This window comes from Dipodomys merriami, unplaced genomic scaffold (assembly GCF_024711535.1).
Source record: "Dipodomys merriami isolate MVZ:Mamm:240054 unplaced genomic scaffold, mDipMer1.0.p SCAF_105, whole genome shotgun sequence".
NCBI lineage: Eukaryota > Metazoa > Chordata > Mammalia > Rodentia > Heteromyidae > Dipodomys > Dipodomys merriami.
The window spans coordinates 2,005,962-2,072,206 of NW_027202327.1; positions in this window are offsets into that span (position 1 = coordinate 2,005,962).

Here is a 66,245-nt window from a genome sequence, read left to right on the forward strand (position 1 = left end):
TAGGGTTAGGGTGAGGCTTAGGGTTAGTGTGATGGTTAGGGTTAGGGTTAGGGTGAGGATTAGGTTGAGGTTAAGTGTTAAGTTGAGGGTTAGGTTTAGGGTTAGGGTGATTGTTAGGGTGAGGGTTAGGGTGAGGGTAAATGTTAGGGTTTGGTTTAGGGTGAGGGTTAGGGTGAGCGTTAGGCTTAGGCTGAGGGTGAATTTTAGGGTTATTGTTAGGGTGAGGGTGAGGTTTAAGGTGAGGGTGAGGGGTATACTTAGCGTGAGGGTTAGGGTTTATTTAGGGTTAGAGTTAGGGTCAGGTTGAGGGTGAGGGTGAGGTTTAGGTTTCCAGTTAGCGTTAGGGTTAGGGTTAGGATTAGGGTTAGGGTTACCGTTAGACTGAGGTTGAGGATGAGGTTGAACATGAGGGTTTGGGTTAGGGTTAGGGTTAGAATTATTGGTAGGGTTAGCGTGAGGATAAGGTTTATTGTTACTTTTAGGATGAGTCTCATGGTGAGGGGTTGGGATACACTTAGGTTGAGGGTTAGAGTGAGGGTAAGGGTTACGGTTAGGGTTAGGTTTAGGGTGAGGTTAAGGGATAGTGTGAGGGTTAGTGTGAGGGTGAGGGTTATGTTGAAGTTTAGGGTGAGGGTTAGGGTGAGGGATATGGTTAGGGTTAGGGTTAGGCTGAGGGTTAGGGTGAAGGTAAGGGTGAGGGTGAGGGTTAGGGTTAGTAGTAGGGTTATAGTGAGGGTTAGGTTTAGGGTGTGGGTTACGGTGAGGGTGAGGTTAAGGGTTAGGTTGAGGACTTGAGGGTTAGGTTTAGGGTTAGGGTTAGGGTTAGGATGAGGGTTAGGGTTATGTTTAGGGTGAGGGTGAGGGTTAGGGTGAGCGTTAGTGTTAGGGTTAGGGTTAGGGTGAGGTTTAGAATGAGGTTAAGTGTTAGGGTGAGTGTTAGGATGAGGGTGAGTATTAGGGTTAGTGTGAGGGTAAGGGTTAGGGCGAGGGTTAGGGTGAGGGTGACTATTAGGATTAGGTTGTGGGTGAGGTTTAGGGTTAGGGTTAGGGTAAGCATTAGGATTAGGGTGAGGGTGAGGGTCAAGTTTAGGGTTAAGGAGATGGTTAGGGTGAGGGTTAGGTTTAGGGTTAGGGTTAGGTTGTGGGTTAAGGTAAGTTTGAGGGTTATTGTGAGGGTGAGGGTAAGGGTTAGAGAGAGAGTTAGGGTTAGGGTTAGGGTGAGGGTTAGGGTGAGGGTGAGGGTGAGTGTGAGATTGAGGGTTAGGGTTAGGGTGAGGTTTAGGGTAAGTGTGAGTGTTAGGGTGAGGGTGAGGGTAAGATTTAGGTTGAGAGTTAGGGTTAAGTTTAGGATGAGGGTTACTGTGAGGGTTAGTGTTAGGGTTAGGGTAAGGGTGAGGCTTAGGGTGAGGGTTTAGGTTATGGTGAGGGTTAGGTTTATGTGAGGGAAAGGGTTAGGGTGAGAGTTAGGGTTAGGTTGAGGGTGACGTTGAGTGTGAGATTGAGGGTTAGGGTTAGGGTTAGGGTCAGGGTTAGGGTTAGGGTGAGGGTGAGGGTGAGGTTTAGGTTTAGGATTAGGGTTTTGTTAAGGTTAGGCTGAGGGTGAGGGTGATGGTGAGGGTTAGGGTTAGGGTTTGGATGAAGGTTAGGTTTAGTGTAAGGGTTAGGTTGAAAGTGAGGGATAGTGTTAGGTTTATTGTAAGGGTTAGGGTGAAGGTGAGGGTTAGTGTGAGGGTGAGGGTTAGGGTTAGGGTGAGGATTAGGGTTAGTATTAGTGTTAGGGTGAGTGCTAAGTTGAGGGTGAGTTTTAGGGTAAGGGTTAGGGTGAGGGTTAGGGTTAGGGTGAGGGTGAGTTTTAGGGTGAGGGGTACGCTTAGGGTGAGTGTGAGGGTAAGGTTTAGTGAGAGGTTTAGGGTTAGGGTTAGGGTTATTTTTAAGGTTAGGGTTAGGTTTAGGGTGAGGGTGAGTGTGAGGGTGAGAGTTATATTTAGTTTTAGGTTTAGGGTGAGGGTGAGGGTGAGGGTTAGTTTTAGGTTTAGGGTTAGGGTTAAGATTAGGCTGAGCATGAGGGTGAGCGTGAGGGTTAGTGTTAGTGTTAGGGTGAGGGTTAGGGTTAGGGTGAGATTTAGGTTTAGGATGAGGGTTAGTTTGAGGTGTAGGGTGAGGGTTAGTGTGAGCATTAGGGTTAGTTTGTGGGTTAGGGTAAGGTTTAGGTTTATGGTTAGGGTGAGGTTGAGGTTTAGGGTTAGGATTAGGGTGAGGGTAAAGTTTAGCGTTAGGGTTAGTGTTAGGGTGAGTGTAAGGGTTAGGGAGAGGGTAAGGACGAGGGTTAGGGTTAGTGTTAGCATTAGGGTTAGGTTGAGGGTAGGGTTAGGGTTAGGGTGAGGCTGAGTATTAGGTTTAGTGTGAGGGTTAGGTTTAGGTGAGGTTATGGGTTAGGGTGAGGATGTGGGTGAGAGTGAGTGTTAGGGTTAGGGTTAAAGTGAGGGTTAGGGTTAGGCTGAGGGTGAGGGTGAGGTTCAGGGTTAGGATTAGGGTTTTGTTATGGTTAGGCTGAGGGTGAGGGTGATGGTGAGGGTTAGGTTTAGGCTTAGGATGAAGTTTAGGTTTAGTGTGAGGGTTAGGGGGAAAGTGAGGATTAGGGTTAGTGTTAGGGTGAGGGTTTGGGTAAGGGTGAGGGTGAGGGTTAGGGTTAGGGTTAGGGTGTAGGTTAGGGTTAGGGTGAGTGTGAGTGTAAGTGTTAGGGTGAGAGTCTGAGCCTGAATTTTAGGGTTAGGGTTAGGGTGAGGGTTAGGTTGAGGGTGAGGTTTAGGGTGAGGGTGAGTGTTATGGTTAGGGTGAGGATTAGGGTTAGGAGTAGGGTTAGGGTGAGGGTGAGGGTTAGGGTCAGTATTAGGGTTAATGTGAGGGTTAGGGTTAGGTTGAGGGTTAGTGTTAGGGTGTGGGTTAGGGTTAGGTTTAGGGTGAAGGTTAACTTTAGGTTGACTGTTAGGTTTAGGTTTAAGGTGAGAGTGAGGGTTAGGGTGAAGGTGAGGGTGAGTGTGAGGATGAGGGTTAGGGTTAGGGTTATGGTGAGGGTGAGAGTGAAGTTTAGGGTGAGGATTGGGGTTAGGGTTAGGGTTAGGCTGAGAGTGAGGATTAGGGTGAGGGTTAGGCTTAATGTTAGGGTGAAGTTTAGGTTTAGTGTGAGGGTTGGGTGAAAGTGAGGGTTATGGTTAGGGTTAGGTTTAGGGTGAGGTTTTGGGTGAGGATGAGGGTTAGTGTGAGGGTGAGGGTTAGGGTTACATTGAGGATTAGGTTTAGGATTAGGGTTAGCTTGTGGGCTAAGGTGAGGGTGAGTGTTAGGGTTGGGTTTAGGGTTAGGGTGAGGGTTAAGATTAGGGTGAAGATGAGGGTTAGCGTGAGCAGTACGGTTAGGGTTAGTGTGAGAGGGTTAGGGTTAGATTTACGGTTAGGATTAGGTTTAAAGTGACAGTGAGTGTGAGGGTGAATGTTATGTTTAGTGTTAGGGTTAGGGTGAGCGTGAGTGTGAGGGTGAGGGTTAGGGTTAGGTTTAGGGTTAGGGTTATGATTAGGCTCAGTGTGAGGGTGAGGGTGAGGGTTAGGGTTAGTGTAAGGTTGAGGGATAGGGTTAGGGTGAGGTTAGGTTTAGGTTTAGGACGAGGCTTAGGTTGAGGTGTTGGGTGAGGGTTAAGGTGAGCATTAGGGTTAGTTTGTGGGTTAGGGTGAGGTTTAGGGTTAGGTTGAGGGTGAGGGTTAGGGTTAGGATTAGGGTGAGGGTAAGGTTTATGGTGAGGTTTCGGGTTAGGGTGAGAGTAAGTGTTAGGGAGATGGTTAGGGTGAGGGTGAGGGTTAGTGTTAGCATTAGGGTTAGGTTGAGGGTAGGGTTACGATTAGGGTGTGGGTGAGGGTTAGGGTGAGTGTGAGTTTTAGGTTTAGGTGAGGGCAAGGGTTAAGCTGAGGGTGAGCGTGAGGGTGAGTGTTTTAGTTAGGAAAGTGTTAGGGTAAGGGTGAGGGTGAGGGTAAGGGTTAGAGTTAGGATTAGGGTTAGTGTTAGTGTTGGGCTGTGGGTGAGGGTGAGAGCGAGGGTGAGGGTTAAGTTTAGTGTTAGGTTATAGGTTAGGTTTGGTGTGATGGTTAGGTTGAGGGTGAATGTAAGGTTTCGGGTGAGAGAGTGTGAGCGTGAGGTTTATGGTTAGAGTAAGGCTGAGGGTTAGGTTGAGGGTGAGGGTTAGGGTGCGGGCGAGTGTTAGGGTTAGGTTGAGGATTAGGGTTAGGTTTAGGGTTAGGGTGAGGGCTAGGGTGAGGGTGAAGGTTAGGGTAAGGTTTAGGGTTAGGGTTAGATTGAGGGTTAAGGTTAGTGTGAGGGTGTGTGTTAGGGTGAGTTTTAGGGTGAGGTTTAGGGTGAGGGTTAGGATTAGTGTGAGTGTAAGGGTTAGGGTTATTTTTGGGTTTAGGGTTACGTTGAGGGTGAGTGTGAGGGTTAGTGTTAGGGTTAGGTTAAAGTGAGGTTGAGGGCGATGGTTAGGGTGAGGGTGAGTTTTTTAGTTAGGAAACTGTTGGGGTTAGGGTTAGGGTGAGGATTATGGTGACGTTGAGGGTAAGGGTGGAGGTTTGGGTTTGGGTGAGGGTTAGGGTGAGAGTTCGGGATAGGATTAAGGTTAGGGTTAGGGTGAGGGTGAGTGTTAGGGTGTGGGTTGGGGTTAGGGTTAGGGTGAGGTTGAGGATAAGGTTTAGGTTTAGGGTTACAGTTAGGGTTATGGTTAGCATGAGGGTAAGAGTTAGGGTGAGGGTGAGGGTGAGTGTGAGGTTTAGGGTTAGGGGTATTGTTAGGGTGAGAGTTAAGGTTAGGGTGAGGGTTAGGGTGAGGGTTAATCTTAGGGTTAGGGTTAGGGATAGGATTAGGGTTAGGGTGAGTGTTAGGGTGAGGGTGACGATTAGGGTTAGGGTTAGATTTAGGGTGAGGGTTAGGGTGAGGTTAAGGGTTAGATGAGTGTTAGGGTAAGGGTGAGCATTAGGGTTATTGTGAGGGTAAGGATTAGGGTGAGGGTTAGGGTGTGGGTGAGCATTAGGGTTAGGTTGAGGTGGAAGTGTAGGGTTAGGGTTAGGGTGAGGGCTAGGGTGAGGTTGAGGATTAGGGAGACGGTTAGGGTGAGGGTGAGTGTTATGGTTAGGATGAGGGGTAGGGTTAGTGTGATGGTTAGGGTGAGGTTGAAGGTAAGGTTTAGGGTGAGAGTTAAGTTGAGGGTGAGGGTTAGGGTTAGGGTAACCGTGAGGGTGAAGGTTAGGGTCAGGATTAGGGTTAGGGTTGGGTTGACAGCTAGCTTGAGTTTGAGGTTTAGTGTGAGGGTCAGGTTGAGGGTGAGGGTTAGGTTTAGGTAAGGGTTGGGTTAGGATTAGGGTTACAGTTACCGTTATGGTGAGGGTTATGGTGAGGGGTAGGCTTAGGTTTAGAGTGAGGGTTAGGTTTAGTGTGAGGGTTAGGGTGAAGTTTAAGGTTAGGGTGAGGGTGAGGTTCTGGGTAAGGGTGAAGTTTAGGGTGAGGGTGAGGGTTAGGTTGAGGCGTAGGTTTAGGTTTAGGGTGAGCATTATGGTTAGGGTGAGGGTTACGGTGAGTGTTAGGGTTAGGGTTAGATTATTGTGAGGGTGAGGGTTAGGGTTAGGATTACCGTTAGGCTTAGCATGACAGCTTGGTTGAGGGTGAGGTTGAGGGTGAGGGTGAGGTAGAGGGTGAGGTTTTTGGTTAGGTAAGGTTTGGGTTAGGATTAGGGTTAGGGTTTGGGTGAGGTTTAGGGTAAGGGTTAGTTTTGGGGTCAGGAAAAGTTTAGGGTGAGGGTGAGCGTGAGGGTTAGGGTTAGGGTGAGTGTTAGGTTTAGGGTTAGGGTTAGGGTAATGGTTAAGGTGAGGGTTAGCGTCAGGGTTACGGTTCGGTTTAGGGTTAGTGTGAGGGTGAGGGTTAGGGTTAGGGTCAGCGTTAGGGTTAGGGTGAGGGTTAGGTTGAGGGTTAGGGTTAGGATTAGGTTTTGGGTTAAGGTGACAGCTAGGTTGAGGGTGAGGTTTAGGGTGAGGGTGAGGTTGAGGGTGAGGGTTTTGGTTAGGTAAGGGTTGGGTTAGGATTAGGGTTAGGGTTAGAGTTAGGGTGAGGTTTAGGGTCTGGGGTAGGGTTAGGGTTAGGGTGAGGGTGAGGTTTAGTGTGAGGTTTAAGGTTAGGGTGAGGGTGAGGTTAAGGTTTAGGGTGAGGTTTAGGGTGAGGGTTAGGTTTAGGCCAGGGGTAGTTTTTGGGTTATGTTGAGCGTTGGGGTTAGGTTGAGGGTTCGGGTGAGGGTTAGGGTTAGGGTTCGGTTTAGTGTGAGGGTGAGGGTTAGGGTTAGGATTAGGGTGAGGGTAAGTGTTAGGGTGAGGGTTAGGGTGAGGGTTAGTGTTAGGGTTAGGAATGGTTTAGGTTGAGGGTGAGGGTGAGGGCTAGGGTTAGGGTGAGGTTTAGGGTGAGGGTGAGGGTGAGGGTGAGGGTTAGGTTAGGGTTAGGGTTAGGGTGATGTTAGGGTGAGGGTTAGGTTTAGGGTTAAGGTGAGGGTGTAGGTTAGGGTTAGGATTAGGGTTAGGGTTTGTGTTAGGCTGAGGGTAAGGCTGAGGGTGAGGGTGAAGGTTAGGGTTAGGGTTAGGGTGTAGGTTAGGATTAGTGTGAGGGTTAGGTTGAGTTTGAGTGTAAGGGTTATTGTGAGAGTTATTGTGAGCGTGAGGTTTAGGCTTAGGGTTAGGGTGAGTGTGAGGGTGATGGTGAGTGTTTTAGTTGGGAATGTTTTCGGGCTAGGGTTAGGGTGAGGATTAGGGTGAGGGTGAGGGTTAGGGTGAGGGTTAGGGTTAGGCTGAGGGTTTGGGTTAGGGGTAGGGTGTGGGTAAAGGTTAGGTTGATGTTTAGGATCAGGGTGAGGGTTATGGTGAGGGTTCGGTTTCGGGTTAGGGTTAGGTTTAGGATGTGTGTAAGGGTAAGGGGGAACGGTTAGGGTTTTGTTAAGATAAGGTTTTGTGTTACGATTAATATTAGTGTTAGCGTTAGGGTTATGTTGAGGAGGAGGGTTAGGGTTAGTGTGAGGGTTAGGTTTCGTGTGAGGGTTAGGGTAAGGGTTAAGGTTAGGATGAGTGTGAGGGTAAGGCTTAGGGTGAGGGTTAGGGTGAGGGTGAGGGTTAGAGTGAGGGTTAGGTTTAGGGTTAGGGTGAGTGTTAGGGTTAGGGTGAGTGTTAGGGTGAGGGTTAGGGTTAGGGTTAGTGTGAGGATGAGGTTTAAAGATAGGATTAGGGTGATCTTATGGTTAGGGTGAGGGTTAGGATGAGGGTTAAGGTTAGGTTTAGGATGGGGTTTAGGGTCAGGGTGAGGGATAGGGTTAGGGTTAGTGTGAGGGTTAGGGTTAGTGTGAGGGTTAGGATTAGGGTTAAGTTTAGGTTTAGAGTGATTTTAAGGGTTAGGGTGAGCTTTAGGGTGAGGGATAGGGTTAGCGTTAGGGTTAGGGAAAGGTTTAGGTTGAGTTTAAGGGTAATGGTGAGTGTTAGGGTTAGGAGTAGGGTTAGGATGTGGGTTAGGATTAGGGTTAGGGTGAGGGTGAGTGTTAGGGTGAGGGTTAGGGTTAGGTTAGTGTTAGGATGAGGGTTAGGTTTAGGGTTAGGGTGAGGGTGAGGTTTAGGCTAAGCGTTAAGGTTAGGGTTAGGTTTAGAGTGAGGGTTAGGGTGAGGTTAAAGGTTATGGTGAGTGTAAGTGTGAGGGTGAATTTTACGATTAGTGTGAGGGTAAGGGTTAGGCTGAGGGTTAGTGTGAGGGTTAGCATTACGGTTAGGGTGAGGGTGAGGTTTAGTGTTAGGGTTAGGGTGAGGGCTAGGGTGAGGTTGAGGGTGAGGGTTAGGGTTAGGGAGAACATTAGGTTGACGGTGAGTGTTAGGTTAAGGGATAGGTTGAGGTTTATGATGACGGAGAGGGTTAGGGTGACGATGAGGGTGAGGGTGAGGGTGAGAATTAGGAGGACGGTTAGGGTGAGTGTGAGGCTTAGGTTTAGGTGAGGGTAAGGGTTAGGGTGAGAATGTGGGTGAGGGTGAGGGTTAGGGATAGCATTAGGGTTACCGTTAGGGTGAGGGTAGGATTAAGTTTAGGGCTAGGGGAGGGCTAGGTTGAGGGTGAGGGTTATAGTAAGGGTTAGGAACAGGGTGAGGATTAGGCTCAGGGTTAGAGTGAGGGTTAGGCTGAAGTTTAGGGTTCGGGTTAAGATGAGGGTTAGGTTTAGTGTGAGGGTTAGGGTTAGGGTTAGGTTTAGGGTTTGGGTGAGGGTAAGGGTTAGGGTGAGTTTTAGGGAGAGGGTGAGGGTTAAGGTTAGCATTAGTGTTAGGGTGAGTGTTAGGTTTAGGGTTTGGGTTAGGATGAGGGTGAGGGTTAGGGTAAGGTTGAGGGTTAGGTTTAGTGTGAGGGTTAGTGTTAGGTCTATAGTTAGGGTGAGGGTAAGGCTTATGGTTTGGGTTATGGTGAGTGTGAGGTTTAGGGATAGCGTGAGTTTTAAGATGAGTATCAGGGTGAGGGTTAGGGTTAGGGTTAGGTTAGGGTTAGGGTTAGGGTGAAGGCTGGTGTGAGGGTGAGGATTACGGTTAGGGTTAGGGATGGGTTGAGGATTAGGATGAGGGATAGGTTTAGAGTGAGGGTTAGGGTTTGGGTTAGGTTTAGGGTGAGGGTAAGGGTTAGGATGAAGATTAGGGTGAGGGAGAGGTTTAGGGTGAGGGTGAGTGTGAAGGTTAGGGTTGGGGTGAGGGTGAGGGTGAGGGTTAGGATTAGGGTTAGTGTGAGGGGTAGGGTTTTGGTGAGTGTTCTGGTTATGGTTAGGGTTAGGGTGAGGGTGAGGGTGAGGGTTAGGGTGAGGCTGAGTTTGAGGGTTAGTATGAGGCTGAGGGTTAGGGTTAGTTTTAGGGTTAGTGTGAATGTGTGGTTTAGGGTTAGGATTATGGTTAGGGTTAGTGTGAGGGTTAGGATTAGGGTTAAAGTTAGGGTTAGGGTGAGGATAAGGGTTAGGGTGAGGGTTAGGCTTAGGGTAAGGGTTAGGTTTAATGTGAGGATTAGGGTTAGGGTTAGGGTGAAGGTTAGGGTAAGGGTGAGAGTTAGGGTTGGGGTTAGGGTGAGGTTGAGGGTGAGGGTTAGGGTAAGGGTTAGGTTTAGGGTGATGTTGATGGTGAGGGTTAGTGTTAGGGTTAGGCTGAGGCTGAGGCTGGGGGTGAGGGTTAGGTTAATGGTGAGAGTTAGGGTGAGGGTTAGGGTGAGCCTGAGGGTGAGGATTTTGGTTAGGTAAGGGTTAGGATGAGGGTTAGGGTTAGTATTACGGTGAGGGTGAGTGTGAGGCTTAGTGTTAGGATTAGGGATAGGGTTAGGGTTAGGCTGAAGTTGAGGGTTAGGGCTAGCTGATTTTGAGGGTTAGCTTAGGATTACGGTTAGGGTTAGGGTTAGCCTGAGGGTGATGGTGAGGTCTAGGGTGAGGGTGAGAGTGAGGGCTAGGGTTAGGATTAGGTTTAGGGTTAGGGAGAGGGTGAGAGTGCGGGTGAGGGTGAGGATTAGTGTTAGGGTGAGGATTAGGGTTAGGTTTAGGGTTAAGGTTAGGTTGAGGTTTAGGGTTAGGGTTAGTTTTAGGATGAGGTTTAAGGTTAAGAATAGGATTAGGGTGAGGGTGAGGGTGAGGTTTAAGGTTAGGGTTAGAGTTAGGGTGAGGGTGAGGGCTAGGTTTAGAATTAGGGTTAGGGTTAGTGTGAGGCTGAAAAGGAAGGTGAGGGTGAGGGTGAGGTTTAGAATTTGGATTAGGTTTAGGGTTAGTATTAGGGTGAGGTGTAGGGTTAGGTTTAGCGTGAGGGGTAGGGTTAGTTTGAGGGTTAGAATTAGGGTCAGGCTTAGGGTTAGGTTGAGGGTAAGGGATAGGTTGAGAGTTAAGGGGAGGGTGAGGGTTAGGCTTAGGGTTAGGGTGAGGATTAGATTGAGATGTAGATTTAGGGTTACTGTGAGAGTTAGGGTGAGGGGTAGGGTTAGGGTTAGGGTTAGGGTTATGCTTCTGGTTAGTGTGAGGGTTATGGTTAGGGTTAGGCTGAGTGTAGGGGTTAGGTTGAGGTTTAGCGTGAGGGTTCGGGTTCGCGTTATGGTTAGTGTTAGGGTGAGGGTTAGGGTGACGTTTAGGCTTAGGGTTAGGGTTAGGGTGAGCGTTAGGTTGAGGGTTAGTGTTAGTGTTAGTGTTAGGGTGAGCATTGGTGTGAAGGTAAGGTTTAGGGTGAGAGTTAGGTTTAGGGTTAATGTGAGGGGTAGGGTTAGAGTTAGGGTTAGTATTAGGTTTAGGATTAGGGTTAGGGTGAGGTTTAGGGTGAGGATTAGGGTTAGAGTTTGCATTAAGGATAGGGTGAGGGTTAGGGTGATGGTGAGGGTTAAGTTTAGGGTTAGATGGAGGGTTAGGGTTAGGGTTAGTGTTAGGGTTAGGCTGAGGGTTAGTGTGAGGGTGAGGTTTAGAGTTAGGGTTACGGTTATCGTTAGGGTGAGGGTGAGGGAGAGCGTTAGGTTTACGATTAGGTATAGGGTTAGTGTTAGGCTTAGAGTGAGGGTGAGGGTGATTTTTAGGTTTAGGTGAGGGTTAGGGTTATGGTTAGTGTTAGGCTGAGGGTGATGGTCAGAGCTAGGGTGAGGGTGAGGGTTAGGGTTTGGATTAGATTTAGGGTTAGGGTTAGCCTAAGGGTGAGGTGTGGGCTAGGGTGAGGGTGAGGGTGAGGGCTAGAATTAGGATTAGGGTTATGGTTAGGGAGAGGCTGAGAGTGAGGATTAGGGTGAGCGTTAGGGTTAGGGTGAGGTTTAGGGTTAGGTTTAGGGTTAGGGTTAGGTTGAGGGTTAGGGTTAGGGTTACTGTTAGGATGAGGTTTAGGGTTAGGATGAAGGTTAGGGTGAGGGTGAGGGTTAGGGTTAGGTTTAGGTTGAGTGTTCGGTTTAGTGTGAGTGTTTGGTTTAGGTTTAGGGTTAGGTTCAAAATGTGGGTCAGGGTTAGGTTTAGGTTTAGGATAAGGTTTAGGGTTAGGGTGAGGATGAGGTTAGTTTTAGGATTAGGTTTAGGGTTAGGCTTAGGCTTAGGGTGAGGTTTAGGTTTAGGGTGAGGGTTAGTCTTAGGGTTAGGGTGAGGGTGATGTTTAGGGTGAAGGTGAGATTTCAGGAGAGGATTAGGTTAGGGTGTGTGTGAGGCTTAGGTTACGGTGAGGGTTAGAGTTATGGTGAGGGTTAAGGTGAAGGTGATGGTTAGGTTGATGGTTAAGGTAAGGGTTAGGGTTAGGGTTAGGGTTAGCGTTAGCTTGAGGGTTAGGTTTAGTGTGAAGGTTAGCATTATGGTTATGGTTAGGGTTAGGGTTAGTTTGAGGGTTAGGTTTAGGGTTAGTGTTAGGATGAGGTTTAGGATTAGGATGAGGGTTAGGGTGAGGGTGAGGGTTAGGGTTAGTGTTAGGGTTAAATTTAGGGTGAGGGTGAGGGCTAGGTTTAGGATTAGGGTTAGGGTTAGTGTTAGGCTAGGTTTAGGATTAGTGTTAGGGTTAGGGTGAGGCTGAGAAGGAAGGTGAGGTTGAGTGTGAATGTTAGGTTTAGGATGAGTTTTAGAGTTAGGGTTAGGGTTAGGGAGAGGATTAGGGTGAGGTGTAGGGTTAGGGTTAGGGTTAGTGTGAGGGTTAGAGTTAGCATTAGGCTTATTTTTAGGTTGAGAGTTAGGTTTAGGTTGAGTGTTAGGGGGAGGTTTAGGGTTAGGGTTAGGGTGAGGATTAGGTGAGGTGTAGGTTTAGGTTTAGGGTGAGAGTTAGGGTGAGGGGTAGAGGTAGGGTTAGGGTGAGGGTTAGGGTTAGGGTTAGTGTGAGGGTTAGGGTTAGCGTTAAGGTTAGGCTGAGAGTAAGGGTTAGGTTGTGGTTTGGGGTGGGGGTGAGGTTTAGGGTTAGGGTTAGGGTTACGGTGAGGATTAGGGTGAGGGTTAGGGTTATTGTTAGGGTGAGGGTTAGGGTTAGGGTGATGTTTAGTGTGAGGGTTCGGGTGAGGTTGAGGGTTCTGGTGAGGGTGAGGATTAGAGTGTGGGTGAGGGGTAGGTTTAGGGTGAGGGTTTTTGTGACGGTGATGATTAGGGTGAGGGTGAGGGTTAGGGTTAGAGTTAGCGTTAGGGTGAAAGTTAGGGTTAGGGTTAGCGTTAGTGTGAGGGTTAGGTTAAGGGTTACAGTAAGGGTGAGTGCTAGTGTGAAGTTTAGGGTTAGGGTTAGGTTTAGGGTTTGGATGAGGGTAAAGGTTAGGGTGAGGTTTAGGGTGAGGGTGAAGGTTAGGGTTAGCGTTACCGTTAGGGTTAGGGTTAGGGTGAGGTTTAGGGTTAGAGTTAGGTTTAAAGTAAGGGTTAGTGTTAGGGTTGTTAGAGTTAGGGTGGGGGTGAGGGAGAGGTTTAACGTGATTGTGAGCGTTAGGTTTCAGGTTCAAGTGATGGTTAGAGTGAGATTGATGTTTAGGGTGAGGGTGAGGGTGAGGGTTACGGTTAGGGTGTGAGTGAGGCTTAAGCTTAGGGTGAGTGTTAGGGTGACAGTGAGATTTACGGTGAGGGTGAGGGTTAGGGTGAGGGTTAAGTTGCGGGTTAGGGTTAGGGTAAGGGTTAGGGTTAATGTGAGGTTTAGGGTTAGGGTTAGGGTAAGGGTGAGAGTTAGGGTTAGGGTTAGGGCGAGATTGAGGGTGAGTGTTATGATAAGCGTTAGGTTTAGGATTACGGTGATGGTGAGGGTTAGGGTTAGGATTAGGGTTAGGTTTAGGGTTAGGCTGAGTGTGAGGGTGAGGGTTAGGTTGAGGGTGAGAGTTAGGGTGAGGGTGAGGGTGAGCCTGAGGGTGAGGATTTCATTTAGGTAAGGGTTAGGATGAGGGTTAGGGTGAGGATTAGGGTGAGGGTGAGGGTGAAGTTTAGGGTTAGGATTAGGGTTAGGCTGAAGTTTAGGGTCAGGGCTAGTGTGAGGGTAAGGGTTAGGGTTAGGATTATGGTTAGGTTTAGGGTTAGCCTGAGGGTGAGGGTTAGGGCTAGGGTGAGGGTGAGGATGAGGACTAGGTTTAGGGTAAGGGTTAGGGTTAGGGAGAGGCTGAGAATGAGTCTGAGTGTGAGGGTTAGGGTTAGGGTGAGGTTTAGGGTTAGGTTTAGGGTTAGGGTTAAGTTGAGGGTTAGGGTTAGGGTTAGGTTTAGGATGAGGTTTAGGGTGAGGATGAGGGTTAGGGTGAAGGTGAGGTTTAGGATTAGGGTTAGGGTTAGAGTTAGGTTGAGGGTGAGTGCTAGGTTTAGGATTAGGGTTGGATAAGGATGAGGGTAAGAAGGAAGGTTACGGTGAGGGTGGAAGTTAAGGTGAGTGTGAGTGTTCGGGTGAGGGTGAGCGTTAGGGTGTGGGTGAGGGTTAGTGTGAGGGTTAGTTTGGAGTAGGGGTTAGTGTGAGGATTAGAGTGAGGGTGAGCATTAGGGTCAGTGTTAGTGTGAGTGATAGTTTTAGGGTGAGGGTTAGGTTTAGGGTTAGGGTGAGGGTTAGGGTGGGGGGTAGGGTTAGGCTTAGGGTGAGGGTAAGGTAATGTGAGGTTTAGGTATAGCGGTAGGGTTACAGTTAGGTTGAAGTTGAATGTGAGAGCGTGGGTGAGGATTAGGGTTAGGGGTAGGCTGAAGATGAAGGTAGGTTTGAGGGTGAGTGTTAGGTTAAGGATTAGGGTTAGGGTTAGGGTTAGGCTTAGGGAGAGGGTGAGGGTGAGGGTTAGGGTGATTGTTAGGGTTAGGGTTAGGGTTAGGGTTACTGTGATGTTTATGGTGAGGGTGAGGGTTAGGGTGACGGCGATGGTTAGGGTGAGAGTGAGGGTTCGTTTAAGGGTGAGGGTTAGGGTGTGTGTGAGTGTTAGGGTTAGGGTGATGGTTAGGGTGAAGGTGAGGGTTAAGATTAGGATTATTGTTAGCATTAGGGTGATGATTAGGGTTAGGGTAAGGGAGATGGTTAGGGTTTGGGTTCGGGTTAGGATTAGGATTAGGGTTAGTGTGAGTATTAGGATTACGGTTAGGGTTAGGATTAGGGTTCGGATTAGAGTGAGGGTGAGGGTTAGGGTTAGGGTTAGCGTGAGGGTTAGGGTGAGGGTGAGGGTTAGGGTCAGTGTTAGGGTTAGGGTGAGGGTGAGGGTGAGGGTTAGGTTTAGGATTAGGGTTAGGATGAGGGTTAGCGTGAGGGGTAGGGTTAGGGTTAGGGTGAGGTTCAGGGTTAGTGTGAGGGTTCAGGTTAGGGTTAGGGTTAGGGATGGGTTGAGGGTAACGTTTAGGTTGGGGGTTAGGCTAGGGTTAGGTTTAGGGTGAGGGTTATGGTGAGGGTTCCGGTTCGGATTAGGGTTAGAATTAGAGGTAGGGTGAGGGTAAGTATTAGGGTCGGGTTAGGGTGAGGGTGAGGGTTAGAGTTAGGGTGAGGTTTAGGGTAAGGTTTAGGGTATGTTGTAGGTTTAGGGTTAGGGTGAGGGTTAGGGTGAGGATTACGGTTAGGGTTAGCTTTAGAGTTAGGTTGAGGTTTAGGGGAAGCCTGAGGGTTTGGGTTTGGGTTAGGGTGAGGGTTAGGGTTAGTGTGAGAGTTAGGGTTAGGGTTAGGGTTAGCTTGAGGGTGAGGGTGATTGTGAGGGTTAGATTTAGGATTCGTTTTGGGTTAGGACTAGGCTAAGGCTTAGGGTTAGTGTTAGAGTGAGGGCTAGGGTGAGGGTGATAGGTTTAGGGTTAGTAATAGGGTGAGGATTAGGGTTAGAGTTAGTGATATGGGGAGATTTAGGCTGATGTGTAGTGTTAGTGTTAGGGTGAGGGTAAAGTTAGTTTGAGGGTTAGTGTTAGGGTTAGATTGAGGGTGAGGGTTAGGGTGAGGGTGAGGGTTAGGGTTAGCGTTAGGGTTAAGGTGAGAGTTAAGGTGAGTTTTAGGTTTAGGATTAGGGTTAGGGTTAGTGTTAGGCTTAGGGTGAGGGTGAGAGTGAGGGTTAGTGTGAGGGTTAGTGTTAGGGTCAGGTTGAAGTTTAGGGCTACTGTGATGTTTAGGGTGAGGGTGAGGGTTAGGATGAGGGTCAGGGTGAGGGTTAGCGTGAGAGTGAGGTTTCGGGTGAGGGTGAGGGATAGGGTTTGTGTGATGGTTAGGGTTAGGGTGATGGTTAGGTTGACAGTGAGGGTTAGGTTTAGGGTTACATTTACGGTGATGGTTTGAGTTAGGGTTAGGGTTACGGTGATGGTTAGGTTTCGGGTTCGTGTTAGGGTTAGTGTGAGGATTAGGGTTAGGTTTAGGTTTATGGTTAGCGTGAGGTTAATGGTTAGGGTGAGGCTTAGGGTGAGGGTTAGGGTTAGCGTTAGGGTTACGGTGTGGGTTAGGGTGAGGGTTAAAGTAACTGTTAGGGTTAGGGTGAGGGTGACGTTTAGGTTGATGGTTACGGTGAGAATTCGTGTTAGGGTTCCAGTTAGGGTGAGGGTGAGGGTAAGGGTTAGGGTGAGGGTTACGTTTAGGTGAGGGTTACTGTTAGGTGGATGGTTAGGGTTAGGGTTAGAGTTAAGGTGAGGGTGAGGGTTAGTGTAAGGTTTAGGGTGAGCATGAATTTTAGGTTTAGGGTGAGTGTTAGGGTGAGGATTAGGGTTAGTGTTAGGGTTAGGGTGAGGGTTTGGTTTAGGGTAAGGGTTAGGGAGAGCGTTATTATTAGGGTTAGGGTGAGTGTTAGGGTGAGGGTTAGGGTTAGACTTAGTGTTAGGGTGAGGGCTAGGGTGAGGGTGAGGGTGAAGATCAGGGTTCGGGTAAATGATAGTGTAAGGATTAGGTTTAGCTTTAGGGTTAGGGTGAGGGTGAGGGTTAGGGTTAGGGTGAGGGTTAGGGTGAGGGTGAGGGTGAGGGTTAGGGTGAGGGTTAGGGTGATGGTGACCATGAGGGTTAGGTTATGGTTAGGGTTAGAGTTAGGGTGAGGGTGAGGGTGAAGGTTAGGTTTAAGATTAGGGTTACAGTTAGGGTTACACTGATGTGCTGGTGAGGTCGTTAGGGATAGGGTTAGGCTTAGGTTTAGGGTTAGGGTTAGGTTGAGGGTTAGGGTTCGGGTTAGGGTGAGGGTGAGGGTGAGAGTAAAGGTTAGGGTTATGATTAAGGTGAGGCTGAGGGATAGTGTTAGTATTAGGATTAGGGTTAGGTTTAGGTTTAGAGTGAGCATGAGGGTAAGGGTGAGTGTTAGGTTTAAGGTGAGGGTTAGGTTTAGGGATAGGGTGAGGATTACTCTTAGGTAGATGTTTTTGGTGAGGGTGAGGTTTAGGGTGAGGGTGAGTGTTCAGGTGAGGGTGAGCTTTAGGGTTAGATTTAGAGTTAGGGAGAGGATGAGGGTTAGGGTGAGGGGGAGGGTGAAGTTTAGGGTTAGGGAGAGGGTAAGTGTGAGGGTGATATTTAGGGTTAAGGTGAGGGTTCGTGTGACCGTTAGGGTGTGGGTGTGGGTGAGGCTAAGTATTAAGGTGAGGGTTTGGGTGATGATGAGGGTTAGGGTGAGGTTGAGGATTAGGGTGAAGTTTAAGGTGATGGTTAGGGTTAGGTTTAGGGTTAGTGTGAGGGTGAGGGTTAGGGTTAGTGTGAGTGTTAGGGTTAGGTTTAGGGTTAGCATGAGGACTATGGTTTGTGTGAGGGTTAGGGTTAGGGTTAAGGTTAGGGTGAGGTTGAGGGTGAGGGGTACGATTAGGATTAGGGTTAGAGTTAGGGTGACTGTGAGGGTGAGAGATAGTGTTAGGATTAGGGTTAGTTTTAGGGTTAATCTGAGGGTAAGGGTGATGGTGAGGGTTAGGTTTAGGGTGAGTGTTAGGGTGAGGGTTAGCGTGAGGGTGAGGGTTCTGGTTAGGATGAGGCTTAGGGTGACAGGGAGGGTAAGGGTTGGGGTTAGCCTTAGGGTGAGGTTTAAGGATAGGGTTATGGTAGGGTGAGGGTTCGGTTGAGGGTTAGGGTTAGGTTTTGGCTTAGGGTTAGGCTTAGTGTGAGGATTAGTGTTAGCGTTAGGGTTAGGGAGAGGGTTAAGTTTAGGGTGATGCTTTGGGTCTGGGTTACAGTTGTGTTTAGGGTTAGGGTGAGGGTTAGGGTTTGGATTTGTGTTAGTGTTAAGGTTAGGGTGAGGTTTAGGTATTGGGTTAGGGTTAGGGTGATGGTGAAGGTGAGTGTTAGGTTTATGATTAGGGTAAGGATTAGGGTTAGGTTTACGGTGAGGGTGAGGGTGAGGGTGAGGTTGAGGGTTAAGGTTTGGGTTAGGTTTAAGGTAAGTTTGAGTGGTAGGGTAAGTGTGATGTTTACGGTGAGTGTGATTGTTAGGGTGAGAATGGGATCGAAGGTTAGGGTGAAAGTGAGGGTGAGAGTGAGGGTGAGTTTTAGAGTGTGCGTGAGGTTTAAGATTAGGGTGATGGTTAGGGTGATGGTGAGGTTTAGTGTAAGGTTAGGGTTAGCATTAGGGTTATATTTAGGGTTAGGGTGATTTTTAGGGTTTGGATTAGGGTTAGGTTTAGAGTTAGGGTTAGTGTGAGGATTAGGGTTACGGTTAGGGTTAGCGTTAGAGTGAGGGTGAGGGTGAGGGTTAGGGTTAGGGTTAGGGTAAGGGTGAGGTTTAGGGTTAGGGTTAGTCTTAGGATTAGGGTTACTTTTAGGGTTAATCTGAGGGTGAGGTTAAGGGTGATGTTGAGGTTTAGGTTTAGGGTGCTGGTTAGGGTTAGGGTTATGGTTAGGATGAGTGTTTGGCTGAGGGTTAGGTTTAGGGTTAGGGTGAGGGTTAGGGATTGTGTGAGGGTTAGGATTAGGGTGAGGGTTAGGGATAATGTGAGGTTTAGGGTGAATGTGAGGGTTAGGGTGACTCTGAGGGTTCGGGTGATGGTGCGGGTTACTGTTTTGGTGAGTGTTAGGGTTAGGGTGATGGGGAGGGTTAGGGCGAGGGTGAGGGTGAGGGTTATGGTTAGGTTCAGGATTAGGTTAGGGTGAGGTTTAGGGTTAGTATGAGGGTTAGTGTTAGGGTTAGGGCGAGGGTATTGGTTAGGCAGTGGGTTAGGTTCAGGGTGAGGTTTAGGGTTAGGGTTAGGTTTAGGGTTGGGTTTCAGGTTAGGGTTTGTGTTAGGGTAAGGGTTAGGGTTAGGGTTATGATGAAATTTAGGGTGCGGGGTAGAATTAGGGTTAGGGTGAGAGTTAGGGTTAGCGTGAGGGTTAGGTTTAGGGTTAGTTTTAGGGTGAGGGTAAGGGTTAGGGTTAGGGTTAGTGTTTGTGTGAGCATTAGTGTTAGGGTTAGTGTTAGGGTGAGGAAAAGGTTTAGGGTGAGGGTTAGAGTTTTTTTAGGGTTAGAGTTAGGTTTAGGGTGAAGGTGAGGGTAAGGGTGAGGGTTGGGTTTAGGGTTAGGTTTAGGGTGAGGGTGAGGGTGACGGTTAGCGTTAGGTTTACTTTTAAGTTTGGGTTTAGGCTGAGGGTGAGAGTGAGAGTGAGGGTGAGGGTGAGGGTTAGTGTTAGGGTTAGGGTTAGGGTAAGAGTAAGGTTTAGGGTGAGGGTTAGGGTGAGGGTTAGATTTAGGGTTAGGGTTAGGGTGAGGTTGTGGGTAACGGTTAGGGTAAGGGTTAGGATTAGGGTTAGGGTGAGGGTGAGGGATAGAGTTAGGATTAGGGTGAGGGTTAGGGTTTGTGTGCGGGTTATGGTTAGGGTGAGGAAAAGTGTTAGGGTGAGGTTTAGGCTGAGGGTGAGGGTGAGGGTTAGGTTTAGGAATAGATTTAGGGTTAGGTTTATACTTAGGGTGAGGGTTACGGTTAGGGTTAGGTTTAGGTGTGGGTTAGGGTTAGGTTTAGGTTTAGGGTTAGGGTTAGGTTTAGGGTGGGGTTTCGCGTTAGGGTTTGTGTGAGGGCAAGGGTTAGGGTTAGGGTTATGATGAGATTTAGGGTGCAGGGTAGGATTAGGGTTAGGGTGAGAGTTAGGGTTAGCGTGAGGGTTAGGTTTAGAGTTAGTTTTAGGGTGAGCGTAAGGGTTAGGGTGAGGGTGAGTGTTTGTGTGAGCATTAGTGTTAGGGTTAGTGTTAGGGTGAGGAAAAGTTTAGAGTGAATGTTAGGATTAGGGTTGGGGTTAGGGTGAGGTTGACGGTGAGGATGATGTGTAGGGTTAGGTTTAGGGTGAGGTGAAGTTTTAGTGTAAGTGTTAGGGTTAGGGTTAGGGTTAGGGTGAGGGTTAGGGAAAGAGTGAGGGTTAAGGTGCCACTGAGGATAAGGTTTAGGGTTAGGGATAGCATTAGTGTGAGGCTTATTTTTAGGGGAAGGCTTAGGCTTAGTCTTAGGGTTATGGTTAGGGTTAGGGAGAGGGTTAGAGTGAGTGTTAGGGTTAGAGTTAGGGTGAGGGCTAGGGTGTGGGTTTGGGTGAGGGTGAGTGTGAGAGTGTGGGGTAGGGTTAGGATTAGGGTGTGGTTTAGGTTTAGTGTAAGTCTAAGGGTTAGCTTTAGGGTTAAGGTGAGGGTTAGGGTGTGTTAGAGGGTTAAGTTTAGGGTTAGGGTGACAGTTAGGGTGAGGGTTAGTGTTTGCGTGAGGGTTAGGGCGAGGGTGACGGTTAGGGTGTGGAAGAGGTTTAAGTTTAGGGTTAGAATGACGGTTAGTGTGAGGATTAGTGTTAGGGTCAGGGTTTTGGTGAGGTTGAGGGTGAGGGTTACAGTTGGGTTAAGGTTAGGTTGAGGGTGAGGGTTAGGTTTAGTATTAGGGTTAGGGTTAGGTTTATACTGATGTAAGGGGGAAGTTGAGGGTGAGGGTGAGGGTTAGGATTAAAGTTAGGGTGAGGGATATGGTGTGGGGTTGGGCGAGGGTGAGTGTGAGGCTGAGGGTTTCAGTTAGGTAAGGGTTTAGTTAGAGTTAGAGTGAGGATTATGTTGAGGGTGAGGGTTAGGGTGCAGGTTAGGGTTAGAATGAGGTTTAGGGTTAGGGTTAGGTTTAGGGTGATATTTAGGTGAGGGTGATTGTTAGGGTGAGGGTGAGGGTCCGGGTGAGGTTGAGGGTTAGGGTGTGGGTGAGGGTTAGGTTTAGGGTGAGGTTTAGGGTGACTGTGAGGATTAGGGTGAAGGTTACGGTTAGGGTTACGCTGAGGGTAGGGTGAGGGTTAGAGTTATGGTTAGGGTTAGGGTGAGGGGTAGGGGTAGGGAAGGTTAGGTTTAGGGTTAGTATTAGGGTTAAGATGAGGATTAGTGTGAGGGTTAGTGTTAGGGTTAGTGTGAGGGTAAGGGTAAGGGTTAGGGTGAGGTTTACAGTGAGGGTGAGATTTAGGGATAGCATTAGGGTTAGGGTGATGGTTAGGGTGAGGGTTAGGGTTAGGGTTAGGATGAGGGTGAGTGTTAGGTTTAGGGTTAGAGTTAGTGTGAGGTTTAGGGGGAGGTTTAGGGTTAGGTTTAGAGTTAGGGTGAGGCTTATGTTCAGGTTTAGGGTTAGGGTGAGGGTTAGGGTGAGGGTGAGGGTTAGTGTTATGGTGAGGGTTAGGTTAGCGTGAGGGTTAGGGTTAGGATTAGGGTTAGGGTGAGAGTAAGGGTTAGGGTTAGGGTTGGGGTGAGGGTTAGTGTTCGGATTAGGGTTAGGGTGAGGGTTAACGTTAGGGTTTGGTTAGGTTTAGGATTAGGGAAAGGGTTAGAGTTAGGTTTAGGGTTATGGTTAGTTTTAGGGTTATACTTAGGGTTAGGGTTAGGGTTAGGCTGAGGGTGAGGGTGAGGATTAGGGTTAGGGTTAGGGTGAGTTTTAGGGTTAGGGTTAGGTTGAGGGTGAGTTTTAGGCTGAGAGGTAGAGTTAGGGTTAGTGTGAGGGTTAGGGTTAGTTTGGGGGTTAAATTTAGGGTTAGGGTGATGGTTAGGGAGAGGGTGAGGGTTATGTTTAAGGTTAGGGTTATCAAGGGGGTAAGGGTAGGTGATAGGGTTAGGGTTAGGTTTAGGATGAGGTTGAGGGTGAGGGGTAGGGTTACGATTAGGGTGAGGTTTAGGGTTTGTCTCACACGGTTAGGATGAGGCAAAATGTTAGGTTGAGTTTTATGGTGAGGTTTAGGATCAGGGTGAGTGTTAGGTTTAGGATTAGGGTTAGGGTTAGGCTTAGGCTTAGGGTGAGGTTGAGGGTGAGGGTTAGGTTGAAGGTTAGGGTGAGAGTTAGGTTTAGTGTGATGTTAAGGGTGAGGGTGAGGGTTTGGGTGAGTGTGAGGTTTCGGGTGAGGGTTCGGGTTTGGGTCTGGGTTAGGGTTACGTTTAGGGAGAGGGTTAAGGTGATGGTGAGGTTTAGGGTGAGGGTGAGTGTTAGGGTTAGGGTTAGCAATAGGGTGAGCGGTAGGGTTAGGTTAGGGTTAGGGTGAGGGTTAGGGTCAGGGTTAGTTTGAGATTTAGGGTTAGCATTAGGGTGAGGGTGAGGGTTATGGATAGGGTTAAGGTTAGGGTGAGGGTGAGCGTGAGGGTGAGCATTAGGGTTAGGGTTAGGGTTAGAGTTAGGTTGAGGGTGAGGTTGGAGGTTACGGTTAGGGTTAGGGTTAGGTTTAGAGTGCGGGTTAGGATGAGGGTAAGTGTTAGGGTTAGGTTTAGGTTTAGGGTGAGGGTTAGCCTTAGGTTTCGGTTAGGGTGAGGGTTAGAGTTAGGGTTAGGGTTAGGATGAGGGTGCAGTTGAGGGTGAGGGTGAGGGTTAGGGTGACCTTTAGGTTTAGCGTGATTGTTAGGGTGAGTGTTAGGGTGAGGGTTAGGGTTAGGGTGAGGGTTAGAGTTAGGGTTAGGTTTAGGGTTAAATTAAGGTGAGGGTGAGGTTAAGGGTTCGGGTTAGGTTGAGGGTTAGGGTAGAGTTTCCATTAGGGTTAGGGTTAGGGTGAGGTTTCGAATTAGGATTAGGGTTAGGTTTAGGGTTAGGCTGAGAGTGAGGTTCAGGGTGAGGGTGAGGGTTAGGGTTAGGTTGAGGGTAAGGGTTAGGGTTTGTGTTAGGGTTAGTGTGAAGTTTAGGGTTATGTTTAGGGTTAGGGTGATGGTAAGTGTTCCGGTTAGGGTTAGGGTGAGGGTGAGGGTGAGGGTTAGCATTAGTATTAAAGTTAGGTTTAGGGTTAGGCTGAGTGTGAGGGGGAAGGGAAGGACTAGTTTGAGGGTTAGTTTTAGGCTTAGGTTTAGGGTTAGGGTGAGGGCTGGGTGAGGGTTAGGGTTAGGGTTAGGGTTAGGGTGATGGTTAGGTTGAGGGTGAGTTTTAGGGTTAGGTTAGGGTTAGGGTTAGGGTTAGGGTTAGGGTTAGGGTTAGGGTGAGGGTGAGGGTGAGGGCAAGGGTGAGGGTTAGGGTTAGGTTCAGTGTTAGTATGAGGGTTAGGCTCAGGGGTAGATTTAGGGTTCGGGTGAGGGTTAGTGTTAGAGTGAGGATTAGCGTTAGGGTTAGGGTTAGGGTGATGGTTAGGTTGAGGGTGAGTTTTAGGGTTAGGTTAGGGTTAGCAAAGGGGGCAAGGGTAAGGGTTAGGGTAAGGTTTAGAGAGGGGTTAGGGTTAGTGTGATGTTAAGGGTGAGTGTGAGGGTTAGGGTGACTGTGAGAGTTCGGATGAGGGTTCGGGTTAGGGTGTGGTTGTGGGTTAGGGTTAAGGTGAGGGTTAGGGTGACAGTGAGGATTAGGGTGAGGGTTAGGGTTAGAAATAGGTTGAAGGTTAGAGTTAGGTTAGGGTTAGCTTGAGGTTTAGGGTTAGGGTTACGTTTAGTGTGAGGATTAGGGTTTGTTTTAGGGTTAGGGTGAGGGTTAATGGTTAAGTTTAGGGATTGGGTTTTGGTTAGGGTTAGGGTGAGGTTTAGGGATAGGGTTAGGGTTAGGGTTAGAGTGATGGTTAGTGATAGGGTTAGGGTTAGGTTGAGGGTGAGGGTGAGGGTGAGGGTTAGTGTTAGGGTTAGGGTTAGGGTTAGGGTTAGAGTTCGGTTGAGGGTGAGTGTGAGGGTTAGGTTTAGTATTAGGGTTAGGTTTAGAGTTAGGCTGAGGGTGAGTGTGAGGGTGAGGATTTGGGTTAGGTTGAGGTTTAGAGTTAGTTTTCGGGTTAGGTTAACTGTGAAGATTAGTGTTAGAATAAGGATGAGGTTTAGGCTGAGCAGTAGTGTTAGGGCTAGGGCGAGGGTTAGGGTTAGTTTGAGGGTTAGGATTTGGGTTAGGGTGAGGGTAAGGGTTAGGATGATGTTTTGGGTGATTGTGACAGTTAGGCTTAGGATTATGGTTAGGGTGAGGGTTAGGATTAGGGTTAGTGTTAGGGTGAGGATGAGGGTTAGGTTTAGGTTTAGGTTTAGGGTGAGGGTTAGGGTTAGGTTTAGTGTTAAGGTGAGGGTTAGGTTTAGGTTTACGTTTAAGGTTAGGGTTAGAGTTAGGGTTAGGGTGAGTGTTAGGGTTAGGATTAGGGTTAGGGTGAGGGTGAGGGTGAGGTTAAGGGATAGGGTTTGGGTCAGGGTCAGGTTTATGTTTACTGTAAGTGTTAGGGTCAGGGTTAGGTTTAGGGTAATTGTAAGGTTTAGGGTGAAGTTTATGGTGAGAGTGAAGGTTAGGGTTAGCGTGAGTGTTAGGGTGAGGTTTAGTGTGAGAGTTAGGGTTATGGTTAGGTTTAATGTTAGGGTTAGGATGAGGATGAGTGTTAAGGTTAGGAAAGGGTTAGGGTTAGAGTTATGGTGAAGCCTAGGTTGTGAGTGAGGGTTAGGGAGCGGGTTAGGGTTAGGGTGAGGTTTAGGCTTAGGGTTAGGGTTTTGTTGATGTTTAAGTTGAGGGTGAGGATTAGGGTGAGGGGGAGGATTTGGTTGAAGGTGAGAGTTAGTGTGTGGGTGAGGGTTAGGTTTATAGTGAGGGTAAGGGTGACTGAGTGTTTGGCTGAGGGTGATGGTTAGGTTTAGGGTGAGGGTTAAGGTGAGGGGTATGGTTAACTTTAGGGTGAGGTTTAGGGTTAGTGTGAGGGTTAGGGTTAGGGTTAGGGTAAGAGTTAGGGTTAAGGTGAGTGTTAAGATGAGGGCTAGAGTGAGGGTTTGTGTTAGGTGTATGGTGAGGGTTAGGGAGAGGGAGAGCGTTAGGTTTAGGGTGAGAGTTGGGGTGAGGGTGAGGTTTAGGGTGAGTGTGACGGTTAGGGTTAGGGTTAGGGTGAGGGTACGGTGAGGATTACGGTTAGGGTTAGGGTGAGGGTGAGGGGTAGAGTGAAAGTTAGGTTTAGAGTTAGGGTTAGGGTTATGATGAGGGTTAGGGTGAGGGTTAGGGTTTGGATTAGGGTGAGGGTTAGGGTGAGGGTGAGGGTTAGGGTAATAGTGAGTGCTATGTTTAGGTTTAGGGTTAGTGTGAGGGTTAGGGTGAGGGTTACGGTTACCCTGAGTGTTAGGGTGAGGTTTAGGGTTAGGGTTAGGGTGAGGATTAGGGTTAGGGTTTCGGTTAGGGTTAGGGTTAGGGTGAGGGTTAGAGTTAGGGTTAGAGTCAGGGTTGGGGTTAGGGTGAGGTTGAGGTGTAGGGTTACGGTTAGGGTTAGGATTAGGCTGAGAGTGAGGTTGAGGGTGAGGGTGAGGGTTAGGGTTAGGTTGTGTGTTGGGGTAAGTGTTAGGGTTAGGGTGAGGGTAACGGTGAGGGTGATGGTTAAGGTTAGGGTGAGGGTGAGGGTTAGAGTTAGGGTTTGGGTTAGGGTTAGTGTGAAGTTTAGGGTTAGAGTTAGGGTGAGGTTGAAGGTTAGTGTTAGCGTTAGGGTTATGGTGAGGATTAGTGTTAGGGTTAGGGTTAGAGTTAGTTTAAGGTAAGGATTAGGGTTAGGTTGAGAGTTAGGGTGATTGTGAGGATGAGGTTTAGGGTGAGGGTGAGGGTTAGGTTTCGGATTCGGGTGAGGGTGAGGGTTAGGGTGATGTTTAGTGTAAAGGTAAGGGTTAGGGTTAGGGTTAGGTTTAGGGTGAGGCTGAGGGTGAGGGAGTGTTTTAGGTTTAGGATTAGGATTAGGGTTAGGGTTATGTTTAGGGTAATGATGAGGGTTAGGGTGAGGGTGTGGGTTCTCAGACGGGGAGGGTTATTGTGTGGTTGAGATATAGGGTTAGGTTGAGGGTTTGGGTGACGGTGACGGTTAGGGTGAGAGTGAGGGTTGGGGTTAGGGTTTGCATTAGGTTGAAGTTTTGGGTTAGTTTTAGGGTTAGGATGATGGTTACGATTAAGATTAGCATTAGGGTTAGGGTTATTGTTAGGCTGAAGTTTTTGTTAGGGTGAGGGTTAGTTTGAGGGGTAGGGTTAGGGTTTGGGTGAGTGTTAGGTTCAGGGTTAGGGTTAAAGTTAGGTTTAGGGTTACAGTTAGGGTTAAGGTTATGGTTAGGGTGAGGGTTAGGCTGAGGGATAGTGTTAGGTTTAGGGTGAGAGTTACGGTTAGGGTGAGGGCTAGGGTGAGGGTGAGGGTTAGGCTGAGGGTGAAGGTGAGGTTTAGGGTGAGGGTTATGGTTAGAGTGATGTTTAGGGTGAGGTTGAGGGTTAGGGTGAGTGTGAGGGTTTTGATGAGGGTGAGGGTTAGGGTGTGGTTGAGGGTTAGGGGGAGGGTTAGGGTTAGGGTTAGGTTTTGGGTTAGGGTGAGGGTTAGGCTTACGGTTAGGGTGAGGGTTAGGGTGAGGTTTAGGGTTAAAGTTAGGGTTAGTGTTATAGTTAGGGTTAGGGTTAAAGTTAAGGTGAGGGTGAGGGTGATGCTTAGGGTTAGGTATAGGTTTAGGGTTAGGCAGAGTGTGAGGGTTAGGGTTAGGGTGAGGGTTCAGGTGAGTGTGAGGGTTCCAGTGAGGGTGAGGGTTAGTTTGAGCGTGAGGGTTAGGGTTAGGGTGAGGTTAGGTTGAGGTTGAGGGTTAGTGTTAGCGTTAAGCTTAGGGTGAGGGTTATGGTGAGGGTTAGGGTTGGGGTAAGGGTTAGGGTTAGTTTTAGGGTTAGTGTGAGGGTTAGGTTTAGGATGAGGGTTCGGATTAATGTTAGGATTAGGAAGAAGCTTAGGCTGAGGGGTATATTTAGCGTTAGTGTGAGGGTGAGGCTGACATTGAGGGTTTCTGGTAGGTAAGGGTTAGCGATAGGGTTAGGGTGAGGGTTATGGTTAGGGTGATGTTTAGAGAGATGTTGAGGGTGAGGGTGAGGGTGAGTGTTAGGGTTAGGTTTAGGGTGAGGGTTAGGGTTAGGGTTAGGGTGAGTGTTAGGTTTAAGGTGAGATTTAAGGTTAGGGTAAGTGTTAGGGTTAGCGTTCTTGTTAGGATGAGATTTAGGGTGAGTGTTATGGTTAGGATTAGGGTTAGTGTGTGAAGGTGAGGGTTAGGGTGAGGTTTAGGGTTAGGGTGAGGTTTAGGGATAGAGGTAGGGTGAGGGTGTGGGTGAGGATTAGGTTTAGGGTTAGGGTTAGAGATAGTGTGAGGTTGAGGATGAGTGTTAGGGTGTGGGTGACGGTTAGAGTTAAGGTGAGGTTTGGGTGAGGGTCATTGTTAGGGTTAGCGTTAGGGTTTGGGTGAGCGTTAGGGTTAGGGTTAGGGTTCGTGTGAGGGTTAGGGTTAGGGTAAGGTCGAGTGTTAGGTTTATGGTTATGTTTAGAGTGAGGGTGAGGGTTAGGGTTAGGGTTAGGGTGAGGGTTAGTGTTATAGTTAGAGTTAGGTTTATAGTTAAGTTTAGGATTAGGGCGAGGGTGAGGGTGAGGTTTAGAGTCAGGGAGAGGGTTAGGGTTAGTGTGTGTGTTAGGGTTAGGTTTAGGATTAGGGTTAGGTTGAGGGCTAGCGTGAAGGTGAGGTTTTGGGTTAGGGTTAGGGTTAGGGTGAGTGTTAGGGTTAGGTTTAGTGTGAGGGTTCGTTTGAGGGGTAGGGTTAGGGTTAGGATGAGGGTTAAGTTTAGTGTAAGGGTTAGGCTTAGGTTTAGGGTTAGGGTGAGGGTCAGGGTTAGGGTGATGGTTAGGGTGAAAGTGTATTTTAGGGTTAGCGTGAGTGTTAGGGTGAGTGTTAGATTTAGGGTTATGTTTAGGGTGAGGGTGAGGGTGAGGGTTAGGGTTAGGTTTATGGTGAGCATTAGGGTGAGGTTTAGGGTGAGGGTTAGGTTTAGAATTAAGGTTAGATTTATGGTTAGTGTTAGGGTGAGGTTGAGGGATAGAGTTACGGTTAGGTTTAGGCTTAGGCTAAGGGTGAGGGTTAGGGTTAAGGTGAGGGTTAAGTTTAGGGTGAGGGCTAGGGTGAGGGTGAGGGTTAGGCTGAGGGTGAATGTGAGGGTGAGGGTGAGGATTAGGGTGAGGGTTATGGTTAGGGTGAGGGTGAGGGTTACGTTTAGGGTTCTGTTTAGGGTGAGGATGAGGGTTAGGGTGAGTGTGAGCATTCAGGTGAGGGTGAGGGTTAGGTTGTAGATGAGGGTTAGGGTGTGGGTGAGGTTTAGGTTGAGGGTTAGGGTTAGGTTTTGGGTGAGGCTTAGGGTTAGGGTTAGTGTTAGGGTGAGGGTTTGGCTGAGGGTGAGGGTGAGGGTGAGCATTAAGGTTAGGGTGAGGGTTAGGGTTAGGGTGAGTGTTAGGGTTAGAGTTAGGGTTAGAGTGAGGGTTAAGGTTAGGGTTAGGGTTAGGTTGAGGGCTAGGGTGGGGTCTGGGTTAGGGTTAGGGATTGTGTGAGGATTTGTTTTAGGGTTATGGTTATGGTGAGGGTTAGGCTGAGGGGTTGGGTTAGGGTTAGGGTGAGCTTTAGGATTACTGTGAGGGTTATTGTTAGGTTTAGGGTTAATGTTAGTGTTAGGTTAAGGGTTAGGGTGAGGTTTAGGGTGAAGGTGAGGGTTAGGGTTAGCATTAGGTTTAGGGTTATTGTTTTGCTGCAGGTTAGGGTTAGGGTTAGTGTTAGGTTTAGGGCGAGTGTTAGTGTTAGGGTGCGTTTAAAGGTTAGGGTGAGGGCTAGGGTGAGGGTGAGGGTTAAGGCTGAATGTGAAGTTGAGGTTGAGGGTTAGGGTTAGTGTTAGAGTTAGGGTGAGGGTGAGGATTAGGGTGAGGGTCAGTGTTAAGGTTAGGTTGAGGGTTATGGTTAGAGTGATGTTTAGGGTTTGGGTGAGGGTTAGGGTGACTGTGGGGGTTCAGGTGAGGGTGAGGGTTAGTTTGTGCGTGAGGTTAGGGTTAGGGTGAGGTTTAGGGTGAGGTTGAGTGCTAGTGTTAGCGTTAAGATTAGGGTGAGAGTTAGGGTGAAGGTTATGGGTAAGGTTAGGTTTAGTGTGAGGGTGAGTGTTAGGGTTAGGGTTAGGGTGAGGGTTAGGCTGAGGGTAAGGATTAGGGTTAGTGTTAGGGTTAGGGTGAGGTTTAGTGTTAGGATGAGGGTTCGGATTATGGTTAGGGTTAGGATGAAGGTTAGGCTGAGGGGTATGTTTAGCGTTAGTGTGAGGTTGAGGCTGACGGTGAGGGTTTTGGTTATGTAAGGGTTAGGGATAGGGTTGGGGTGAGTGTTATGGTTAGGGTGATGTTTAGCGAGAGGGTGTGAGTGAGGGTGAGGATGAGGGTGAGGGTGAGGGTTAGGGTGATATTTAGGGTGAGGGTTAGTGTTACAGTTAGGGTGAGTGTTAGGTTTACGGTGAGATTTAAGGTTAGGGTTAGTGTTAGGTTTAGCGTTATTGTTAGGATGAGATTTAGGGTGAGTGTTAGGGTTAGGGTTAGGGTTAGTGTGAGGGTGAGGGTTAGGGTTATGGTCAGGTTAAGGGTTAGGGTGAGGTTTAGGGATAGAGGTAGGGTGAGGGTGAGGGTGAGGGTTAGGTTTAGGGTTAGGGTTAGATTTAGTGTGAGGTTGAGGATGAGTCTTAGGGTGTGGGTGAGGGTTAGAGTTAAGGTGAGGTTTAGGGTGAGGTTCAGAGTTAGGGTTAGCGTTAGGGTTAGGGTGAGCATTAGGGTTAGGGTTAGGGTTAGTGTGAGAGTGAGGGTTAGGGTTAGGGATAAGGTGAGGTTTAGGGTTAGGGTTATGTTTAGGTTGAGGGTGAGTGTTAGGTTTAGGGTTAGGGTGAGGGTTAGGATGACAGTTATGGTGAGGGTTAGTGTTATAGTTAGAGTTAGGTTTATAGTTAGGGTTAGGTTTAGGGCAAGGATGAGGGTGAGGTTTAGGATGAGGGTTATGGTGAGGGTGAGGTTTAGAGTGAGGGAGAGGGTTAGGGTTAGTTTGTGGGTTAGGGTTAGGTTTAGGAATATGGTTAGGGTGAGGGCTAGGTTGAAGGTGAGGTTTTGGGTTAGGGTTAGGGTTAGGGGGAGTGTTAGGGTTAGGTTTAGTGTGAGGGTTGGTTTGAGGGGTAGGATAAGGTTTAGGGTGAAGTTTAAGTTTAGTGTAAGGGTTAGGCTTAGGTTTAGGGTTAGGGTGAGGTTCAGGGTTAGGGTGAGGGTTAGGTTGAGGGTGAATTTTAGGGTTAGCATGAGTGTTTGGGTGAGGGTTACATTTAGGGTTATGTTGAGGGTGAGGGAAAGGGTTAGGGTTAGGGTGAGCATTAGGTGAGGTTTAGGTTTAGAGTTAAGGTTAGAGTTATAGTTAAGGTTAGGGTTAGGGTTAGGGTGAGGGTGAGGTTGAGGGTTAGAGTTAGGGTTAGGTTTTGGCTAAGGATTAAGGTGAGGGTTAGGGTGAGGGTGAGGGTTAATGTTAGGGTGAGGGCTAGGGTGAGGGTGAGGGTTAGGCTGAGGGTGAAGGTGAGAGTGAGGTTGAGGGTGAGGATTAGGGTGAGGGATAGTGTTAGGGTGAGGGTGAGGGTTATGGTTACAGTTCTGTTTAGGGTGAGGGTGAGGGTTAGGGTGAGAATGAGGGTTGGGGTGAGGGTGAGGGTTAGGGTTAGGGTGATGTTTAGGGAGAGGCTGAGGGTTCGGGTGAGTGTGAGGGTTCAAATGAGGGTGAGGTTTAGGGTGTGCGTGAGGGTTAGGGTTAGGGTGAGTTTTAGGGTGAGGGTGAGTGTTAGTGTTCGCTTTAAGCTTAGGATGAGAGTTACGGTGACGGTTAGGGTTAGTGTTAAGTTTAGTGTGAGGTTGAGGGTTAGGGATAATGATAGGGTGAAGGTTAGGGTTACGGTGAGGGTTAGGGTTAGGGTTAGGTTTAGGGTGAGGTTTAGGGTTAGGATGAGGGTTCGGTTAGGTTTAGGATGAAGGTTAGGTTGAGGGGTATTTTTAGGGTAAGGGTTAGAGTTAGTGTTAAGTTGAGGGTGAAGGTTAGGGTGTGGTGAGGATTAGGGTTACGGTGAGGTTTAGGGTGAGGGTGAGAGTTAGGGTTAATGTTAGGGTAAGGTTGAGGTTTAGTGTTAGGGTTAGGTTTAATGTGAGGGTGAGGGTTAGGGTTAGGGATAGGGTGAGGGTTAGGGTTAGGGTGAGATTTAGGGTGAGTGTTAGTGATAGCATTAGGGTTAGGGTGAGGTTTAGGGTGAGTGTTAGGGTTACAGTTAGGGATAGTGTGAGGGTGAGGCTTAGGGTTAGGGTTAAGGTAAGTGTTAGGGTTTGGATGAGGTTTAGGGATAGTTAGAGTTAGGGTGAAGTTGAATGGTGAGGGTTTGGGTTAGGGTTAGAGTTAGAGTTAGTGTGAAGGTGAGGGTAAGGTTTATGGTTAGGTGAGGGTTAGGGTAGGTTAGGGTTAGGCTGAGGGTGAGGGTGAGGGTAAGGGTTAGGGTGAGGGTGAGGTTTAGGGTTAGGGTTAGGGCTAGAGTTTGGGGTAGGTTTACGGTTAGGGTGAGTGTTAGTGTTCGGGTTATGGTTGGGGTGAGGGTTAGGATGAGTGTTAGATTTAGTATTAGGGTTAGGGTTAGGATTAGGGTGAGGGTGAGGATGAGGTGATAGTGTGGGTTAGGGAAATGTATAGGGTTATGTTTAGGGTGAGGGCTAGGGTGAGGGTGAGGGTTATGGTGAGGCTGAGTTTGAAGGTGAGTGTTTCAGTTAGGTAAGGTTTAGGGTTTAGTTTAGGGTGTGGTTAGATTTAGGGTGATGTTTATGGTGAGGATGGGGGTTAGGGTGACGGTGAGGGTGAGGGTTAGGGTTAGTGTGAGGGTTGGGGATAGGTTTAGGGTGAGGGTGAGGGTTAGGATGAGGGTTCGGGTTAGGGTAAGGGTTAGGATGAAGGTTAGGCTGAGGGGTGTGGTTAGTGTTAGGCTGAGGGTTAGGGTTCGGGTTAGGGTGAGTGTTAGGTTTAAGGTTAAGGTTAGGATTAGGGTGAGGGTTAGGGTTAGGTTTAGCGTTAAGGTGAGGGCTATGGAGAAGGTGAGGGCTAGGGTTAGGGATAGCGTTAAGTTTAGGGTTAGGGTTAGGATGAGGGTGAAGGTTTGGGTTAGGGTGAGGGATTTTGGTTAGGGTTAGGGTTATTGTTAGGGTTAGGGTGAGGGTGTGGGTTAGTTTGAGGGGTTAGGGTTAGGTTTAGGGTGAGTGTTAGGGTGAGGGTTAGGGTTAAATTTAGGGTCAGGCATATAGTTAGGGTTAGGGTTAGGGTGAGGTTGAGGGTGAGGGTGAGTGTTAGGGTTAGGTTTAGGGTTTAGGCTGAGTGTGAGGGTTAGGTTTAGGGTGAGAGTTATGGTTAGGGTGAGGGCTAGGTTGAGGGTGAGGGTTATGCTGAGGGTGAAGGTGAGGTTGAGGGTGAGGGTGAGGATTAGGGTGAGGGTTAGTGTTAAGGTTAGAGTGATGTTTAGGTTGAGGGTGAGGGTTAGGGTGAGAGTAAGGTTTGGGATGAAGGTGAGGGTTAGGGTGTGGTTGAGGTTTGGGGGGAGGGTTAGCGTTAAGGTTAGGTTTAGGGTGAGGGTGAGGGTTAGGCTTAGGTTTAGGGTGAGGGTTAGGTTTAAAGTTAGGGTTAGGGTTATAGTTAAAGTTAGGGTTAAGGTTAGGGTGAGGGTGAGGGTGAGGTTTAGGATTCGTTTTAGGGTTAGGCAGAGTGTGAGGGTTAGGTTTAGGATGAGGGTTAGGGTTAGGGTGATATTTAGGGTGAGGGTTCTGGTTCGAATGAGTTTGAGGGTTCAGGTGAGGGTGAGGTTTAGTTTGTGCATGAGGGTTAGGGTTAGGTTGAGGTTGAGGGTTAGTGTTAGCGTTTATCTTAGGGTGAGGGTTAGGGTGAGGGTTAGGGTTAGGGTTAAGGTTAGTGTGAGGGTGAGTGTTAGGGTTAGGGTTAGGATGAGTTTTAGGGTTGGGGTAAGGGATAGGGTTAGTGTGAGGGTTAGGGTGAGGGTTATGGTTAGGATGAGGGTTCAGATTAGGGTTAGGGTTAGGATGAAGATTGGGCTGAGGAGTATGTTTAGCGTTAGTGTGAGGTTGAGGCTGACGGTGAGGGTTTTGGTTAGGTAAGGGTTAGGGATAGGGTTAGGGTGAGGGGTATGGTTAGGGTGATGTTTAGCGAGAGGGTGAGGGTTAGGGTGAAGGTCAGGATTAGGGTGAGGATTAGGATGAGAGTGAATTTTAGGGTTAGCGTGAGTGTTAGGGTGAGGGTTAGATTTAGGGTTATGTTGATGGTGAGGTTGAGGATGAGGGTAAGGGTTAGAGTTTGGGTGAGCATTAGGGTGAGGGTTAGGGTGACGTTTAAGTTTAGAGTTAAGTTTAGAGTTATAGTTAGGGTTAGGGTTAGGGTTAGGGTGAGGGTGAGGTTCAGGGTTAGAGGTAGGGTTAGGTTTAGGCTTAGGCTGAGGGTGAGGATTAGGGTTAGGGTGAGGGTTAAGGTTAGGGTGAAGGCTAGGGTGCGGGTGAGGTTTAGGCTGAGGGTGAAGGTGAGAGTGAGGGTGAGGTTGAGAAGTAGGGTGAGGGATAGGGTTAGGGTGAGGTTCAAGGTTATGGTTACTGTTCTGTTTAGGGTGAGGATGAGGGTAGGGTGAGTTTGAGGGTTCAGGTGTGGGTGATGGTTAGGGTGTGGGTGAGGGTTAGGGTGAGAGTTACGTTATGGGTGAGGGTTAGAGTGAGGGTTAGGGTTAGGGTTAGGGTGAGGGTTAGGGTTAGGGTGAAGTTTAGGGTGAGGGTGATGGTGAGGGTGAGGTTGAGGTTGAGGGTTAGGGTGAGGGTGAGTGTTAGGGTTAGGATGAGGGTTTGGGTGAGGGTTAGTGTTAGCGTTAGGCTTAGGTTGAGGGTTAGGGTTAGGATTAGGGTTAGTGTGAGGGTGAGGGTTAGGGATAGGGATAGGGTGAGGCTTAGGGTTAGGGTGAGGGTTAGGGTTAGAGTTAGGGTTAGGGTAAGGGTTAGGTTAAGGCTGAGTGTTCGGGTTAGGGTTAGGGTTAGGATGAAGCTTAGGTTGTGTGGTATGGTTAGGGTTATTGTGAGGGTGAAGGTGAGTGTGAGGGTTTCTGTTACGTAAGTGTTAGGGATAGGGTTAGGGTGAGGGAGAGGGTGAGGGTGAGGTTGAGGGTTAGGGTGAGGGTGAGGGTTAGGGTGTGGCTGAGGGTTAGGGTTAGGGTGAGGTCTAGGGTGAAGGTGAGGGTTAGGCTGACGTGAAGGTGAGGATGAGGGTGAGGGTTAGTTTTAGGGTTAGGGTGAGGGTTTTGTTTAGGGTGATGTTTAGGGTAAGTGTGAGGGTTAGGGTGAGTGTGAGGGTTGTGGTGAGGGTGAGGGTTAGGGTGTGTGTGAGGGTTGTGGTGAGGGTGATATTTAGGGTTAAGGTGAGTGTTAGGGTGAGTGTTAGGGTTGGGGTTAGGCTGAGGGTTAGGGTGTGGGTGAGGGTGAGGCTGATGGTGAGGGTTAAGGTTAGGGTGAGGGTTAGGGTTAGGGTGGGTGTTAGGGTTAGTGTTAGGGTTAAGGTTAGGATTAGGGTTAGGTTGAGGGCTAGGGTGAGGGTTAGGGTTAGGTGTAGGTTTAGGGACTGTGCGAGGATTAGGTTTAGGATTAGGGTTATGGTGAACGTTAGTCTGAGGGGTAGGGTTAGGGTTAGGTTGAGGGTTAGGATTACTGTGAGGGTTAGTGTTATGGTTAGGGTTAAAGTTAGGGTGAGGTTAATGGTTAGGGTGAGGTATAGGGTAAGGGTGCGTGTTAGGGTTATCATTAGGTTTAGGGATATTTTTATGCTGCAGGTTAGGGTTAGGGTTAGTGTTAGGGTGAGGGTGAGGGTTAGGGTTTGGTTTAGGTTGAGGGTTAGCGTTAAGATGAGGGTTCGGGGTTAGGGTTAGTGTGAAGGTGAGGGTGAGGGTGAGGTTTATGGTTAGGGTTAGGGTTAGGGTGAGGGTGAGTGTTAGGTATAGGGTTAGGGATATGGTGAGGGTGAGGTTTAGGGTGAGGTTGACGGTTAGGGTTAGGGTGAGAATTAAGGTTAGGATGAGGGTTAGGGTTAGGGTTAGGTTTAGGGTGAGGGTGAAGGGTAGGTTTAGTGTGATGGTTAGGGTTACTGTTAGGGTGAGCTTAAGTATTTGGGTTAGGGTTAGGGTGAGATTGAAGTTTAGGGTTAGCGTGAGTGTTAGTGTAACGGTTAGGTTGAGAGTTAGGGTTATGGTTAGGGTTAACGACAAGGTTAGGGTTAGGGTTAGGGATAGGGATAGGGATATAGTCAGTGTTAGGATTAGGGTGAGTGTGACGGTAAGGATTAGGTTTATATTTACAGTTATGGTTAGGGTGAGGGTGAGGGTTAGGGTGTGGGTGAGGTTTTGGTTTAGGGTGAGGTCTAGGGTGAGGGTGAAGGATAGGGTGAGGTTGAAGGTGAGGGTGAGGGTGAGGGTGAGGGTTAGGGAGAGGGTTAGGGTTAGGGTTTGGGTGAGGGTTACGGTTAGAGTTAGGGTTAGGGTTATAGTTATGGTTAGGATTAGGATTATGGTGAGGGTGAGGGTGAGGGTTAGAGTTAGGGTTAGGTTTAGGGTTAAGCTGAGGTTGAGAGTTAGGATTAGGGTGAGGGTTAGTGTTAGGGTGAGGGCTAGGGTGAAGGTGAGGGTTAGACTGAGGGTGAAGGTGAAGGCAAGCATGAGGTTGAGGGTGAGGATTAGGTTGAGCGTTAGGTTTATGGTGAGGGTGAGGGTTATGGTTAGGGTGCTGTTTAGGGTGAGAGTGAGGGTTAGGGTGAGTGTGAGGGTTGGGGTGAGGGTGAGTGTTAGGGTGTGGGTGAGGGATAGGTTGAGGTTTAGGTTGTGGGTGATGGTTAGCCTGAGGGTTTGGGTTAGGATTCGGGTGAGGGTTAGGGTTAGGTTGATTTTTAGGGAGAGGGTGAGGTTTCGGCTGAGTGTGAGGGTTCAGATGAGGGTGAGTGTTAGGGTGTGCGTGAGGGTTAGGTTTAGGGTGAGGTTTAGGGTGAGGGTGAGTGTTAGTGTTAGCATTAATCTTATGGTGAGATTTAGGGTGTAGGTTAGGGTTAGGGTTAAGGTTAGTGTGAGGTTGAGGTTTAGGGATAGGGATAGGATGAGTTTTAGGGTTAGGGTGAGGGTTAGGGTTAGGGTTAGGTTTAGGATAAGGGTTAGGGTTAGGATGAGGGTTCGGGTTAGGGTTAGCGTTAGGATTAAGGTTAGGTTGAGGGGTATGGTTAGGGTTAGGGTTAGGGTGAGGGTGAGTATGAGTGTTTCGGTTAGGTAAGTGTTGGGGATAGTGTTAGGGTGAGGGTTATGGTGAGTTTGAGGCTTAGGTTGAGGGTGAGGGATAGGGTAAGGATGAGGGTTAGGGTTAGGGTGAGGGTTAGGATGAAGTTTAGGCTGAGGGGTATGGTTAGGTTTACTCTGAGGGTTAGGGTTAAGGTTAGGGTGAATGTTAGGGTGAGGGTGAGGTTTAGGGTTTGGGTTATAGTTAGGGCTATGTTTAGGGTTAAGGTTAGGGTTAAGGTGAGGGTGTGGGTGAGAATGAAGGTTATGGTTAGGGTTAGGTTGAGGGTTATTGTTAGGGTTAGGGTGATGGTTAGGGTTAGGGTTAGGGTTAGGGTTTGTGTTAGGTTTAGGGTTAGGTTGAGGGTGAATTTGAGAGTGAGGTTGAGCATTTCGGTTAGGTAAATGTTAGGGTTAGGGTTAGGGCGAGGATTAGGGTAGGGTGAGGGTTAGCCCGAGGGTTAGGTTTAGGTTGAGTTTTAGTGTTACGTTTAGTGTGAGGTTTAGGGTGAGGGTTAGGGTTACGGTGAGGGTTAGGGTGAGGTTGAAGGTTAGGGTTTGGGTTAGCGTTAGGGTGAAGATTAGGGTAAGGGTTAGGGTGAGGGTCAGGTGGAGGATTAGGTTTAGGTTTCAGTTAGTTTGAGGATTAGGTTTAGGTTTAGGGTTAGGGTTAGGGTGAGGGTAAGGGTTAGGGTGAGGTTTAGGGTGAGGGTGAAGGTTAGGGTTAGGGTGAGGGTTATCATGAGGATTAGGGTTAGAGTTAGTTTTAGAGTAAGGGTTAGGGATAGGGTTAGTGTTTGAGTTAGGTTTAGGGTGATGGTGAGGTTTAGGGTGAGGGTGAGGGTTAGGGTGAGGTTTAGGGTGAGGGTTAGGGTTAGTGTTAGGGTGAGGGTTAGGCTGAGGGTGAGGCTGAGGGCGAGGGTTAAGATTAGGGTGAGGTTTAGGGTTAGGGTGAGGTTTAGGGTTAGAGTTAGGTTTATCGTGTGGGGTAAGATTAGGGTTACAGTTAGGTTTAGGGCTAGGGTGATGATTAGGGTTAGGCTTTGGGTTAGGGATTGTGTTATGGTTAGGGTTAATGTTAGGGTGAGGTTAATGGTTAGGGTTAGTTTTAGGATGTGGGTGAGAGTTAGAGATAGGTTTAGGGCGAGGGTTAGCGTTAGGGTGAGGTTTAGGGTTAGGCTTAGGGTGAGGGTGAGGGTTAGAGTGAGGTGAGGGTGAGGGTAAGGGTTAGTGTTAGGCTTAGGGTGAGGGTGAGGGTGAGGGTTAGTCTTAGGGTTATGGTGAGAGTGAGGTGTAGGCTGAGGGTGACGGTATGTGTTAGGTTTAGGGTTACTGTTGGGGTTAGGCTGAGGGTGAGGGTTAGGGTTATTATGAGGGTTAGGTTTAGGGTGAGGGCTAGGGTGAGGGTGAGGAAAATGGTGAGGGTGAATATGAGGGTGAGGGTGAAGTTCAGGGTGAGGGTGAGGGTGAGGGTTAGGGTGAGGGTGAGGGTTAGGGTGTGGGTGAGGTTTAGGGTTATGGTGAGTTTTAGAGTGAGGTTCAGGGTTAGGGTTAGCGTTAGGGTTAGGTTGAGCGTTAGGGTTGGGGTTAGGGTTAGTGTGAGAGTGAGGGTTAATGTTAGAGTTATGGTGAGGGTTGGGGTTAGGGTTAGGTTTAGGGTGAGTGTGAGGGTTAGGTTTAGGGTTAGTGTGAGGGTTAGGTTGACGACTATGGTGAGGGTTAGTGTTAGATTTAGGGTTAGGGTTATAGTTAGGTTTAGGGTTAGGGTTAGAGTGAGGGTGAGGGTGAGGGTTAGGGTTAGGGTTAGGTTTAGGCTTAGGCTGAGGTTGAGTGTTTGGCTTAGGATGAAGGTTATGGTAAGGCTGAGTTTTAGAGTGAGGGAGAGGGTTAGGGTTAGGGTGTGGGTTTGGGTCAGGATTAGGATTAGGGTTAGGGTGAGGGCTAGGGTGAAGGTGAGGTTTTGGTTTGGGGTTAGGCTTAGGGTGAGGGTTAGGGTTAGGTTTAGGGTGAGGGTTAGTTTGAGGGGTAGGTTTAGGATTAGGGTGAGTGTTAAGTTTAGTGTGAGGGTTAGGGTTAGGTTTAGGGTTAAAGTGAGGTTGAGGGTTAGGGTGAGGTTTAGGCTGAGAGTGAAGATTAGGGTTAGCGTGAGTGTTTGGGTGAGGGTTAGGGTGAGGGTTAGTGTTAGGGAGAGGATTAGGGTTTGGGGGAGGTTTAGGGTTCGGGTGAGTTTTAGGGATAGAATTATGGTTAGGGTGAGGGTGAGGGTGAGGGATAGGGTGTGGGTGAGGGTTAGGGTTACGGTGAGATTTAGGGTGAGGTTGAGAATTACGGTTAGCATTAGGGTTCAGGTGAGGTTTAGGGTGAGCGTTATGGTTAGGGTTAGGGTTAGTGTGACAGTGAGGGTTAGGGTTAGGGTTAGGGTGAGTGTTAGAATCAGTTTGAGGTTTAGGGATAGAGGTAGACTAATGGTGAGGGTGAGGGTGAGTGTTAGGGTTAGGGTAAGGGTTAGTGTGAGGTTGAGGTTTTGGGTTAGGGTTAGAATTAGGATTAGGGTTAGCGTTAGACTGATGGTGAGAGTGAGGGTGAGGTTTAGGGTTATGGTGAGTGTTAGGGGTTGTGTTGGGTTTAGGCTGAGCGTGAGCCTGAGTGTGAGGGTTAGGTTTAGGGTTAGGGTGAGGGTTAGGTTTAGGGTTAGGGTTAGTATGAGGGTTAGGGTTAGGGTGAGGGTAAGTTTTAGGGTGAGGGTGAGACTTAGGGTTAGCATTAGGGTTAGCTTGAGGGTTAGGGTGAGGGTGAGGGTTATGGTTAGGGTGAGGTTGAGTTTTTGGGTTAGGGTTAGGGTTAGTGTGAGGTTTAGGGTGAGGGTTAGGTTTAGGGTTAGGTTTAGGTTTATGGTGAGGTTTAGGGTGAAGGTGAGTGTTAGGGTGATGGTTAGGGTTAGGGTTAGGGTTAGGCTGAGGGTGAGGGTTAGGATTAGAGTTTGGGTTAGGCTGTGGGTGAGGGTGAGGGTGAGGGTTATGGTTATCATTAGGGTTAGGTTGAAGTTTAGGGTTAGTGTGAGGATTAGGTTTAGGATTAGGGTGAGGGTAAGAGTTAGGGTTTGGGTAAGGTTGAGAGTTAGGGTGAGGGTGAGGGTTAGTGTTAGGGTAAGGATTAGGGTGATGGTGAGTGTTAGGGTTAGGGTGAGGGTGACTGTGACAGTGAGGGTTAGGATTAGGGTTAGGGTTATTGTGAGGGTGAGGGTGAGTGTTAGGGTTAGCATAAATGTTAGGGTTTTGGTTAGGATGAGGGTGAGGGTGAGGTTGAAGGTGAGGGTTATGTTTAGGTTGAGGTTGAGGATGAGGGCTATGGTGAGAGTGAGGGTTAAGGTGAGGGTTAGGTTTAGGGTTAGGTTTAGGTTTATGGTGAGGTTTAGGGTGAAGGTGAGTGTTAGGGTGATGGTTAGGGTTAGGGTTTCGGTTAGGGTTAGGGTTAGGCTGAGGGTGAGGGTTAGGATTAGAGTTTGGGTTAGGCTGTGGGTGAGGGTGAGGGTGAGGGTTATGGTTATCATTAGGGTTAGGTTGAAGTTTAGGGTTAGTGTGAGGATTAGGTTTAGGATTAGGGTGAGGGTAAGAGTTAGGGTTTGGGTAAGGTTGAGAGTTAGGGTGAGGGTGAGGGTTAGTGTTAGGGTAAGGATTAGGGTGATGGTGAGTGTTAGGGTTAGGGTGAGGGTGACTGTGACAGTGAGGGTTAGGATTAGGGTTAGGGTTATTGTGAGGGTGAGGGTGAGTGTCAGGGTTAGCATAAATGTTAGGGTTTTGGTTAGGATGAGGGTGAGGGTGAGGTTGAAGGTGAGGGTTATGTTTAGGTTGAGGTTGAGGATGAGGACTATGGTGAGAGTGAGGGTTAAGGTGACCGTTTGGTTGAGGGTGAGGGTTAGGTTTAGGGTTTGGGTTAGCGTGAGCATGTACTTTAGGTTTAGGTTTAGGGTGAAGGTCAGGTTGAGGTTTAGGGTTAAGTTTTAGTTAGTGTGAGGATTAGGTTTAGGTTTAGGGTTAGGGTTAAGTTGAGGGTTAGGGTTAGGGTCAGGTTTAGGGTGAGGGTAAGGGTTAGGGTGAGAATTAGGGTGAGAGTGTTATTTAGGGTTAGCGTGAGTGATCGTGTGAGGATTAGGGTGAGGGTCAAGTTTAGAGTTATGGTTAAGTTGAGGGTAAGGGTTAGAGTTAGGGTAAGTTTGAGGGTTATGGTTAGGTTTTTGTTTAGGGTTAGGGTTAGGGTGAGGGTTAGAGTTAGTGTTAGGTTTAGGGTTAGCGTTAGGGTAGTTGTTAAGGTTAGGGTTTGGGTGAGGGTGAGGATTAGGGTGAGGTGAGGGTGAGGGTTAGGTTTAGCGTTAGGGTTAGGTTGAAGCTTAGGGTTAGTGTGAGGTTAGGGTTAGGGTTAGGGTGAGGATTAGGGTTAGGATTTGGGTAAGGGTCAGGATTAGGGTGAGGGTGAGGGTTAGGATTAGAGTTTGGGTTAGGATGAGGGTGAGTGTGAGGATGAGGGCTAGAGTGAGTGTGAGGGTTAGGATGACGTTGAGAGTGAAGGTGAGTGTTTCGGTTAATGTAAGGGTTAGGTTTAGGGTTAGGGTGACATTAGGGTGACGGTGAGGGTTAGCGTGAGGGTTAGGGTTAGGGTGAGGTTTAGTGTTAGGGTTATGGTGAGGGTTAGTGTTAGAGTTAGCGTTAGGTTTTGGGTGAGCATTAGGGTGAGTGTTAGGGTTAGGGTTAGGGTGAGGGTGAGGTTCAGGGTTAGGGTTAAGGTTAAGATTAGGTTAAGGGTTAGGGTAAGTGTTAGGGTTAGCGTTAGGGTTAGGGTTAAGGTTAGGGTTAGCGTTAGTGTTAGGGTTAGGGTTATGGTTAGGGTTAGGGTTAGGATGAGGGTTAGAGTGAGATGTAGGGTTAGGGATAGAGAGAGGGGTAGGGTTAGTATGAGGGATAGGTTTAGGGTTAGGGTTACCCTGAGGGTAAGTTTAAAGGTGAGGTTTAGAATGTGGGTGAGGGTTAGGGTTCGGCTTAAGGTTAGTGAAAGGTTGAGGATTAGGGTTAGTGTTAGGGTTAGGGTTTGGTTGAGTGTTAGGTTGAGGGTTTGGGTTAGGGTTATAGTTAGTGTTAGGGTGAGGGTTAGGGTGAGTGTTAGGGTTAGTCTTAGGGTTAGGATTTCGGTTAGCCTGAGGGCTAGGGTGAGGGTGAGAGTTAGGTTGAGGGTGAGGGTGAGGGTGACGGTTAGGGTGTCGGTGAGCGTTAGGGTAGGGTGAGGGTTAGGGTGAGGGTTAGCGTTAGGCTGAGGGTAAGGGTGAGGTTTAGGGTTTGGTTTAGGATTAGTGTGAGTGTTAGGGTTATGGTTAGAGTTAGGATGAGGTTTATGGTGAGGTGTAGGGTTAGGGTTGGTCTGATGGTGAGGCTGACTGTGAGGTTTAGGGTTAGTGTGTGAGTTAGTTTAGGTTTAGGGTGAGGGTGAGGGTTACGGTTAGGTTTAGGATGAGGGTGAGGGTGAGGTTCAGGTTTAAGGTGAGAGTTAGGGTTAGTGTGATTGTTAGGGTTAGTGTGAGTGTTAGCTTTAGGCTTAGGGTTAGAGTGAGGGTTAGGTTTAGGGTTAGGGTGAGGGTTAGGGTGAGGGTTAGGGTGAGGGTGAGGGTGAAAGTGAGGGTTAGGGTGATAGTGAAGTTTAGGGTTAGGGTTAGGGTGAGGGTGAGGGTTAAGTTTAGGATTAGTGTTAGGTTAGGGTTAGGCTTAGGGTGAGGGTGAGGGGAAGGGTGAGGTTTTGGGTTAGGGTTAGGTTTAGGTTTAAGGTGAGGGTGAGTGTTAAGTTGAGGGTTAGGGCTAGGATGAAGGGTAGGTTGAGGGTTAGGTTTAGGGTTATGGTTAGGGTAGGGTAAGGATTAGGGTGAGGTTTAAGGTTAGTGTTTGGGTTAGGGTTAGCTTGAGTGTTAGGTTTAGTGTGAATTTTAGGGTTAGGTTAGGTTTAGGGTTAAGGTGAGTGTAAGGTTTAGGGTGAGGGTTAGAGTGAGTGTGAGGGTTAGGGTAAGGTTTATGTGTAGGATTAGGGTCAGGGTGAGGGTGAGGGTTAGGGTTAGTGTGAGGGTTAGGCTGAGGGGTAGGGTTAGGGTTACGGTGAGGGTGAGGTTGAGGGTTTCGGTTACATAAGGGTTAGGTTTAGGGTTAGGGAGATGATTAGGTTTTGGGTGAGGGTTAGGCTGAGGGTAAGTGTTAGGGTTTCGGTGAGGGTTAGGGTTAGGTTGAAGCTGAGGGTGAGGGTTTTGTTTAGGTAAGTGTTAGGGTTAGGGTTAGTGTTAGGGTTAGGTTTAGGGATAGTTTGTAGGTTAGAATGAGGGGTAGGGTTAGGATTAGAGTGAGGGTTAGCGTTAGTGTGAGGGTTATGTTTATCGATAGGATTAGGGATAAGGTGAGGTTAAGGGTTCGGGTGAGGGTTAGAATGAGGGTGAGGTTTCCTGTTAGCTTTAGGGTTAGGGTGTTGGTTAGGGTGAGGGTTAGGTTTAGGTTTAGGTTGAGGGTGAGGGTGACGGTTAGGGTTAGGTTGAGTGTAAGGGTTAGGTTTACAGTTAGGGTGAGGGTGTGGGTTAGGTTCAGGATTAGTGTTAGGGTTAGGTTTAGGATGAGGGTTGCGGTTAGGTTTAGGGTTAGTGTGAGGGTTAGGGTTAGGTTTAGGGTTAGCTCGAAGGTGAGTGAAGGTTAGGTTTTATGGTTAGGCATAGGGTGAAGCTGAAGTTAAGGTTAAGATTAGAGTTTGGGTTAGGGTTAGTCTTAGGGTGAGGGCGAGGGTTAGGGTTAGCTTGAGGGTTAGGTTGAATTTTAGGTTTAGGTTGAGGGTTAGGGTGAGGGTTAGGTTTAGGATTAGGGTTAGGGTTAGGGTGAGGGTAAGGGTTAGGGTGCAGGTTAGGTTAGGGTTAGGTTTAGGTTGAGGGTTAGAGTGAGGGGTATGGTTAAGTTTAGTGTGAGCCTTATTGTTAGTGTGAGGGTTAGGGTTAGGTTTAGGTTTAGGGTTACCGTGAGGGTAAAGGTAAGGGTGAGGGTTAGGATGAGGGTGAGGGTTTGGTGTAGAGTTAGGGTGATGGTGAGTATTAGGGTGAGGATGAGGGTTAGGGTTAGGATTAAGGTGAGGTTTAGGGTTAGAGTGAGGCTTAGGTTTAGGTTTAAGTTTAGGGTGAGGGTGAGGGTTATGGTTAGGTTAAAGGTTAGGGTGAGGGGTAGGGTGACGTTTAGGGTTCGGTTTTGATTAGGGTTAGGGTGAGGGTGATGTTTAGGGTTAGGGTTAGGGTGAGTGTGATGGTGAGGTTTACTGATAGGTTTAGGGTTAGGGTGAGGGTGAGTGTTAAGTTTAGGATTAGTGTTAGGGTTAGTGTTAGGATTAAGGTTAGGGTGAGGGTAAGGGTTAGGGTTAGGGTCAGGGTTAGGATGTGGGTGAGGGTGAATGTGAGGTTTAGTGTGTCGGTGAGGGTTAGAGTTCGGGTGAGAGTTAGGGTGACGGTGAGTTTTAGGGTTAGGTTTATTGTAAGTGTTAGGGTGAGTCTTAGGGTGAGCGTGAGGGTTAGGGTTAGGTTTAGGGTTAGTGTTAGGTTTAGGCTTTGAGTGAGTGTTAGGATTAGGGTTAGGGTTAGGGTTAGGGTAGGGTGAGGGTTAGGGTTACTCTTTGGTTTAGGCTGAGGGCTAGGGTGAGTGTGCGGGTAAGGGTGAGGTTGAGGGTGAGGGTTAGAATGTGGGTGAGGGTTATGGTAGGGTGAGGGTTAGGGTGAAGGTTAGGGTTAGGGTGAGGTTAAGGGATAGGTTGAGGTTGAGTGTTAGGGTTAGGTTTAGGGTTAGGGTCAGGGTAATGGTTAGGGTGAGGGTTAGGATGAGGGTGAGGGTTTGGGTTAGGGTGAGGGTTAGGGTGTTATTTAAGGTTAAGGTTAGGGATTGGGTTAGGCTTAGGTTCAGGGTGAGAGTTTGGGTGAGGGTAAGGGTTAGATTGAGGGTGAGGATTAGGGTGAGGTTTAGTGTTAGGGTTAGGGTTAGGTTTAGGGTTTGGACTAGGGTGAGGGTGAGGGTTAGGGTGAGGGTGAGGCTGAGGCTTAGGTTTAGGGTATGGGTGAGGGTTAGCGTTGGGTGAGGGTTACGGTGAAGGTGAGGGTTAGGATGAGGGTGAGGGTTAGGGTTAGTGTTAGGGTTAGCGTGAGGATTAGGTTTAGGGTTATGGTTAGTGTGAGGGTGAGGTTGAGTGGTAGGGTTAGGGTTAGGGTGAGGGTTAGGGTTAGTGTGAGGGTTAGGTTTAGGATTAGAGTTAGGGTGAGGGTAAGGATTAGGGTGAGGGTTAGGATGAGGGTGAGGAATAGGGTTAGGGTGAGGGTTAGGGTGATTTTTATGGTTACAGTTAGGGTGGGGGTGAAGTTGAGGGTTATGCTTAGGGTGAGAGTGACAGTTAGGTTTAGGGATAGGGAGAGGGTAAGAGTTAGGTTTAGGATTAGTTTTAGGGTTAGGATTAGGCTTACTGTGAGGGTGAGGTGTTGGGTGAGGGTTTGGGTTAGGGTTAGGGTTAATGTGAGTGTGAGGGTTAGGTTTAGGATTTGGGTCAGTGTTATTGTGAGGGTGAAGTTTAAGTTTAGGTTTAGGTTTAGGGAAGGGTGAGGGGAAGGGTTATGGTGAGGGTTAGTTTTAGGCTGAGGGTGAGGTTTAGGGTTAGGTTTAGGATTAGTCAGTGTGTTAGGGTGAGGGTTAGCATGTCTGTGAGGGTTAGGGTTGGGTGAGGGGTAGGGGGACAATGAGAATTAGGGTGAGGGTGAGAGTTAGGGCTATGGTTAGGGTTAAGGTTAGGGTCAGGTTGAGGATTAGGGTTATGGTTATGGTTAGGATGAGGGTTAGGGTGAGGGGTAGTTTAGGGATAGGTTAAGGGTTAGCGTGACGGTAAAGTTTAGGGCGAGGGTGAGGGTTAGTGTTAGGTTTAGGTTTAGGGTGTGGGTAAATTTTATGGTGAGGGTTAGGATGAGGGTGAGGGTTAGGTTTAGGTTGATGTTTAAGGTTAAGTTTAGGGTTAGGGTTAGGGTTATCGTGTGGGTAAGGGTTAGGGTGAGGTTGATGTTTTAGGTTAAGTTTAGGGATGTTTTAAGGTTAGGATGTCGGTGAGGGTTATGGTAGGGTGAGTGTTAGGGTGAAGGTTAGGGTTAGGATGAGGTTAAGGGTTAGGGTGAGAGTGAGGGTTAGGGTTAGTTTTAGGGTTAGGGTGAGGGTAATTGTTAGGGTGAGGGTTAGGATGAGGGTGAGGCTTAGGGTAGGGTGAGGGTTAGGGTGAGTGTAAGGGTTAGGTCGATGGTGCTGATTAGGGTTACGGTTAGGATTAGTTTGAGGGGTAGGGTTAGGGTTAGGGTGAGGCTTAGGTTTAGTGTGAGGGTTATGGTCAGGGATAGGGTTAGGGTGAGGGTAAGGGTTAAGATGAGGAAAGGGAGAGAGTAAGGTTTAGGGTTAGCATGAGAGTTAGGGTGAGGGTTAGGGTTAGGTTTAGGGATAGAATGAGGGATGGGTGAGTGTGAGGGTTGGGCTGTGGGTGAGGGTTAGGGTCAAGGTGAGGGTTAGGTTGACGGGGAGGGTTAGAGTGAGGGCGAAGGTTAAGGTTAGGGTTAGGGTGATGGTTAGGGTGAGGGGTATAGTTAGGGTTAGGGTGAGGGTTAGGATTAGTGTGAGGGTTAGGGTTAGGGTTAGGGTTAGAGTGAGGGTAAGGGTTAGGGTGAGGTTTATGATGAGGTTTGGGTTAGTGTTAGAGTTAGGGTTAGGTTGAGGGTTAGGATGAGGTTTGGAGTTAGGGTGAGGGGGAGGGTTAGGGCTAGGGTTAGGGTGAGGGTTAGGGTTAGGGTGAGGGTGAGGGTTAGGGTTAGGTTTAGGGTCAGAATTAGGGTGAGGGTGAGGAATAGGGTTACGATTAGGGTTAGCGTTAGGCTGAGGGTGAGGGTGAGTGTTTGGGTTAGGGTTAATATTAGGGTGAGTGTTAGGGTTAGGCTTAGTGTTAGGATGAGGGTTAAGTTGAGGGGTAGGGTTAGGGTTAGAGCAAGGGCTAGGGTTAGTGTGAGGGTAAGGGTTAGGGTGAGGGTTAGGATGAGGGTGAGAGTGAGGGTGAGGTTTAGGGTGTGGGTTAGGTTTAGGGTTAGGGTCAGGGTTATGGTTAGGGTGAGGGTTAGGGTTATGCTTAAAGTGAGGTTGAGGCTGAGTCTGAGTTTTAAGGTGAGGGTGAGGGTGAGTGTTAGGGTGAGGTTTAGGGTTCATGTTAGGGTTAGGTTGAGGGTGAGGGTGAGGGTTAGTGTATGGATTAGTGTTAGGGTTAGGGTTATTCTGAGGGTGAGTATGAAGGTGAGGGTGAGTGTTAGTGTTAGGTTTAGGGTTAGGGTTAGGTTTATTGTGAGGGTTAGGGTGAGGATGAGGGTAAGGGTTAGGTTGAGGGTTTGGGTGATGGGGAGGCTTAGAGTTAGGGTTAGGGTTAGGGTGAGGATTAGTGTGAGATTTAGGCTTAAGTTTAGGGTTACTTTTAGGGTGAGGGTTAAGGTTAATGTTAGGGTTAGGTTTAGGGTGAGGGTTAGGTTTAAGGTTAGGGTTAGGGTTAGGGTGAGATTTACGGTTAGGTTTAGGGTGAGGGTTAGGGTTAGGGTGAGGTTTAGGGTTAGGTTTAGTGTTAGGGTGAGGGTGAGGGTGAGGGTTAGGGTTGGGGTTAGGGTTAGGGTGAGGGTGAGGTTAGGGTAAGGATTAGGGTTTGGGTTAGGGTTAGGCTGACAGTGAGGGTGAGGGCTAGGGTTAGAATGAGGGTTAAGTGTAGGGTTAGGTTTAGGCTGAGGTTTAGGGTGATGGGTAGATTTAGGGTTAGGGTGAGGGTGAGGGTGAGGGTTAGGGTGAGGGGTATAGTTAGGGTTAGTGCGAGCCTTAGTGTTAGTGTTAGGGTTAGGGTTAGGTTTAGGGTTTCCATGATGGTAAGGGTAAGGGTGTGGGTTAGGATGAGGGTGAGGTTTAGGGACAGTGTTTGGGTGAGGTTGAGGTTACGGTGAGGGATAGGGTTAGCGTTAGGGTGAGGGTTTGGGTGAGTGTAGGATGTGGGTGAGGGTTAGGGTTCGGGTTAGGGTTAGGGAAGGGTGAGGGTAAGGGTTATCGTGAGGGTTAGTGTTAGACTGAGGGTGAGGGTGAGTGTGAGGTTTAGGGTTAGGTTTAGGATTAGTTTGAGTGTTAGGGTGAGGGTTAGGGTTAGGATGAGGTTTAGGGTGAGGGGTAGGGTTAGGGTTAGTTTGAACGTGAGGGTGAGGGTGAGGTTTAGGGTTAGGGTGAGGGTTAAGTTTAAGGTTAGGGTGAGGGTTAGGGTTAGGGTTACGGTTAGGCTGAGGGCTAGGCTGAGTGCGTGAGTTAGGTTGAGGGTGAGCATGAGGGTTAAGGTGTCGGTGAAAGTTAGGGTAGGGTGAGGATTAGGAGGACGTTGAGGGTTAGGATGACGGTGAGGGTTAGAGTTATGGTTAGGGTTAGGGTTAGGTTCAGGTTGAGGATTAGGGTTATGCTTAGGGTTAGGATGAGGGTTACGTTGAGGGGTAGGTTTAGGGTTAGGTTTAGGGTTAGAGTGAGTTGAAGTGTTAGTGTGAGGGTGAGGGTTAGGGTTAGGATTAGAGTTAGGGTGAGGGTAATTGTTAGGGCGACGGTTAGGATGAGAGTGAGGGTTAGGTTTAGGGTGATGTTTAAGGTTAAGTTTAGGGCTAGTGTTAGGGTTAGGGTGAGGGTGAGGGTTAGGGTGAAGGTAGGGGTTAGGTTGAGGTTGCGGATTAAGGTTACGGTTATGGTAAGTGTTAGGGGTAGGGTTAGGGTTAGAGGTAGGGTTAGGTTTAGTGTGAGGGTTATGGTTAGGGATAGGGTTAGCTTGAGGTTAAGGTTCAGGATGAGGTTAGGGTGAGAGTAAGGTTTAGGGTTAGCATGAATCTTAGGGTGAGGGTTATGTTTAGGTTTAGGGATAGGATGAAGTTTGGGTGAGGTTGAGAGTTGGGCTGTGGGTGAGTGTTAGGGTAAAGATGAGGGTTAGGTTGTCGGGGAGGGTTAGACTGAGGGCGAGGGTTAAGGTTAGGGTTAGGGTGATGGTTAGGGTTCATATTAGTGTTACGGTGAGGGTTAGAGTGAGGGGTATAGTTAGGGTTACGGTGAGGGTGAGGGTTAGAGTGAGGTGTATAGTTAGGGTTACGGTGAGTTTTAGGTTTAATTTGAGGCTTAGGGTTAGGTTTAGGGTTAGAGTGAGGATAAGGGTTAGGGTGAGGTTTAGGGTGAGGTTTAGGGTTACTTTTAGAGTTAGGGTTAGGTTGAGGGTTACGGTGAGTTTTAGAGTTAGGGTGAGGGTGAGGGTTAGGTTTAGGGTTATATTTAGAATTAGGGTGAGGGTGAGGTTGAGGAATAGGGTTAGGATTAGGGTTAGGGTTAGGGTTAGGCTGAGGGTGAGGATTAGTGTTAGGGTTAGGATAAGGCTGAGGGTTAGGGTTAGGGTGAGTCTTGGGTGAATGTAAGGGTTAGGGTGAGGTTTAGGGTTAGGGTTAGGTTCAGGTTGAGGGTTAGGGTGAGGGGTATAATTGGGGTTAGTGTGAGCCTTAATGTTGGTGTGAGGGTTAGGTTTAGGGTTAGGTTTAGGGTTACCGTGAGGGTAAGGGTAAGGGGGAGGGTTAGGATGATGGTTTGGGTTAGGGAAAGAGTTAGGGTGAGGGTGAGTGTTAAGGTGAGGATGAGGGTTAGGGATAGGGTTAGGATGATGGTTAGGGTTAGGGTGAGGGTTAGGGTTAGGTTTAGGGTTAGGGTTTTGATTAGGGTTAGGTTGAGGGTGAGGTTTAGGGTTAGGGTTAGGGTGAGTGTCAGGGTGAGGTTTACTGCTAGGTTTAGGGTTAGGGTGAAGGTGAGTGTTAGTTTTAGTATTAGTGTTAGGGTTAGTGTTAGGCTTTAGGGTTGGTGTGAGGGTGAGGGTTAGGTTTAGGGTGAGGGTTAGGGTTAGGTTTAGGGTGCAGGTTAGGGTTAGGGTGATTTTTAGTGTGAGGGTAAGTGTGAGGGTGAGGGTGTGGGTGAGGGTTAGGGTGTGGGTGAGGTTTATGGTTAGGGTGAGTTTTAGGGTGATTGTGTGTTTTCGGGTTAGGTTTAGGGTAAGTGTTAGGGTGAGTGTTAGGTTGAGCGTGAGGTTTAGGGTTAATTTTAGGGTTAGTGTTAGGGTTAGGCTTTCGGTGAGTGTTAGGGTTAGGGTTAGGGTTAGGGTTAGGGTAGGTTGAGGGTAAGATTTAGGGTGAGGGTTAGGGTTAGGCTGAGGGTGATTGTGAGGGTGAGGGTAAGGGTTAGGTTTAGGGTTATGCTGAGGGTGAGTGTGAGGGTGAGGGTAAGGGTTAGGTTCAGGGTTAGGTTGAGGGTTAAGGTGAGGAGTATAGTTAGGGTTAGGGTTACGTTTAGAATTAGGGTGTATTTGAGGGTGAGGTATAGGGTTAGGATTAGTGTTAGGGTTAGGGTTAGGCTGAGGATCAGGGTGAGTGTTAGCGTTAGGGTTAGTGAGTGTTAGGGTTAGGCTTAGGGTTAGGATGAGGGTTAAGGTGAGGGGCAGTGTTAGGATAGGTTGAGGGTTAGGGTTAGTGTGAGGGTAAGGATTAGGGTGAGGGTAAGGTTGAGGGTGAGCGTTAGGTTGAGGGTAAGGGTTAGGTTTAGAGTTAGCATTAGGGTGAGTGCTAGGGTGAGAGTGAGGGTTAGGGTGATTGTGAGGGTGAAGGTGAGGGTTAGGTTAGGTCTAGGATTAGTGTTAGGGTTAAGGTTAGTTTTAGGGTGAGGGTGAGGGGTTGGGAGAGGGTTTGGATTAGGGTTAGGGTGAGGGTGAGGGTGAAGGTTAAGATGAGGGTTAGTGTTAGTGTTAGTGTTAGGGTTATGATGAGGGTTAGGGTGAGGGGTAGGTTTAGAGTTAGGGCGAGGGTGAGGGTGAATGTGAGGTTTAGGGTAAATGTGAGGGTTAGGTTTAGGGTTAGGGTGTGGGTGATGGTTAGGTTTATGGTTAGCATGAGGGTTAGGGTGAGGGCTAGGGTTAGGGTTATTATGAGGGTTATGTTTAGTGTGAGGGTTAGCGTTAGTGTTAGGGTTAGGGTTATAGTGAGGTTAAGGGTAAGGGTGAGGTTTAGGATGATGTTGAGGGTTATAGTTAGGGTTAGGGTGAGGGTTAGGATGAGGTTGAGGTTTATGATTAGGGTTAAGGTTAGGTTGAGTTTTATGGTGAGGGTTAGGGTAAGGGTTAGGGTGAGGGTGAGGATTAGGGTGAGTTTAATCTTTAGTGTGAGGGTTAGGATTAGCATTAGGGTTAGGTTGAGTGTAAGTGTAGGGTGAGGGTTAATATGACGCTGAGGTTTAGGGTTAGGGTTAGAATTAGGGTGAGGGCTAGGGTTAGGGTTTGGGTTAGGCTGAGGGCTAGGTTGAGGGTGAGGTTGAGGGTGAGTGTGAGCGTGAGTGTTAGGGTGTCGGTGATGGTTAAGGTGGGGTGAGAATGAGGGTTAGGGTTAGGGTTAGGGTTAGGTCAGGTTGAGGATTAGGGTTACAGATAGGGTTAGGATGAGGGTTAGGGTGAGGGTAGCGTTAGTGTTTGGGTTAGGATGAGGGTAAGGGTTAGGGTGAGGGTGAGGTTAGGGTTAGGTTTAGGGTTAGGGTGAGGTTTGTTGGGGTGATGGTGAGGATTAGGGTCAGGTTTAGGGTTAGGGTTAGATTTAGGTTTAGGGTGAGGACTAGGGGGAGGGTGAAGTTTAGGTTGAGGGTGAGGGTGAGGGTTAGGTTTAGGGTATGTGTGAGGGTTAGGTTTAGGGTGAGGGTTAGGGTTAGTGATAGGGTTAGGGTGAGGATTAGGGTTAGGGTAATTGTTAGGATAAGGGTTAGGTTGAGTGGTAGGGTTAGGATTAGTGTCAGGTTTAGGGTTAGTGTGAGGCTTAGGATAAGGTTTAGATTTAGGGTGAGAGTAAGTGTTAGGGTGAGGGTTAGGATGAAGGTGAGAGTTAGTGTTAGTGTGAGGGATAGGGTGATGTTTAAGGTTAGGTTAGGTTTAGAGTTACGATGAGGGTGAGGGTGAGGGTTAGGTTTAGGGTTAGGTTTAGGGTGAGGGTTAGGTTTTGGGATAGGGTGAGGGTGAGTGTTAGGTTTAGGATTAGTCTTAGGGTTAGGGTTAGTCTTAGTGTGAGGATGAGGGGTAGGGTAAGGATTTGGGTTAGGTTTAGGGTTAGGGTGAGGGTGAGGGTTAGGGTGAGAGTTAAGGTTATTGTTAGGGTTAGGGTTTGTGTGAGTGTTAGGGTGAGGGTGAAGGTTAGGGTTAGGGTTAGGGTTAGGGAAGCGTGAGGGTAAGGGTTATGGTGAGGGTTAGTTTTAGGCTGAGGGTGAGGTTTAGGGTTACGTTTAGGATTAATGTGAGTGTTATGGTTAGGGTTAGGGTTAGCATGAGGGTTAGGGTGACAGGTAGGGTTAGGGTTAGGAGGAGGGTGAGTGTGAGGGTGAGGTTTAGGGTTAGGTTGAAGGTTAGGATTAGAGTTAGGTTGAGGGTGAGGGTTAGGGTTAGGATTAGGGTAAGCGTCAGAGTTAGGCTTAGTGTGAGGGTTAGGTTTATTGTGAGGGTTCGGGTTAGTGTTAGGGTTAGAATTAGGGTGAGAGTGAGGAATAGGGTTAGGATTAGGGTTAGGGTTAGGGTTAGGCTGAGGGTGAGTGTGAGTGTTAAGGTTAGTGTTAGGTTTAGGTTGAGTGTTAGGGTTAGGCTTAGGGTTAGGATAAGGGTTAAGTTGAGGCGTAGGGTTAGGGTTAGGGTGAGGGTTAGGCTTAGGGTGAGGGTAAGTGTTAGATTGAGGGTTAGGATGAGGCTGATGTTTAGTGTGAGGTTTGGGGTTAGGGTGAGGTTTAGGATTAATTTTAGCGTTAGGGTGAGGGTGAGGGTGATGGTTAGGATTGGGGTTAGGGTTAGGGTTAGGCTGAGTGTGAGGGTGAGGGTTAGGTTTAGGTTGAAGGGTAGGTTGAAGGGTAGGTTTATTTTTAGGTTGAGGGTGAGGGTAAGGGTGAGGGTGAGGGATAGGCTGAGGGTGAGGGTAAGGGATAGGGTGAGGGTTAGGTTTAGGGTTAGGTTTAGTTTGAGGTTTAGGGTTCGGGTTAGGGTGCGGGTTACGGTTAGGGTGATGGTTAGTGTGACAGTGAGTGTTAGGGTGAGGGTGAGGGTGAGGATGAGGGTTAGGGTTAGGGTGTGGATGAGGGTTAGGGTTAGGGTAAGTGTTAGGATGACGGTGAGTTTTATGGTTAGGTTTTATGTAAGGGTTAGGATGAGTGTTAGAGTGAGGGTGAGGATTAGGGTTAGGTTTAGGGCTAGTTTTAGGGCTAGGGTTTGTGTTAGTGTTAGGGTTAGGGTAGGGTGAGGTTTAGGGTGAGGGTTAGGGTTAGGCTGATGGTGAGGGTGAGGGTGATGTTTAGGGTTAAGTTTAGGGTTAGAATTTGGGTGAGTGTGAGGGTTAGGAATATGGTTGTGATTAGTGTTAGGTTTAGGGTTTGGCTGAGGGTCAGGGTGAGTTTTAGGGTTACTGTTAGGGTAAGGGTCAGGGTTACATTTAGGATGAGTGATAAGGTGAGGGGTAGGGTTAGGGTTAGGTTGAGGGTTAGGGTTAGGATGAGGGTAAGGGTTAGGGTGAGGGTTAGGATTTGGGTGAGGGTTAGGGTAAAGGTGAGTGTTAAGTTTAGAGTTAGGATAAGGGTGAGGGCTAGGGTGAGGGTGAGGGTTAGCCTGAGGGTGAGGGTGAGGGTGAGGGTTAGGATCTGGGTTATGTTTAGTGATAGGGTCAGGGGTAGGGTTAGAGTGAGGGTAGGGTTACGGTTAGGGTGAGTGTGAGTTTGAGGGTGAGGGTTAGGGTTAGGGTTGGGGTTAGGGATAGGGTTAGAGTTTGTGTGACAGTTGGGTTGTGGGTGTGGTTTAGGGCAAAGGTGAGTGTTAGGTTGACGGCGAGGTTTAGAGTCAGGACAAGGGTTAGGTTAAGGTTAGGGTGATGTTTAGGGTTCATATTAGTGTTGGGATGAGTGTTAGGGTGAGGGGTATAGTTAGGGTTAAGGTAAAGGTTAGGATTAGTGTGAGGGTGAGGTTGAGGCTTTCGGTTAAGATTAGGGTTTGGGTTAGGGTTACGCTGAGCGTGAGTGTGAGGGTTAGGGTTAGCGTGAGGGTTACAGTTAGGGTTAGGTTTAGGTTGAGGGTTAGGGTGAGGGCTAGGTTTAGGGTTTGGGGGACGGTGAGGGTGAGTGTTAGGATTAGGATTAGGTTTAGGTTGAGGGGAAGGGTTAGGGTTAGGTTTAGGGTTAATGTGTGGGTAAGGATAAGGGTGAGGGTTAGGATGAGGGTGAGGGTTAGGGATAGGGTTAGGTTTAGGGTGAGTGCTAGGGTGAGTATGAAGGTTAGGTTTAGTGTCAGGGTGAGGGTTAGGTTTAGGGTGAGGTTTAGGTTTGGTTTAGGGTTAGGGTGAGGGGTAGGGTGAGGGTTACGGTTAGGGTTTTGGTTAGGGTTTTGGTTAGTTAGAGTTAGGGTAGGATGAGGTTAAGGTTTAGGGTGATCGTTAGGGTTAGACTGAGGGTGAGGGTGAGGGTTAGTGTGAGCGGTATATTTAGGGTTAGGGTTAGGGTTAGAATTAGATTGAGTATGAGGGTGACAATAGGGTTAGGATTAGGGTTAGGGTTATTAGGGTTAGAATGAGTGTTAGACTGAATGTTAGGGTTAGTGTTAGTGTGAGGGTTAGGTTTAGTCTGAGGGTTAGTGTTAGGTTTAAGGTTAGGGTTAGGGTTAGGGTTACGGTTACGGTTAGGGTGAGGTTTAGCGATAATGTGAGGATTAGGGTTAGGGTTTGGGTTAGGTTTCGGGTTAGGGTGAGCGGTAGGGTTAGGGTTAGGTTGAGGGTTAGGGTTAGTGTGAAGGTTAGCTTTAGGGTTGGGGTTAGGGTGAGGGTAAGGGTTAGGGTGAGGGTTAGGGTTAGGGTTAGGTGAGGGCTAGGGTGAGGTTGAGGGTTAAAGTTTGGGTAATGGTTAGGGTTAGGGTTAGCGTGAGTATGAGGTTTAGTCTTAGGGTTGGGGTTAGGGTTAGGGTGAGGCTCAGGGTTAGGTTCAGGGTTAGGGTTAGGTTTTGGGTGTGTGTAAGGGTTAGGGTGAGGTTTAGGGTGAGGGAGTGGTTTAGTGTTAGCCTTAGGGTTAGGGTGAGTGTTTGGGCTAGGTTTAGGTTTAGGGTGAGGATTAGGGTTAGGGTTAGTGTGGGTGTGAGGGTGAATGTTAGGGTTCGGTGAGGGTTAGAGTTAGGGTGAGGGTTAGGGTTGGGTAAGGGTGAGGGTGAGGGTTAGGGTGAGGGTGAGGGTTAGGGTTAGGGTTACAGTTAAGATGAGTGTTAGTGTGAGGGGTAGGGTTATGTTTAGGGTGAGAATTAGGGTTAGTGTGAGTGTTAGGGTTAGGGTTCGGGTGAGGGTTAGGGTTAGGGTGATCTTTAGGGTGAGGTGTAGGGTTCGGGTTAGGGTTAGGGTGAGGTTGAGGGTGAGGCTGAAAGTTAGGGTGAGGGTTAGGGATAGGGATAGAGTTCGGGTTCGGGTTTGGGTGAAGGTGAGCGTTAGGTTTAGGATAATTTTAAGGGTTAGGTTTAGGCTGAGGGTGAGGTTGAGGCTTAGAGTCAGTGTTAGGGTGAGAGTTAGTGAAAGGGTGAGGGTTAGGGTGAGAGTGAGGGTTAGAGTTAGCCTGAGTGTTATGGTGAGGGTTACGGTGAGGGTTAGGCTTCGGTGAGGGTTAGATTTAGGGTGAGTGTTAGGGTGGGGGTAAGGGTTATGTTTAGGGTGAAGGTTAGAGTTAGTGTGGTTGTTTGGGTTAGGGTTCAGGTTCGGGTTAGGGTTAGGGTGATGTTTTGGGTGAGGGTGAGGGTGAGGGTTAGGGTGAGGGTGAGGATTAGGGTTAGGTTCAGGGTTTGTGATAGTGTTAGGGTTAGGGTGAGGGTGAGGGTTAGGGTTAGGATTAGGGTTAGGATGAGGGTTAGGCTGAGGTTTAGTGTTAAGGGTTAGTGTGAGGGTTAGGGATAGGGTTAGGGTTAGGGTTATGGTGTGGGTTAGGGTTAGGGTTAGGATTAGGCTTAGGATAAGGGTGAGGCTGAGGGTTAGGGTTGGGGTTAGTGTGAGTGCTAGGTTTAGGGTTAGGGTTTGGGTTAGTTTGAGGGTAAAGTTTAGGTTGAGGTTTAGGGTGAGGGTGAGGGTTAGGGTTAGGGTGAGGGTACGGTGAGTGTTAGGGTGAGGGTTAGGCTTAGGGTTATGGTTAGGGTTAGGTTGAGTTTTAGGGTTAGTGTTAGGGTGAGGGTTAGTTTTAGTGTGAGGGTTAGGGTTAGGGTTATGGTGAGGTTTAGGTTTAGCATTAGGTTTAGGGTTAGAGTTATGATGAGGGTTAGGGTTAGAGTGAGGTTGAGATTGAGGGTGAGGGTGAGTGTTAATGTTAGGTTTAGTGTGAGGCTTAGTGTTGGGGTGAGGTTTAGGTTTAGTGTGAGGGTTAGGGTTATGGTAAGTCTTAGGGTGAGGGTTAGGATTAGGGTTAGGGTGAGGGTCAGGGTGAGGGTTAGGGTTAGGTTGAGGGTTAGTTTTAGTGTTAGGGTGAGAGTCAGGGTTACGGTGATGGTTATTGTGAGGGACAGTGTTAGGGTGAGGGTGAGTGTTTGGGTGAGGGTAAGGGTGAGGTTTAGGTTGTGGTTCAGTGTTAGGGTTAGAGTGAATGTTAGAGTGATGGTGAGAGTTTGGGTGAGGGTGAGGGTTAGTTTTAGGGTTAGGGTTAGGGTGAGTGTTAGGGTTAGGTTTAGGTTTAGGATTAGGATGACAGTTAGGTTGAGGTGTCGGGATAGGGTTAGGGTTTGGGTTAGGGTTAGTGTGAGGATTAGGGTTAGGGTTAGGTTTAGTGTGAGGATAAAAGTTCGGGTGAAGGTTAGCGTGAGAGTGAGGGTTAGGTTTTGCGTTAGGGTGAGGGTTAGGGTTAGGGAGAGAGTTAGGATTAGGTTTAGGGTGAGGGTTAGGTTTAGGGTGATGTTTAGGGTGAGGTTGAAGTTTAGTGTGAAGATGAGGGTCAGGGTGAGGGTTTGGTTGAGGGTTAGGGTGAGGTTGACATTGAGGGTGAGTGTTTGGGTTAAGGTTAGTGTGAGGGTGTGGTTTAGGGTTAGGATTAGGGTTAGGTTTAGGGTTAGGTTTAGGCAGAGGATGAGCGTGAAAGTTTGGGTGAGGGTTAGGGTTAGGGTTAGGGTTAGGGTTAGTGTGATGGTTAGTGTAATGGTGAGGGTCAGGGTGAGGGTGAGGGATAGGATGACGTTGAGTGTGAGGGTTAGGTTTACGATTAGGGTTAGGGTGAGTTTTAGGGTTAGGGTTAGGGTTAGGGCTAGGGTTAGGGTTATTGTTAGGGTTAGGGTTAGGGTGAGGGTGAGGTTGAGGGGTAGTGTTAGGGTTAGGTTTAGGGTTAAGTTTAGGGTAAGGCTGAGGGGGAAGGGGAGGTTGAGTGTGAGGGTTAGGATTAGGATTAGGTTTAGGGTGCGGGATAGGGTGAGGGTGATTGTTAGATTGAGGTTGAGGGTTTCGGTTAGGTAAGGGTTTGGGTTTGGGAGAGGAGTAGGATGAGGGTGAGGGTTAACCTGAGGTTAGGTTTAGGGTGAGGGATAGGGTTAGGTTGAGGGTTAGGTTTAAGGTGATGTGTAGGGTGAGGATGAGGGTTAGTGTGAGTGTTAGGGTTGGGTTGAGGGTTAGGATGAGGGTGTTGGTGAAAGTTAATGTTAGGTTTAGGTTTAGGGTGAGGGTGAGGGTGAGGGTGAAGGTTAGGATCAGGAATAGTGTTAGGGTTGGGGTTAGTCTGAGGGTGACGGTCAGGGTGAGGGTGAAGGTTTAAGGTTAGGGTTAGGGTGAGGGTGAGAGTTACTGTATGTTTGAGGGTTATGGTTAGTTTAATGGTTAGGGTTAAGTTGAGGGTAAGGGTTATGGTGTGAGTTAGATTGAGGGTGAGGGTGAAGGTTAGGGTTAGGGTTAGCGTTAAGGTTTGGGTCAGGGTTTGGGTGATGTTTAGGATGAGGGTTCGGGTTAGGGTGAGGATGAGGGTGAGAGTGAGGGTGAGGGTTCAGGTGAGGGTGAGGGTTAGGTTGTGGGTGAGGATTAGGTTTAGTGTGAGGGATAGCCTTAGGTTTAGGGTTAGTGTGAGTTTGAGGGTTAGGGGTAGAATTAGGTTAAGGTTGAGGTTTAGGGTTAGGGTGAGGGCTATGGAGAGGGGTAGGGGTAGGGTTAGGATGAGGTTTGCGTGAGTGTGAGGATTACGGTGAGGGCTAGGGTGAGGGTTAGGGTTAGGGTTAGGGTGAGGGTTAGGGTTAGGTTTAGAGTCAGGATAAGGGTTAGGCTGAGGGTTAGGGTTAGGGTTTGTGTGAGTGTTAGGTTTAGGCTTAGTGTTTGGGTTAAGTTGAAGGTAAAGTTTAGGGTGAGGTTTAGGGTGAGCATGAGGGTTTGGGTTAGGGTGAGTATTAGGGTGAGGGTTAGGTGTAGGGTTAGGGTTAGGTGAGGGTAATGTTTAGGGTGAGTGTTAGGGTGGGGGTTAGGTTTGGCATGAGGGTTAGGCTGAGGATGTTTGTTAGGGTGAAGGTTATGGTTAAGGTTCGGGATAGGGTGAGGATTAGGTTTAGGTTTAGGTTTAGGGTGAGGGTTAGGCTGAGGGGTTTGGATAGGGTTAGGGTGAGGGTAAGATAAAGTGTGAGGTTTAGGGTTAGGGTTAGGGTGAGGGTGAGGGTAAGTGTTAGGGTGAGGTTTAGCATTAGGTTTAGGGTTAGCGTGAGGATGAGGGTTATGTTTAGGGTGAGGGTGAGGTTGAGGGTGAGGGTGAGGGTGAGTGTTAGGTTTAGTTTTAGCGTGAGGGTACGTGTTAGGGTGAGGGTTAGGTTTAGGGTTATGTTTATTGTGAGGGTTAGGGTTAGGGGGAGGGTTAGGGTTAGGGTTCTGTTTATTGTGAGGGTTAGGGTTAGGGTGAGGGTGAGTGTTCGGGTGAGGGTTAGGTATCAGGTAAATGTGATTGTTAGGGTGTGCTTGCTTGTTAGATTTAGGTTGAGAGTTAGGGTGACGTTGAGGTTAGGTTGAGGGTGACGTTTACGATTAGGGTTAGGGTCAGGGTGAGAGTTCGGGTTCGGGCTAAGGTTAGGGGGAGAGTTAGGGTGAGGTGTTGGGATAGGGTTAGTGTGAGGGTTAGGTTAGGGTTTGGGTTAGTCTGATGCTAAGGCTTAAGGTGAGGGATAGGGTGAGGGTAAAGTTTAGGGTTAGTGTTAGGGTGAGGGTTAGGGTTAGGGTATCGGTGATGGTGAGGGTAAGGTTTAGTGTGACGGTTAGGGGTAGGTTGATGTTTAGTGTGAGGTTGAGGGTTAGGGTGAGGGGGAGGGTGATGGTGAGGGTTACGTTGAGGGTGCGGGTGAGGGTGAGGTGGAGGGTGAGGGTTACTGTTTAGGTTAAGGTGATGGTGAGGGTTAGGGTTAGGATTAAGGTTAGGGTTAGTTTTAGCCTGAGGGTGAGGGTGAAAGTAAATGTGAGTGGTAGGGTTAGGGTTAGGTGGAGGGTTAGGGTTAGTGTAAGGGTTAGTGTGATGGTGAGGGTGAGGTTGAGGGTTAGGGTTAAGATTAGTTTTAGGGTGAATTTTAGGGTTAGGGTTAGGGTTATTGTTAGGATTAGGGTTAGGGTGAGGGTGAGTGTGAGGGTTAGCGTTAGTGTTAGTGTTAGGGTTAGGGTGAGGGTGGGGTTGAGGTTTAGGGTTTGGATTAGAGTTAGGTTTTGGGGGGAAGTGGAGGTTAAGGGTGAGGATTAGGGTTAGGTTGAGGGCTAGGGTGAAGGTGAGGGTTAGGGTGAGGGTGAGGGTTTCGGTTAGGTAAGGTTCAGGGTTAGGGTGAGGGTTAGGTTTTGGGTGATGTTGAGGCTGAGGGTGAGGGTTAGGGTTAGGGTGAGGGTGAGTGTTCGATTTAGGGTTAGATTTAGGGTGAGGGTGAGGGTGAGGGTTAGGATTAAGAACAGGGTTCGGGTGAGGTTGAGGGTTATGGTTAGGGTTAGGGTTAGGTTTGGGTTAAGGGTGAATGTGAGGGTGAGGGTTAGGATTATTGTTAGGGTTAGGGTTAGGTTTAGGGTTAGGGTGAGTGTGAGTGTGAGGTTTAGGTTTAGGATTAGGGTTAGGGCTAGGGTTAGGCTTAGAGTGAGGCTGAGGGTGAAGGTGTGGGTTAGGGTTAGTGTGAGGGTTTGGATTATTTTTATGGTTAGGTTGATTGTGAGGTTTAGGGTGAGGGTGAGGGTTAGGGTTAGGGGTAGCATTAGCTTCAGGATTTAGGATAGGGTACAGATTAGGGTGAGGATTATGGTGAAGGATGGGGACAGGGTTAGGGTTAGGGTTAGTGTCAGGATTAGGGTTAGGGTTAGGGTTAGGGTGAGGTTTAGAGTTAGGGTTAAGGTGAGGGATAGTTTGAGTGGTAGGTTATGGTGAGGGTTAGGCTTAGTGTGAGGGTTAGGCTTAGGGTTAGGATTAGGGTTAGTGTGAGTATAAGGGTTAGGGTGAGAGTGAGGGTTAGGGTTAGCGTGAGGGTTAGGGTGAAAGTTAGGGTGAGGTTTAGGGTGAGCGTAAGGTTTAGCATGAGGGTTAGGGTGAGGGTTAGGGTAAGGTTGAGGGTTAGGGTTAGCATTATTGTTAGGGTAAGGGTGAAGATTCGGGTGAGGTTTAGGGTTAGAGTTAGGGATAGGGTTAGGGTTATGTTTAGGGTTAAGATTAGTGTGAGGGTTAGGCTGAGGGGTAGGGTTAGTGTGAGAGTGAGGGTGAGGGTTAGGGTTATGGTTAGGGTTAGGATGAGGGTGAGGGAGAGGTTGAGGTTAAGTGTTAGGGTGAGGGTTAGTGTGAGGGTGTGGTTTAGGGTTAGAATTAGGGTTAGGGTTAGGGTGAGGTTTAGGCTTAGCATTAGGATTAGGGTTAGGGTTAGGGTGAGGTTTAGGGTTAGCATTAGGGTTAGGGTTAGGGTTAGGGTTAGGGTGAGGGTTATGGTTAGGGTTATGTTGAGGGTGAGGGTGAGGGTTAGGATTAGGATTAGGGTTAGCGTTGGGGTTAGGCTGAGAGTGAGGTTGAGGGTTCGAATGAGGGTTAGGCTAAGGGTTAGGTTTAGAGTGAGGGCGACGTTTAGTGTGAGGGGTAGGGTGAGGGTTAGGGTGAGGGTGAGGGTCTTGGTTAAGAAAGGGTTAGGGTTAGGATGAGGGTGAGGTTTAAGTTGAGGATTAGGTTGAGGGTTACTGTTAGGATTAGGCTTAGGGTGAATTATCCTGTGAGGGTGAGGGTTAGGGTTAGTGTGAGGGTTAGGTTTTTGGTGAGGGTTTGGGTGAAGTTGAGCATTAGTGTGAAGGTTATGGTGAGGGTGAGGATTAAGTTTAGGGTTAAGGTGAGGGTTAGGGTTAGGGTTAAATTGACGGTTAGGGTGAGGGGCAGGTTCAGTGTTAGGATAAGGGTTAGGGTGAGGTTCAGGGTGAGCTTGAGGGTTTGCCTTAGCGTTAGGATTAGTGTGAGGGTTATGGTGATGGTTAGGGGTAGGTTTAGGGTTAGGATGATGGTGATGGTTAGAGTTAGGATTAGGGTGAGGGTTAGGGTTGGTTGAGTGTTAGGGTTAGGGTTAGGGTTAGTTTGAGGTTTCGGGTGAGGGTTCGGGTGAAGGTGAGGTTTAGGGTTTGGGTGAGAGTTAGGGTTAGGGTGAGGGTTAAGGTTACAGTAAGTGTTAGGGTGAGGGTGAGGATTATGGTTAGGGTGAGCATTAGGGTGAGTGTTAGGGTTAGGGTTAGTGTGAGGATTACGGTTAGGGTTAGGGTTAGGTGTATGTTGAGGGTAAGGGTTAGGGTGAGGTTTAGGGTGAGTTTGAGCTTTAAGGGTAGCGTTAGGGTTTGGGTGAGGGTTAGGATGAGGTTTAGGGTTAGGGTGAGGGTGAGGGTGAGAGTTAGGGTTAGGGTTAGTGTGAGGGTTAGGGTTAGGATGAGGGTTAGGGATAGGTTTTGGGTTAAGCTGAGAGTAAGAGTAAGGGTTAGATTAGAGTTAGGGTGAAGGTATGGCTTAGGGTGCGGTTTAGGGTGAGGTTGAGGATTAGGGTTAAGAAGAGGTTGTGGGTAAGTGTTAGGGTGAGGGCTACAGTTAGGGTTAGGTTTTGGGTGAGTGTAAGGATTATTGAGAGGGTGAGGGTGAAGGTGAGGGTTAGGATTAATATGAGGGTGAGTGTTAGAGTTAGGTTTAGGGTGAGGTTTAGGTTTAGGTTGAGGTTTAGGGTAAGGTTATGGTGAGGGTCAGGATGAGGGTTCGGGTGAGTTTTAGGTTGTGTGTGACAGGGTTAGGGTGAGGGTTAAGGTGATAGTGAGGGTTAGGGTGAGGGTGATGGTTAGGGTTGCGGTAGGATTAGGGTTGGGTTTAGGGTTAGGCTTATGGTGAGAGTAAGAGTTAGAATGATTTTAGGGTGAGGGTGAGGTTTAGGGACAGCGTTAGAGTTAGGGTGAGAGTTAGGGTTAAGGTTAGGGTTCAGGTTAGGTTTAGGTTGAGGGTGAGGGTTAGATTTAGGTTTAGGGTTAGTGTTAGGTTGAGGGTGAGGTTGAGATTTAGGGTTACATTTAGGATTAGGTTTAGGGTTAGGGTTAGGCTGAAGGTGGGGGTAGGGTTGAGGGTGAGGGTTAGGGTTAGGGTTAGTTTTACGGTGAGGGCTAGGGTCAGGGTGAGGTTTAGGGCGAGGGTTAGGGTGAGGGTGAGGATTTCGATTAGGAGAGGCTTTGGGTTTGGTTTAGGGTGACGATTAGGGTGAGGGTGAGGTTTAAGGTGAGGGTTAGGTTTATGTGAGGATTAAGGTTAGGGTTAGGGTGAGGGATAGGTTTAGGGGATGTTTAGGGTGAGGGTGAGTGTTAGGGTGAGGGTGAGTGTGAGGGTTAGGTAGAGGGTTAGGGTTAGGGTTAGGGTGAGGAATAGAGTGAGACTGAGGGTTAGGGTGAGGGTTAGGGTGATGGTTAAGGTGAGGGCTACGGTTAGTATGAGGGTGAGGGTTAGAGTTAGATTTAGGGTGAGGTTTAGGTTTAGGGAGAGGTTTACTGTAGTGTTAGGGAGAGGGTGAGGGTTCGATTTAGGGTGAGTTTTAGTGTGTGGGTGGCTGTTAGGGTTAGAGTGAGGGTTAAGGTGATGGTGAGGTATAAGGTGAGGGTGAGGGTTAGGGTTTTGGTGAGGATTAGGTTTAGGGTTAGGTTTAGGGTTATGATGACAGTAAGGGTTACGATGAGGTTTAGGATGAGGGTGAGGTTTAAGGATACGGTTAGAGTTAGGGTGAGGGTTAGGTTTCAGGTTAGGCTTAGGGTTAGCATGAAGGTAAGGTTTAGGGTGGGGGTGTGGGTGAGGTTGAGGGTGAGGGTGATGGTGAGGTTGAGGGTGAGGGTGATGGTGAGGTTGAGGGTGAGGGTGAGGGCTAGGGTTAGGGTTAAGTTTAGGGTGAGGGTTAGGTTTAGGGTTAGGGTTAGGATGAGGGTTAGGCTGAGGGTCAGGCTTAGGGTTATGTTGAGGGTAATGTTTAGGGTTAGGGTGAGGGTTAAGTTTAGGATTAGGTTTAGGGTTAAGGTGAGGGTAAGGGTTAGGGGGAGGGTGAGGGTTAAGTTAGGATTAGGGTTAGGGTTAGGGTGAGGATTACGCATAGGGTTAGGTTTAGGCTTAGGGTGAGAGTTTTGGTTAGGGTTAGGATTATAAATAGGGTGAGGGTGAGGGTTAGGGTTTCAATAAAGGTTAGGTTTAGGGTTTGGCTGAGGTTTATGTTGAGGCGGAATGGGAGGGTTAGGGTGAGGGTGAGGTATATGGTTAGGGTTAGGGTTAAGGTTAGGGTGAGGATTAGTGTTAGGGTTAGTTTTAGGAGGAGGGTTACGCTGACGGCTAGGGTTAGGGTTCGGGGAAGGTTAAGGTATTGGATGAGGGTTAGGGTAAGGGGGAGGATTAGGGTTAGGTTTAGGTTTAGGGTTAGGTTTAGGCTGAGGGTTAGGTTTAGGGTTAGGGTGAGGAGTAGGGTGAGGGGTAGGTTTTGTGTTAGCGTTTGTGTTAGGGTTAACGTGAGGGTTAGGGTTAGCGTTAGGGTTAGTGTGAGGATAAGGGTTAAGTTGAGGTTTAGGGTAAGAGTGAGGGATAGTGTTAGAGTTAGGTTTAGGGTGAAGGTTAGTGTGAGGGTTAAGGTGAGGTTTAGTTTTAGGATGAGGGGGAGGGTTAGAGTTAGGTTTAGACTGAGGGTTAGGGTTAGGGTTAGGGTTAGGGTGAGGTTTAGGGTAGGGTTAGGGTGTGGGTGATGGTTTGGGTTTTGGTGCGTTTTAGGGTGGGCATGACGGTTAGGGTTAGGGTGAGGGTTAAGGTGAAGGTGAGGGTGAAGGTTAGGATTACTGTGAGGATTAGGGTTAGGGTTAGGGTTAGGGTTTTGGTGAGGGTAAGTGTTAGGATGAGGTTTAGGGAGAGGGTGAGGTTTAGAGTTAGGGTGAGAGTTAGTGTGAGGGTTAGGATTCGGGTTAGGCTTAGGGCGACTGTGAGGTTTACAGTTAGTTTTAGGGTTAAGGTTAGGCTGAGCGTAATATTTAGGGTGAGGGTTAGGGTGAGGGTGAGTGTTAGGGTTAGGATGAGGGATAAGGTGAGGATTAGGTTTAGGGTTAGGTTGAGGTTGAGGGTTAGGTTTAGGATTAGGCTTACATGTAGGTTTAGGCTTAGGGTGAGGCTGAGGGTGAGGGTTGGGGTGAGGGCGAGAGTTTCGTTTAGGAAAGGCTTAGGGTTAGGGTTAGGTTGAGGATTATGGTGAAGGTGAGGTTTAAGGTGGGGGTTAGGGATAGTGTGAGAATTAGGGTTAGGGTGAGGGTGAGCGTTAGGGTTAGGGTGATTTTTAGGGGGAGGGTGAGTGTTACAGTGAGGGTGATGTTGAGCGTGAGGGTGTAGGTGAGGGTTAAGTTTGAGGTGAGGGTAGGGTGACGGTGAGGGTTAGGGTGAAGTTGAGGGTTAGAGTTATGGTTATGGTTAGGGTGAGGGATAGGGTGAAGTGTAGGGTTAGGGTTAGGGTGATGGTTAGGTTTAATGTGAGGGTTAGGGTTAGGGTTAGTGTGAGGATAAGTGTTAGGGTGAGGCTTAGGGTGAGTGTGAGGGTTAGGGTTAGCGTTAGGTTTAGGGTGATGGTTAGGGTGAGGGTTAAGGTGAGGGTTAGGGTTAGTATGTGGGTGAGGGATAGAGTTAGAATTAGGGTGAGGGTTAGGGTTAGAATGAAGTTTAGGGTAAGGTTAGGGTGAGTGTGAAGGTTTGGGTGAGGATGAGTTTTATGGTGTGGGTGACATTTAGGGTTTGGATGAGGGTAAAGGTGACGATGAGGGTTAGGGTGAATGTGAGGGTTAGGGTTGCGGTGAGGATTAGGGTTAGAGTTAGGATTAGGGTTACGGTGAGTGTGAGGGTTAGGAATAGCTTTAGGGTGAGGGTGAGGTTGAGGGTGAGGGTGGGGGTTAGTTTGAGGGTGCGTGTTAGGTTGAGGTTGAGGTTGACGGTGAGGGTTTCTGTTAGGTAAGGGTTAGGTTTAGGGTTATGGTGAGGATTAGGATGACGGTTAGGGTTAGGATGAGGGTTAGATTTATGGTGAGGGTTAGGGTTAGGATGAGCGTGAGGGTTAGAGTTAGGGTTAGGGTGAAGGTTAGGGTTAGGGTGAGTGTTAGGATGAGGGTGAGTGTTAGGGTGAAAGTGTGGGTGAGGGTGATGGTGAGGGTTAGGTTTAGGGTGAGGGTCAGGATTAGGGTTAGGGTTAGGGTGAGAGTTAGGGTTAGTGTGAGAGTTAGGATTAGGGTTAGGTTTAGGGATAGAGTGAGGATAAGGGTTAGGGTGAGGGTTAGTTTGAGGGTGAGGTTTAGGTTTAGCATTAGGGTTAGTGTGAGGGTTAATGTGAGGTTTAGGTTTAGGGTCAGGGTTAGGTTGAGGGTGAGTGTTAGGGTGAAGTTGAGGGTGAGGGTGAGGGTGAGGGTGAGTGTTAGGGTTAGTGTGAGGGTCAGGATTAGGGTTCGGGTTAGGGTTAGGGTGAGAGTTAGGGTTAGTGTGAGAGTTAGGATTAGGGTTAGGGTTAGGGATAAAGTGAGGATAAGGGTTAGGGTGAGGGTTAGTTTGAGGGTGAGGGTTAGGTTTAGCATTAGGTTTAGTGTGCGGGTTAGTGTGAGGGTTAGGTTTAGGGTGAGGGTTAGGTTGATTGTGAGGGTTAGGGTTAGGTTTAGGTTGAGAGTTTGGGTTAGGGGTAGGGTTGGGGTGAGTGTTAGGGTGAGTGATAGGGTGAGGGTGAGGTTTAGGGTTAGGATTAGTGTTATGTTGAGTTTAAGTGTAAGGGTTAGTGTTAGGCTGAAGGTTAGGTTTAGGATTAGGGTTAGGGTTAGGGTTAGCATTTGGGTGAGGGTGAGGGTGAGGGTTACGTTAGGTTTAGGGTTAGGGGTAGGGTGATGGTGGGGGTGAAGGGTAAGTTTAGGATTAGGGTTAGGGTTAGGGTTAGGGTGATGGTGGGGGTGAAGGGTAGGTTTAGGGTTAGGGTTTGGGTTAGTCTGTGGGGGAGGGAAGGGTGATGGTGAGGTTTAGGTTTATGGTTAGGTTTACGGTTATGATGAGGGCTAAGTTGGGCGTGAGGGTTAGGGTGAATGTTAGTGTGAGCGTGAGGCTTTCGGTTAGTTAAGGGTTAGGGTTATTTTTATGGTGAGGATTAGGTTGAGTGTGAGGGTTAGTGTGAGGGTTAGAGTTTGGGTGAGGGTTCGGGTTAGGATTTTTTGTGACCATTAGGGTTAAGGTGAGGTTTCGGGTGAGGGAGAGGCTTAGGGTGAGGGTTAGGGTGAGGTTGAGGTTGATCGTTAGGGTGTGGGTGAGGGTAAGTTTTAGGGTGAGGGTTAGGGTGACGGTGAGGGTTAGGGTCACTGTGAGGATTAGGGTTAGGTTTAGGGTGAGGTTTAGGGTTAGGGTGAGGGTTAGGTTGAGGGGTATGGTTAGGTTTAGGGTGAGTGTTAGGATTAGTGTGAGTGTTAGGGTTAAGTATAGGGTTAGGGTTAGTTTGAGTGTAAGGGTTAGTGTGAGGCTAAGGTTTAGGGTTAGCATTAGGGTTAGGGCGAGTGTTAGCTTGTGGGTTTGAGTTAGGGTTAGGGATAGGGATAGGGTGACATTTAGGTTTAGCGCTACGGTGAGGGTAAGGTTGAGAGTGAGGGTGAGGTTGAGTGTTTCGTTTCGGTAAGGGTTAGGATTAGGGTTAGGGTGAGGATTAGGTTGAGGGTGAGGGTTAGGTTGAGGGTTAGGGTTAGGGTGAGGTTTAGGGTGAGGCTGAGGGTTAGGGTGAGGGTGAGATTTCGGTGAGTGTGAGGTTTAGGGTTTGTGTTAGGGTTACGGTTATGGTGAGGGTTAGGGTGATGGTGAGGGTTATGGTGAGGGTGAGGGTTAGGGTTAGGGTTAGGGTGAGGGTTAGGGTTAGAGTTAGGGTTAGGGTGAGGGTTAGGTTGAGGGGTAGGGTTAGGTTTAGGTTGAAGGTTAGGTTTAGTGTGAGGGTTAGTGTTAGGGTTACTGTGAGGTTAAAGTTTAGGGTGAGGGTGAAGGTTAGGGTTAGGGTTAGGGTTAGGGTGAGGTCTAGGGTGAGGTTGAGTGTTAGTGTGAGAGTGTGGATGATGGTGAGGGTTTCGGTTAGGTAAAGGTTATGGTTATTGTTAGGGTAAAGATTAAGTTGAGGGTGAGGGTTAGTATGAGGATTAGGGTAAGGGTGAGTGTTAGGGTTCAGATGAGGGTGAGGGTTAGTGTGTGTGTGAGGGTTAGG